Source organism: Heteronotia binoei, chromosome 15 (assembly GCF_032191835.1).
Source record: "Heteronotia binoei isolate CCM8104 ecotype False Entrance Well chromosome 15, APGP_CSIRO_Hbin_v1, whole genome shotgun sequence".
NCBI classification, from domain to species: Eukaryota; Metazoa; Chordata; class Lepidosauria; order Squamata; family Gekkonidae; genus Heteronotia; species Heteronotia binoei.
The window spans coordinates 18,165,473-18,235,031 of record NC_083237.1 but is presented as its reverse complement, the minus strand read 5'-3'; the positions used below and the strand labels follow the sequence as shown (position 1 = coordinate 18,235,031).

The 69,559-nt window shown below is 43.0% G+C and overlaps 4 protein-coding genes and 1 pseudogene across 4 annotated transcripts; 2 read left to right on the top strand and 3 right to left on the bottom strand.

The window, feature by feature from the left end:
* Window positions 1-5,066: 5,066 nt before the first annotated feature.
* LOC132583244 (olfactory receptor 11G2-like) lies at window positions 5,067-6,023 on the bottom strand. Its single transcript, XM_060254912.1, has one exon. The coding sequence runs from the start codon at window positions 6,021-6,023 to the stop codon at window positions 5,067-5,069; it is 957 nt and encodes a 318-aa protein (XP_060110895.1).
* A 17,153-nt stretch (window positions 6,024-23,176) lies between these two features.
* Window positions 23,177-24,145, top strand: LOC132583242 (olfactory receptor 11G2-like). Its single transcript, XM_060254911.1, has one exon. It carries the CDS (start codon window positions 23,177-23,179, stop codon window positions 24,143-24,145), a length of 969 nt encoding a protein of 322 aa, XP_060110894.1.
* An 8,378-nt stretch (window positions 24,146-32,523) lies between these two features.
* LOC132584590 (olfactory receptor 11H6-like) lies at window positions 32,524-33,462 on the bottom strand (annotated as a pseudogene).
* Window positions 33,463-47,573: 14,111 nt separating this feature from the next.
* Window positions 47,574-48,542, top strand: LOC132583241 (olfactory receptor 11G2-like). The gene has a single exon (XM_060254910.1). It carries the CDS (start codon window positions 47,574-47,576, stop codon window positions 48,540-48,542), a length of 969 nt encoding a protein of 322 aa, XP_060110893.1.
* A 4,595-nt stretch (window positions 48,543-53,137) lies between these two features.
* Window positions 53,138-54,076, bottom strand: LOC132584452 (olfactory receptor 11H6-like). The gene has a single exon (XM_060256338.1). The coding sequence runs from the start codon at window positions 54,074-54,076 to the stop codon at window positions 53,138-53,140; it is 939 nt and encodes a 312-aa protein (XP_060112321.1).
* Window positions 54,077-69,559: the final 15,483 nt, after the last annotated feature.

Sequence of the window (69,559 nt, the reverse complement as noted above, 5' to 3'; positions counted from 1 at the left end):
AAAGTGTTTTTTTCTACTTTGGTTGGCTCTGAAGTCCTTGGGGGGGGGGGTGCAGCTTCAGGCTTCCCTCCTCCTGGGCCATTTTTGCCAGCGGAAACATGCAGCAAGAGCCCTTCCTGCTGGCAAAAATGGTGCAGGAAGGAAGCCAGAAGTCCTTCTTCTGCTCTTGCAGTGCTCTGGAGCGAAACAGAGCCCTCCTTCCTCCCCCCCCCCCCCATGGGTCACCTCCTTATCCGGGCTGAACAGAGATGCAAGCCCAGCCCTCTAAGCGCTAGCGGGTGCTGTAACACAAAATTCCAGCTCAACATTAGGAAGAACATTCTGACCATTAGAGCAGTTCCTCAGTCGAACAGCCTTCCTCGGGAGGCAGTGGGCTCTCCTTCCTTGGAGATTTTTAACTAGAGGCTAGATGGCCCTCTGAGAGCAATGAGGATCCTGTGAATTTAGGGGGAGGTATTTGTGAGTTCCCTGCATTGTGCATGGGGTTGGACTAGATGACCCTGGAGGTCCCTTCCAATTCTTTAATTCTATGATTCTGTGAAAATTTTAACAGGCACACACAGTTTTAACACATGGGCATCTATATATATTATTGCTTTCCAATTCCAACTTGGGAATTTCTTGGGAGATTTTGGGGTAGAGCTTGGGGAGGGTTGGAGGTGTGGGAACCCAGCAGGGGTGTACTGAAATTAGAATACACACCCAAAGCAGCTGTTTTCTCCACAGCAACTGATCGATGTCATCTGGAGAGCCGCTAGGGTTTCAGGAACACTCCAGGCCCCACCTGGAGGTTGGCAACCTTACTTGTCCTCCCCACAGAAAGTGGAAGAAGAGTCTCCAGGGGGCTTATGATCACCTTCCCTTCCTCTCCCCAAAACATGCACTTTGTGAGGTGGGTGGGGCTGAGAGAGTTGTGAGAGAACCACGGCTGACCCAAAGCCACCCAGCAGGCCTCATGTGGAGGAGGAGTGGGGAATCAAACCCTTGTTCTTTAGAGTACAGTCTGCTGTTCTTAACCACTACACCAACATGGGCTCTTAACTCAGGCTATAAAAACCAGGCCTTGAATTCAGCAGGAGGTCACAGGAGCAGAGCTCCTGAACTTTTCTGAAGGTTCCCCCTCCTCCTCCCCACCTACCTTGTCCATTGAATAGTAAGTGCAGCTGCATAACTATCCCTGGATTAGGAGAGCGGGCAGCCAGCCAGCCACCAGGGGCTTTGCCACACACCCCAACAGCCCTCATGAACCCCTGCAGAAGCCCACACCACCCTTTCTCCACTTCTTATGTGATCTTGGGTGGTTGGGTGGCTTTCTGGCCTTTTGACTGGCGTGGGGGTGCGGCGCAGGAGAGCTGCAAGCGAGCGAGGCCTGCTTGGGCTGGCTAGAGTTAGCAGGCCTCACTCACCCAGGGCTCTCCTTTTTTGCTTCGGGTTGTTTTTGGCTGATGGGGGGGCAATATATGCTAATGAGTTATGCTAATGAGCTCCACTAACTATTTTTCTACAAAACCACCCCTGATAAAAACAGTTCAATGAGAAAAGGATTAGGCTAATTTCTCCCATGCCACAGCTTTGCTTAACCATGATCCATATTTCCACCCCACTCCATTGTGTCTTCCAGTTTTTAAAAATGATATACATGGACTGTTTGACCCTTCAATTCTGGCAGAAAAGTAGACTTCCGTGTAGTTCTGTGCATTGGTCTTGCAACCCTTCGGCTCCTATTGATCTGCTTAGTTTCCTAGGCCAAGCCTACACTGTGAAAAGTCTTTTATGCAGGGAATAGCATGCCCAGGGAAAATGGAATTTGGACACCAAATTTTATGGGTTTTTATTTGTGCATAAACTTTTACAAGAGTGTTGCCCCTCTTTAGTTTACACGAGATATTCTAGAACACAACCCTATGCAAAGAATTCTCAGGTGATACAGCTAAGTTTGACCTGTAAAATTCTGTATAATATATAGTTATGGAACAATAATCTCACCAGCCTCAACAGAAGAGGGAAACAAATCAAACTAGCAGTCAAAAACAGTCCTGTGGGAAGACCCATCTCTTTCAGCAATTTTGGCTTCCTTGAATGAGAACCTGAAAAAAGAGGAAGTGAAGGAGAAGGAGAAGAAGAAGAAGATATTGGATTTATATCCCACCTTATACTCTGAATCTCAGAGTCTCAGAGCGGTCATGATCTCCCCCCCCTCCCCACAACAGACACCCTGTGAGGTAGGTGGGGCTGAGAGCTCCTACAGCAACTGTCCTTTCAAGGATAATTCCTACAACAGCTATGGCTGACCCAAGGCCATTCCAGCAGCTGCAAGTGGAGGAGTGGGGAATCAAACCTGGTTCTCCTGGATAAGAGTACGCACACTTAACTACTACACCAAACTGGCTCTGTTTGGATATCTTTCTGTAATGTACTGAGTGACGAGACGGGTTGAAGGCAACATGCTTTATTCGGTGGTACATTACAAGAGAACACGCGGGCCGGGTCCCGCTTATATACATTCCCCGGAACTGCCCCCCAGTCTGACCAGTCCAATCCTGGCCAGTTAAACTTCCCGCCACAGATCTTGATGGACGGAGCGTCTAGCGAGCTACATCCGGGGGCCAGTGGGTTTCCCCTGGTCGCGTCTGTAGTGATCGCCACGCGGTACATTAGCTTACGTTTCAAGACACAACACTTTCCTCTCCAAATCCCTCTGAGGACTTTTCATTCTTTTATAGTCTGTCTAGCTCACCTCACAATCAGCTGCTTAGCTCCAGTCCAGCTTGGATTTTTTCCAGCTTGCTGATAGGGTCTTCCACAAAAAAAAATGTCAAGAAAGCCCTCTGGTTCTTCTTGAATTTCCCCGTCCCATGGCTGGGTCAGGTCATCCTAAAGTTGGAACTGTTTTAAGGCCACCTCAGGATCTGACTCAGCTGGCCATGAAGACGTAATTTCAGAGGGGAGCCATGTTGGACTAGAGTTGGACAGTTAGATTTGAGTCTGGTAGCACCTTAAGAGACCAATAAAACTTTCAGGGCCTAAGTCTTCAAGACTCAAAGCTCCATCAAATTGGTATCTAACACAGCTTGCATAGGCTATCTCCTCACAGGAGACATCTTAGAACCAAACTTGTCACAATTCTCCTCAAAGATATTCCTTTGAGATTTTCTGGTTACTAACAGAATATATATCGGTGTGTACAGAAGCATGACATTGGTACGTATTGCATAGCATATCTGCAGGTTATATACAGCTATAGCTTGAAAATTTGCCATAGAGAAAGAGGAGGGGAACCTAGGAATGCAGGAGGAAATGTGTGTGTTTATTCCTTCCTAGCTTGTGCTTCAGCACTCCAACAGAGTGTTTAGTTGGATCAAATTTCACACTCCCCCCCCCCCCCTTCTCAAATCCTGTCTTGATTTAACATCAACTGTTTTATCCTCAAGCCTTTTCTCTAATACGGGTGCAAAGATTACTTTCTTCCTCTTTGGGAAGGGGAAACTCATGAAGGACAAGAGAGCCAGTTTGGTGTAGTGGTTAAGTGTGTCGACTCTTATCTGGGAGAACCAGGATTGATTCCCCACTCCTCCACTTGCACCTGCTGGAATGGCCTTGGGTCAGCCATAACTCTCGCAAAATTGTCCTTTAAAGGGCAGCTGCTGTAAGAGCTCTGTCAGCCCCACCCACCTCACAGGGTGTCTGTTGTTGGGGGGGGGGGGGAAGATATAGGAGATTGTAAGCCGCTCTGAATCTCTGTTTCAGAGAGAAGGGTGGGGTATAAATCTGCAGTCTTTCTTTTCTCATAATCAGGATACTTAATTATACTCAGTTTTATTTAAAAGATGCCTTCTCGTGAAATCATTCTGGGACGAAAATCCATCAAGGCTTGTGGGCTTCGTTTTGTTGGGGGCAAATTAATGACTTTTTTCTTTATCAGAATGCAGCTTGCTTTCTGTTGTAAATCAGCAGGCAGTTCTGCCTCTTAGGGATTTCAGAGTGTGCTGGACTTGTCAAAACTAGTTCCAGTCTAAAACTTGACCGGATAGCTGAAAAATGTCTGGTGTGAGATCGAACAAAGTTTGAGTTCAGTGACACCTTGAAGACCAACAAAGTTTAATTCTGGGGATAAGCTTTCGTGTGCGTGCACACTTCTTCGGACACGTTGAGATTCTTCTTCTCCCTTCCTGTCCATCTGTCTCAGTCTTCTTATACTATAAAAGCTAAACTAAACTGGAAGCATGGAAGCTAAAACATACGTCTCCTTGTCCAGCGGATCCCCACCCTCTCTTCCTTTTCTCTAGCAGCATATTTGTATATCCTATTCTGTTTGTTCTTGGCAGTGTTTACCAATGGCTTGCGCTAGTCTAAACTTTGGATTCCTGGCTTCATATTCTGGAGCCTTTGCCAACTTTTTTGACACGAGACAGAGAGATCCCGGGCTTACTGGAGGCCTAGCGGAACACTCCTTCTAGGGTTGCCAGGTCCAAGTCAAGAAATATCTGGGGACTTTGGGGGTGGAGCCAGGAGCAAGGTTGTGACAAGCATACTTGAACTCCAAAGGGAGCTTGGGCCATCACATTTAAAGGGACTGCACAGGGGCACCTTTTTGGGGGGCTCATAGATTTGGATCCCCTGGTCCAATATTTTTGAAACTTGGAGGGTGTTTTGAGAAGAGGCACTGGATGATATGCTGCAAATTTGGTGCATTTACCTCAAAAAACAGTTTTCCCAGAGCCTCAGATACCCATATATCAATTCTCCCTAATACCCTATGGGAATTGGTCTCCATAGGGAATAATGGAGAGCCCAGCAGACATTTCCCTCCCCCTCCCCTGTTTTCTGATGACCCTGAAGTGGAGGGAGGGCCTCCAAACTGGGGGATACCCTGTCCCCACCTGGGGATTGGCAGCCCTAACTCCTTCTCTTCTGCTAGTTAATTCTTAGAAATAATCAGTGGGCAAAAAAAAAAAACCACTGAAAAATAAGAAATGGCCAAATTATTCAGCTGTGTGAATATGTGAACCTTCCCTCTACTAGTTACTGGGTGCTTAGGTTTTCCCCCTTGATTTTCTCCCCACTCTTTACACCAACACTTTTCTTCTTGGCAATATCATTGTCCTCCGCAAATTGCCCAGCGCCTCTTTTACCTGATCGTTCCTCAGGCAGTAAATCATGGGGTTGAGAGAAGGTGTAATGGAAGTGTAGAACAGTGTTATAGCCTTGGTGACCTCTGTTGGATTTTCTGAACCTGCAGATAAATACATCCCTGACCCAGAGCCATAGAAAATGGTCACCACCACAAGGTGCATTGATATGGTGGAGAAGCCTTTCTTACGACTGCCTCGGTTTGAGGTCTTCATCAAGGTGAAAATCACATTGCCATAGGATAGTACAATGAACAAGACATTGCCTACACACACAGTATTCATAAAAACCTGGAAGATATAGGGAGTAATCCCTAGCGGAGGGCAGGCCAGAGACAAAATTGGCCCGGGATCACACAAAAAGTGGTCTATGATGTTGGAACCACAGAAGGACATCTTGGAGATCAAAACCACTGGGAAAAGGTACCACAGTAAACCACCAACCCAACAAGCAACCACAAGAGTGTAGCAGGAATCTTTGGACATAAGTTGTGGGTAACGCAGTGGGTGGCAGATGGCCAAGTAACGATCCAAGGCCATGGCTGAGAGGAAGAAGCATTCGGTATTTCCACATGAGAAGAAGAAGTAGAACTGAAGGAAGCAGGAATGGAAAGAGATGACTCTGTGAGGAGAAGGCAGGTCGAAGAGCATTCGAGGCACAATGGAGCTCAGATAACAGATCTCCAGCCAAGAGAAGTTGCTCAGCAGGATGTACATGGGAAGCTGAGCCAGGTGGGTGTCCAGAAACACCAGTAGGATGATGGTGAGGTTCTCAGCCACAGCGAACAGGTAGAGAATGGTGAAAAAGATGAGGAGCAGCAATCGTTCCTGTTGCCCAACTCTAAATCCCACCAAAATGAATTCGCGTACTTCAGTTCTGTTGGCCGTCTCCATCTGGAATTGGACAATAGAAATGACATCACACAGCATTAGCAAGTAAAAGGTATTTTTTCTACGTAACTGTTTCCAGTGGAAGAGAAAGACTGAAGAGTTATGCTACTGACAAAGGATAAGGAAGCACAAGCTGCCCCAGAGCTGCGAATAGCGTGCCGCTATTCCGCAGCAAGTGGAAACCACTTGTCAGAGGATCTCGCTTGCTGCGGAATAACAGCACATCAACTCACAGCTCTGGGGCAACTTGTGCAAAAACAGAGAGAAGCCTTGGTAGCAAAAGGGCTCTCCACCCGGAACAAGCGTAGTGCGAAATCGGTCTGATTCTATGAAAGAGCCACAAGTGGCTCCCGAGCCACAGTTTGGCCACACTTGATCTATCTAAATTGCCTGGAGATCACCCATATGTTTTTTTCCCCTTGACAGTGCCATTCGCTCTGTTTCCCACCTTAATCTCCTTTGCTTTCCAGATGTTTCAAATTTCAGAACCTCAATAGCATTCAAAGGGCTGCTCCATCCATCCAGAAAGTTCACCACAAGGAAGTGTCTTGGCTACATTTTTGCCATGACATGCTTTTGGGATGGAGGGAATCTTTGCCACTGAAGAGAACTCCTGAGTCCAAAGCATGGAGATCATTCCTGAGGGGCAGCTGTGTTAGTCTACAGTCAGCTTGCAAGGAGAGAGAGAGAGAGAGAGAGAGAGAGAGCACCATGTAGAGTGCATTACAAGAATCTGACCTGGAGATTCTCATGTCTGGATCAGCAAGTGGAGTGCAATCCAAAGCTTGCTGATGGTGCTGCATGCCACTGCTGAGATCTCAGCCTCTGTCGTGAAACCAGGGGTGGAATTCTAGCAGGAGCTCCTTTGCATATTAGGCCATACACCTCCTGATGTAGCCAATCCTCCAAGAGTTTTACAAGGCTCTTTTTTGTAAGCTCTTGGAGGATTGGCTACATCAGGGGTGTGTGACCTAATATGCAAAGGAGCTCCTGCTAGAATTCCACCCCTGCGTGAAACAGTGATGTAATGGACATCACAAGCTGAGAACCTGCCCATTTAGAAAGAGAATATCACTTCCTTCCAAGCTGTCTGTCTATCTATTTGGGTCACCTAATTAGCTGTCTGTGGATATGAGGGTCTCCTGTTCACACTACTCAACAGCATTTTGATGCAAGTGTCCCTTCTCTGAAAAAGTTCTTTTCTGGCTCTGATGGAGTTGGTAGCATGCCTCTCTCCCTTCATGGGGCCTTGAACATTGCAACAGGGCATGCCATACATTGAGGATTCTAAGGAAAGTAGTTTCCTCAGGACACCTGAGTCTTCATTCCTGAGCGGAAAACCCAGCTCCGCTTTTGTAATGTCATAAGGAGGGGAATTGGATGAGATGTAATAGAATACTGTAAGATAATCTGTTCTCCCTCACCTCACCCCCAGTTCCTTGCCAGACCAATGTCAATGCTTGCTGCTGGTCTTCTCTGTGCTTTTTGGTCGTATGCTACTTACTATTTGGAGGCTACTGTTTTTCCAATGGGTACCAAATCTGTGGATTGCCAGATGACCCTCTATTTTCTTCTGCAGCCGAGTGGGTAATCCAAGAGGACTGGAAAAAAAGTGGGATTGAGCTTTCTCCTGTGTTGAAGGGGGACACAGAAAAAGCTCTGTTTTCTTGAGATGAAGGGTCCACCCTACATCTACGAACGAGGGACATACAAAATCCAGTACATTTCTCCTCCAAGTAATTACTTTACACCTGAAACACAGTTCTTCTAAATATCTGTCTAAATCCGCATTTCTCTCTATAGATCAGGCTAGCAAGAAACCATCACCTGTGCAGCTCCACCCAGCTGCCACCCTGTAGAATTTGCTATCACACCGATTATGATATGCCCTCGTTTTTGTTTAACACCTGGGAGAACACAGATATGGTTTTTGTTAAGATCTCCTAAGACAAACAAGGTATTGTATAAACCACTTAACGCACCCAGCCATACCGTCAGGATACATTTTGGGGGATAAATATACACAGCTTTGCCCATGCTTTCTGTGTTGTGTGTTCCTGGATCCAACCACACACCAAAGATGGTGGCTTTTTTGTCCTTCTCCCTCTAGACCCAGGACCACATCTGGACAGGTAGCTATGAATCCCCCCCTCCCCCCATGCTCTAAGCTCTTCTAACTACTATTTTTCTGGTGTTCTTGTGTGTGTGTGTGTGTTAGTATATTAGTGTGTGTATGTATTTTTATTATATGATATTATTTTATTTTTAATAAAATTATTTTCTTTATTTAAAAAAGAATGCATGGTTTTATATGAAAAAGAAGGGATGTCTGAAAGAAAGTGACAGGTCAAAATCCTTGGCTTGTGTTAGCTAAATTAGAATCAGGAATGCTGATGAGCACCATAGATTCTTCTCACAGTGTCATCTTCCTTCTCATCTTTGATCTAATTTGCTACTGAAAGTGATATGCTTCTCTTGAATTTGCTGGCCATTCAGTTTCCTAAGAGCCCCATGGCGCAGAGTGGTAAAGCTGCAGTACTGAAGTTGGAGCACTCTGCTTATGACCTGACTTCGATTCCAATGGAAGCTGGTTCAGGTAGCTGGCTCGAGGTTGACTCAGCCTTCCATCCTTCCGAGGTCGGTAAAATGAGTACGCAGCTTGCTGGGGGGAAAGTGTAATGACCGGGGAAGGCAATGGCAAACCACCCCGAAAAAGGTCTGCCGTGAAAACATTGTGAAAGCAGTGTCACCCCAGAGTCGGAAATGACTGGTGCTTGCACAGGGGACCTTTCCTTTCCCAGTTTCCTAACCCATTCTCCTCTGCTTTCCTGGTAATTCCAGTGTCATTATCTTGGTCGCATTCAAAGTGCTGCTCTGTCCATCAGAAGGCTCACCACAACGGGCCATTTCAGGAGATGTGTGAATCGAATTGCTGTGACTCAGAGTGGTGCATGGCTGCGGCACAGTTTCCTGCCCTGTTGGGAATGAAGAATGGGTGCTTTGCTGATTGGAGTTTGAATCTCAGTGTTAAGCCTTTGGTGGCTCTTGAAATGGTGTCCCTCAGGAACAATGTTATTACTAACTAAAATAGCATCTTGCTGGGGAGAGGTTGACACCCTCCTCCTGGTGGAATGCCAGTAATTTCCACTAGCAACCATTTCTCCCAAGTCGTATATTGCTAGATTGTTATCAGCAATTAGCAGTAACACTGAACGGGTGTGGAGAATGCTTTAGTGGATGGGAGGACCTTTTGTGAAGAAACAAGATTAATCTAAGAATAAACATGGTCTCCTTGTGCGTCAGATACACTGTGTTGTCACAGATCCATTAAAAAAACCCCCTCCCTCCTTGCACAGGGAAAAGTGATCTTGATCCTTTTCTCCCTGACATGTCTCCTGTGAGAGGGACTCATGCAAAGAATCTCCTTGCTCTACTCTGGGCAGGGCTTTTTTTGGTAGCAGGAACTTCTTTACATATTAGGCCACACCCTTTGATGTAGCCAATCCTCCAAGAGCTTACAGGGCTGTTAGTACAGGGCCCTACTGTAAGCTCCAGGAGTTGGATACATCAGGGTGTATGTGGCCTAATATGCAAAGGAGTTCCTGCTACAAAGAAAGCCCTGTCTCTGGGTTTGAAGAAGGGTCTGAGGCCCAAAAAGATAAAGACCTGTGTCCTGGGATGACTTCTTTTCATTCCCCTTGCAAGGCCACCTTTTGATCTTCCATCTCTTTCCAGTGGGAACAACTTGCCCCATTCTGCACTGCTTCAGTCTCCCGAATGGTCCTGAAAGTCAGCACCAAGAAGACCACACTGTCATGATTTACTTTTGATGTGATGGAAGCATGCACTGTGGCTAGATCATATGTATACAGCAAGGGCTGGTGTGCCAACCATACCTGGCGATAGGTGCCGTCTACTAAAGGAAAGACCTGAACTGATCTCACAGCACGGTACAAATCCATCCTTTTTTGGAGGGATGCAGCCCCATAATTGCCCTTCCCCAAAGCTGCAGTACTGTAGTCCAAGCTCCCTGCTCACGACCTGAGTTCGATCTCAGCAGAAGCTGGGTTCAGATAGCCAGCTCAAGATTGACTCAGCCTTCCATCCTTTCGAGGTTGGTAAAATGAGCACTTAGCTTGCTGGGGGGAAAGTGTACATGACTGGGGAAGGCAATGGCAAACCACCCCATAAAAAGTCTGCCGTGAAAACGTGATGCGGTATCACTCCAGAATCGGAAACAACTGATGCTTACACGGGGACTACCTTTACCTTTTAAAACTCAGATTATTTCTGAGTTCATGTACCTTCTTTTGATGATGATGATGATGATATTGAATTTATATCCCACCCTCCACTCTGAATTTCAGAGTCTCAGAGCGGCTCACAATCTCCTTTATCTTCCTCCCCCACAACAAACACCCTTTGAAGTGGGTGGGGCTGAGAAAGCTGTGACAGAAGCTGCCCTTTCAAGGACAACCTCTGCGAGAGCTATGGCTGACCCTGGGCCATTCCAGCAGCTGCAAGTGAAGGAGTGGGGAATCAAACCCGTTTTTTTTCCCAAACATACCTTCAAAATTGCAATGGCAGCATGTTGGGGGGAAAGTGTAATGACCATATCGTTTCAGGTTAGGGATGCCAGCTCTATTCCTGGACATTTGGGGACAGAGATTGGCAAGGGACCCCAGGGAGATATAAATACGATACAGTTCACCCTCCAAAGCAGCCATTTGAGAGGGATGGTGTCTCAATGGTAGAGGATCTTCTTGGTAAACAGAAGGCCCCAGGTTCAATCCCCGGCATCTCCAACTAAAAAGGGTCCAGGCAAATAGGTGTAAAAAACCTCAGCTTGAGACTCTGGAGAGCCACTGCCAGTGAGTAGACAAGACTGACTTTGATGGATTGAAGGTCTGATTCAGTATAAGGCAGCTTCATATGTTCATAAGATTCTTGTAAGCTTGTCCATTTCACGCCAATGCATAACTTTTAAAGTGCATTTCCACTTTTCTGGTATTTTATCTTGCTTCTACATCTGCGCATATAATGTCCGAGCAGCTGAAAGCATATACCAAATTATTGTTCTATCTTGTTTTGGAAATATTTCCATTTGTAAGCCCAACAGAAAAATGTCTGGTGCCTTCTTGATATTATATCCCAAAATTTTTGAAATCTCTTGCTGAATCATTTGCCAAAATTGTTTTGCCTTTTCACAAGTCCACCACATATGGTAGAAAGATCCTTCTTGTTTTTTGCATTTCCAACATCTATCCAACACCTGATTATTCATTTTTGCTGGTTTCTTGGGTGTCATATACCACCTATATAACATTTTGAAATAATTTTCTTTAATATTGTAACATGTCAATATTTTCATAGAATTCTTCCATAAGTATTCCCATGACTCCATCTGTATTTCCTTATTTATATTTATCGCCCATTTTATCATTTGAGATTTAACTATTTCATCTTCTGTAGACCATTTCAATAATTTATTTATTTATTTATTTATTTATTTATTTAGAATTTATATCCCGCCCTTCCCACGGGTGGCTCAGGGCGGCTTCCAACAATAGATCCAGCATAAAATTAAGCAATATTTAAACATATAAGGGAATAAACATTTAAAACAGATAAAACAGATAAAACCATAAATATTAATAAATATTCGAAATATATATAAAAGAAATCTGGCAAGTTGCATTAAGTTCTCAAGCTAGGTATAGGCTAGCCGGAAGAGGGTCGTCTTACAGGCCCTGCGGAACTGAAGAAGGTCCCGCAGGGCCCTCACCTCTTCCGGCAACTGATTCCACCATGTAGGGGCCATAACAGAGAAAGCCCTTTCTCTGGTGGATTTCAAGCGGGCTTCTTTCGGCCCAGGGACAGTAAGGAGATTTTGTGTTCCCGACCTCAGTACTCTCTGGGGAACATGCGAGGAAAGACGGTCCTTCAGGTAGACAGGTCCCAAGCCATATAGGGCTTTAAAGGTGATAACCAGCACCTTTAAGTTCTTGAAATCAATTTTTCATTTTCACCAAACAGCATTCTCTCCAATTCTGTTTGTTCTTGTCTTATTCCATCATTCTTGATGTCCTGTTCAAGCAAACTTTAATTTGTTGCAATTGAAACCAATTATATTTATACTGTAATTCTTCAGCCGATTTTAATTCCACCTTTCCTCCATGTATTTTTAAAAGCTTGTTTATATGATAACCACTTATCTTCTTTAGTATCTGAATACAATTTTATTTCTTCTGTTGGCACAATCCAAAGTGGTTTCCTCTCATCCCCATATCTTTTATATTTTGGCCAAGTATTTAACAGATTGCTTCTTATATAATGATGCGAAAAAACCCTTCCATCTTATTTTTCCCATAATACATGTAAATATTCCAACTAAAGACATTTCCATGGCCTTCTAGTGCTAGTAATTTTCTATTTAGTAATGTCATCCATTCCTTAATCCACACCAGGCATACTGCATCATGATACAACTTCAAATTAGGCAGTTGAAATCCTCCCCTTTCTTTTGCATCAGTCAAGATTTTCATTTTAATTCTTGGTTTTTTCCTGACCCATACAAATTCTGAAAGTTTCCTTTGCCATTTATTAAATTGTTTGTTGTCTTTCACTATTGGAATTGTTTGAAACTAAATCTTGGAGGAAAGCCGACAGGAGATGAAATGTCTCTGGTTCGGGAGGTCTCATCTCAAAGAGATGAAGGGTTGGCTGCTATTTTTCTACCGGGTAATGGATCAGAGTTGTCCACTGTGGGAGTCTGACTTCAATACCGGGAAAGTTGGTAGAAAGCATTATCAAGGACAGAATGAGTAGGCACATTGTTGAACATGGGTTATTGAGGAAGACTCAGCATGGGTTATGTAAGGGAAGATCTTGCCTCACTAACCCGTTACATTTCTTTGAGGGGGTGAACAAACATGTGGACAAAGGAGACCCGATAGATGTTGTTTACCTTGACTTCCAGAAAGCTTTTGATAAAGTTCCTCATCAAAGGCTCCTTAGAAAGCTTGAAAGTCATGGAGTAAAAGGACAGGTCCTCTTGTGGATCAAAAACTGGCTGAGTAATAGGAAGCAGAGAGTGAGTATAAATGGGCAGTCTTCACAGTGGAGGACGGTAAGCAGTGGGGTGCCGCAGGGCTTGGTACTGGGTCCCATGCTCTTTAACTTGTTCATAAATGATTTAGAGTTGGGAGTGAGCAGTGAAGTGGCCAAGTTTGCGGATGACACTAAATTGTTCAGGGTGGTGAGAACCAGAGAGGATTGTGAGGAACTCCAAAGAGATCTGTTGAGGCTGGGTGAGTGGGCGTCAACGTGGCAGATGTGGTTCAATGTGGCCAAGTGCAAAGTAATGCACATTGGGGACAAGAATCCCAGCTACAAATACAAGTTGATGGGGTGTGAACTGGCAGAGACTGACCAAGAGAAAGATCTTGGGGTCATGGTAGATAACTCATTGAAAATATCAAGACAGTGTGTGTTTGCAATAAAAAAGGCCAACGCCATGCTGGGAATTATTAGGAAGGGAATTGAAAACAAATCAGCCAGTATCATAATGCCCCTGTATAAATCGATGGTGCGGTCTCATTTGGAGTGCTGTGTGCAGTTCTGGTCGCTGCACCTCAAAAAGGATATTATAGCATTGGAGAAAGTCCAGAAAAGGGCAACTAGAATGATTAAAGGGCTGGAACACTTTCCCTATGAAGAAAGGCTGAAACGCTTGGGGCTCTTTAGCTTGGAGAAACGTCGCCTGCAGGATGACATGATAGAGGTTTACAAGATAATGCATGGGATGGAGAAAGTAGAGAAAGAAGTACTTTTCTCCCTTTCTCACAATACAAGAACTCGTGGGCATTCGATGAAATTGCTGAGCAGACAGTTTAAAACGGATAAAAGGAAGTACTTCTTTACCCAAAGGGTGATTAACATGTGGAATTCACTGCCACAGGAGGTGGCGGCGGCCACAAGTATATATATATATATATATATATATATATATATATATATATATATATATATATATATATATATATATATATATATATATATATATATATATATATATAAATTTTTGGCCACTGTGTGACACAGAGTGTTGGACTGGATGGGACATTGGCCTGATCTAACATGGCTTCTCTTATGTTCCTACGTTCTTATGAAACAGGAACATAATTCCCGGTAAGACATTCATCTTGATTGCAGAAATTCTGCCCAGCATAGACAAATTCAACTTATTCCATTTTATCAAATCTCCATCGATCTTACGCCAAAGCTTTTCATAATTATTTTTGTACAAGTTCAGATTTTTTGTTGTTATTTCCACACCTAAATATTTTACTTTGGAAGTAACTTCACACTCTGTTAGCCTCTGTAGTTCTTCCTGTTTACTTTTTAACATTTTTTTTGCACAACATTTTTGATTTTTCTTTGTTTATATAAAAGCCTGTCAATTCTCCATATTGTATATTACGAAGCAACAGTGGTTTTACATGAGTGGGATTTTCATTTATAAACATTACATCATCTGCAAACGCTCTGTATTTATAAGAAAAACCTTTCAATTTCAGTCCCTCTATCTCTTTATCTTCTTGAATTTGCATTAGCAAAACCTCTAAAGTCATTATAAATATCAATGGAGATAGAGGGCAACCTTGACTTATTCCTTTACTAATTATCATTTTTTCTGTCAAATCTGCATTTACACAGAGCCTTGCTTGTTGTTCAGTATATATCGCCTTCACCATTCTTATAAAATCTTCTCCCAATCTCAGTTTCTCTATCACGGCAAACATGAAGTCCCAATGCACATTGTCAAATGCTTTCTCTGCGTCAGCAAAAAATAATGCTTCTTCTTTTTCAGGATCTTTCTCATAATATTCAATAATATCTATAACTGTTCTGATATTATCTCTAATTTGCCTGCTGGGAAGAAATCCTGTTTGCTCTTTAATAAAATTGTTCAAATGCTGTTTCAGGCGTTCTGCTAAAATTCTGGCATATATTTTATAATTATTGTTAAGTAATGAAATTGGTCTATAGTTTTTTACATTTGTAGCATCTCTGTCTTCTTTTGGTATCAACAAAATTACTGCTTCTTTCCATATATTAGGAATTTTCCCATCTATTCTTATATTCATCAATTTCTAAAGTTTTGGTAATGACGCCTCCGCGAGGACTTTATAAAATTTTACCGTAAAGCCATCTGGACCAGGTGCTTTTCCTATCTTCATTGAATTAATCGCCACCTCTATTTCTCCTTTTTCGATTGGTTCATTCAGTACCTTCTCCATATTTTCTGTTAAGGGATTTACCTTAATTTTCTGTAGATATGCATCAATTTTTTTTCTATCCACCTTTTGACTTTTAAATAGCTTGGCATAGTATTTATAAAATTCTCTTTTAGTTCCTTCCTGATCAACAATGTCCTTTCCTCCCGATACAATTTTATTAATAACTTTATTCTCCCTTTTTTTCTTCATTTGCCATGCCAAGTATTTTCCAGGTTAATTCGCTCCTTCAAAAGATTTCTTTTGAAGTCTTTCTAAGTTCCATTCCACTTCTTTATTCAACAAATGTCTCAATTGGCTTTGTAATATTGTAATCTCCCTTATATTTTTCTTTTTCCCAGGTCATTTTTTAAGCTCCTTCTCCTTTATTCCAATTTCTTTCTGAACGTCCAGCAGTTGCTTATTTTTCGCTCTTTTCTTTTTACTATTCAATGTAATTAAAATGCCCCTCATTACCACTTTATAGGCACCCCACACAATTTGAAATTGAGTGTCTTCTTTTTCATTTATTTGAAAGAAGAATTTAGTCTCCTTTTCCAGAGACGCCACTACCTCCTGCTTCTGTAGCAAATCTTCATTTATCCGCCATTATAGTCTTTTTCACTGGTTTTGCAGACCACATTATTGGATTGTAGTCTGCCCCTATTTTAGAAAGTATCTCTATTTTCTTTGTTAATAGTCCAAGATCCTTTGTAATCCATAACATATCAATTCTCGAAAAAGAATTATGCCTTGCTGAAAAGAAAGTATAATCACATTCTTTGGGGTTAAATTCCCTCCAAATGTCTTCCAAACTCTCTTGTTTTACCAAATCAAAAAATGACTTTGGTAGCTTCCCTTCATTATTTTTTTTTCCAGACCTGTCCAAAATATTTTTAACTGTTCCATTAAAGTCTCCCATTATCATAATTTGCTCATACACCACTTGGTCTAATTGTTGTATAATGTCTTTAAAAAAGAAGTCTTTTGCTCCATTTGGGGCACACACTCCCAAGAACTAAGTTCTTTTATAATTCAACGTCACTTCCACCGCAATATATCTGCCATTATCGTCTTTAAAAAAAATCAATTTTGGGTCTAAATCTTGTTTAATATAAAAAACCATGCCCCTTTTTTCTCCTTGGCCAATGAACAAAATTCCATACCAAGTTGTTTATTCCATAAAAAATTGTAATCCATTTGCTTAATATGTACTTCTTGTAGACAAATTATATTACATTTTTGTTTCCCAGTCCAATGAAAGGTTGCCCTTCTTTTTTGTGGTGAATTTAGTCCATTTACATTTCAAGATATTAATTTGTAATCCATAATGATTTTTTATTCTTAATCTGTTTCTCCAAATTCTTTACAATCCCCCAAGAACTTTGTCATTTCCTGGGTGTTTGTAATTGTGAATCTCTTTCCTTTGTATTCAAAACTTAAACCCTCTGGAAGTATCCATCTGTATCTCATTTCATTTTCTCTCAGCTTTTCTGGCAATTTTTTGTGCAATCTCCTGTCGTTGATGACTTTCCTTGGCAATTCTTTCATGATTCTTACACTGCTGCCATCCACCTCCAATGTTTTTTCAAATTGTTTGCTCAAAATTTTCCCCACCATATCTTTTGTCACAAATCTTACTACGACATCTCTTGGTAATTTGTTTTTTTCTGGCATAATCCAAATTTGCCCTATAAATGTAGTCATAAAAATAGTTGGTTTCATCTGGGTTTTCATCCAAAAATTCAGCAATGATTTTTATAATATATGTCCTTAAATCAGTCTCAACAGATTCAGGCACCCCTCTCAATCGTATCTGATTTTCCATTACTTTACAATCTTGTAGTACTGCTTTCTCCTGCATTTTTTGAATAGTGGAATCCACTGTGTCTATTCTTAAATCTTGGCCTTTCACCTTTTCTTCCACCTCCTGAACTTTCTTTAACACTGCTTGAGAATCCTTTCTGAGATCTTCAATTTCTTTTTTAATTTCTTTTTTGACTTCTTCTGCATTCGATTCTGTTTTTTTTATTTCCTTCTTGCATTGTATTAATGACTCCTTTATTATTTTTACCAGTCTTGCTTCCATAGCATCAATTGCCTCCTGCCATTTAGCCATTTTTGCTTCTTCAAGTGACCCAGCCCTCGTTCGAATCTGCTTTGCTCCTGGTTTTTGCATAGACATCACTGCCCGCCCATTGTTTAAATAGGCGCCAATGTTGACCTCACAAATTCAATTTTCAATTACACAGTCTTGTAGACTGGAGCATGCCCTTTTATATGAGCCTAAAATCACCATTCCCAGAGGCTCCTAAGTCCAAATATTAATTTTTAAAAGTTTTTATTTCTTCAAAATGGCGCTCGAGACTTTTCTGTCCCTTTAAAAAAGTTTTTCCTTTTTTCTCCTGAACTGCACCAAAATTGATTCAAAACATATAATCCAATAGATTTCACTTTTTAATGATGATATCTGCCGGCTCCACTATTTTTTAAAGTCCCATTTTCTTTTGATTAATTTTTAAAATTTTGACCTTCTTTTAATGGCCGCCAGTGCTTCTCTATGATTTAAAGTCCTAGAGAGGGCTGGGAGGCTTGCAGTTTTCCCTTCTCTTAATGGCTATTTCCTTCCTCTCTTGCCAAGAAGTCTCGTTTTCAATGGTTAAGAAGTCTCATGTTGTTTCTGTGATGCCATTTCCTGTGATATCTTCACCAAGTCAGCAGTTCTATTTCGGAGGGGGTTGTCTGACCCGACCGCAGGTATTCAAAACAAAGTTTGTTTTTCCACTTTTATCCTTATTCCTCCAATTTTATTAGTCCCAAAATTACCCCCTCCTTTATCTTCCTTAGTTTAAGATAATATAACTGGATCTAGACCTTTGTTTTTATTTTAAATTGGTCTTATATTAGTCCCGGAGTGTTAGATATAGATCTTTTACCTTTTTTGCCGCTATCCTTATGCACACTGCTCTTTTCAAAGATTAATGTTGATCAGTTCCAAAGAAGCCTTGAATCTTGGTGAATTTAAGTCAATTTAATGACCTCAGAAATCCTCTGTAGACAGTTGAATGCAATCCTTCTCCAGGAACTCTTCAAAGCCAAAAAGGAACCCCATTGGAACTCGTCATCAGCCAAAGTAAATCCCCTCAGAACTTAATATGCATGTCTTGGCCTTCTCCTTATCTGGAAGAAGTAGGCAGCAGGTGTTAGGATCATCTTCTCTGCCCAGAATAGAGGCTCTGGTCTGCTCTTTGGCTGAGAAGCAGCTCAATCCTCCATGACCAAAGCCCAGAAGTCCATGTTCATATGTTTCTCCAGGGGAACAACTGATCTCTGTAGTCTGCTTTGCAATTATCTCCTTATAAAAGTTCGCCGGGTGCCCATTTTGTGAAGTTAGGTGCTAGGTTCTTTTCCTTAGCATTTCGTTGAATTGTGACTGGTGTCACCTCCATCTCCTCCTCTCACTCCCCCCTTTCCCCTGGCTTCTATCCCTTTTTTTTCAAATTCTTGCTATTTTATCACATGATTTTATTGCCACTTGATTTTTTTGGCTCTTAGTTTTATTCATGTTCATGCAGTTTTTGGATTGTTCCGTTTTGACTTTATGACATCCATTGCTGGTGCTTGTTTGCGGAGTTGTTGTGTTTTGACATTCTGTTCTGAAGGGTGTTTCAGTGCTACCAAGGCAAGCCACCTGAAGTGCAGGTTATCCATATTTTCAAGCAAATAAGTATAAAAAGATATAGATTTGCTTTGCTGCTTGGGGATTGGATAAAAATATGGAGCAGAGGTCCATCAGTGGCTATTAGCCACTGTCTATATGTGTGTGTGTATAAATATATACCACTGTGTGATACAGAGTGTTGGACTGGATGGGCCATTGGCTTGATCCAACATGGCTTCTCTTATGTTCTTATCCAGTTTGGTGTAGTGCTTAAGTGTGTGGGCTCTTATCTTGGACAACCGGGTTTGATTAACCACTCCTCCACTTGCAGCTGCTGAAATGGCCTTGGGTCAGCCATAGCCCTTGCAGAGTTGTCCTTGAAAGGATAGCTGCTGTGAGAGTCCTCTCAGCCCCACCCACCTCACAGGGTGTCTGTTGTGGTGTGTGCGGGGGGGGGGAGGAGGTAAAGGAGATTGTGAGCCACTCTGAGATTCAGAGTGGAGAGCAAGGTATAAATCCAATATCATCATCATCTTCTTTTTCTCAAAGGTATTCATTATGTGGCGGAGCACTACTCTGTCTTTGAAAGTCTTTCAGAAATATCACACACCATAATGAAGAGGGAGAGGAGCTGTTGTCCCAAGAGATGCTGTTTTTGTTGGATAGTGTCTTTGCCCTCCAGGGATATATGATCCCCCAGTTGATGCAGGTGACTGATTAAAACTGCAGCCCTACTTATGCAGCAGTACTCTTGCCTTGCCTTGCCTTGCCTTGCACACACACACACTGACACTTTCTTCTGCCAAGGCAAAAATATGGTGCTTCCCATCCTTCACTCCATTAATAAAGAGGAACAAAGAAGAACATACTTCTTCCCCAGACGCTGACTTGGAGCTGCTGGAGGGATCTTCTGTTTAGACTGTTGCCAAGGTATAGAAATGGGAACTGTGGCCAGACCAAAGGGGGCTGGGAGGGTGGATATGAACACATTTGGGCTTCTTCAGAGGAAGAAGATTTGGACTTCTAAAATTATGGACAGGCCTGATCTTAATATGAGGCTGGGCAAACCGGAAACTGCAGTGTACTGATTAGCCAACAATAGAAATAAACCACTGTGTTTTTAAGTTGCAAATAAATGCTTAAACAATTTCTTTCACAACGATGCAATTATATTATTACCATCACAAACCAAAATTCATTAAATGTTCATAGAAAAATCAAAAAGTTACTTCACACCACTCTTGTAAGGTAGCACTTTGCAATCCACTGTCTCAGTTCTCTTTTGCTTGAAAGACGCAGACAGCACCACGCTTGTATATGATGCCTTCTGTGGGTAGCAGATTGAAATCTGACGGGTGCAGTGGCTACACAGGTCCTAGGTTCAGTTCTGTGTTTTGTTCACCTTCCACTGGACGCTTTCTTTCAGCTTCAGAACCCGTGCTAAAGGCAATTGCTCACACTTTACAATACAATGCTACTTTGCAGCTTGCATGAATGGCTCTCTGTGTCTTTCAAGCAAAGGAAAACTGAGACAGTGGAATGTACAGTGCTACCTTACAAGAGTGGTGTGAAGTAACTTTTTGATTTTTTCTTTGGCATTTAATGAATTTTGGTTTGTGATGATAATAATGTACCGTAATTGCATCATTATGAAAGAAATTGTTTAAGCATTTATTTGCAACATAAAAACGCAGTGGTTTATTTCTAGTGGCTGGCAAGGCAAAGGGATTCTTTGTGCAACCCTTGCAAAGTCGCTACATGGGTGTGGTGAGCACACCTCTACAGTATCCTCAAAGATCTCTGGTATGCCATGCAAGGATTCCTAACCGCCTTTTTATGGGTTGCAGCATATTTTAATAGGACTCTGGAATAAAGTTGTCAGCTGGACAGGAAAAGAAATCCTGCCCTTTTAATAGAAGCTTAATGGGCTGAAATGGACAGCTGCAGCTTCCTGTGGCATGAAGCCTTCACATGTTTGCTTGCAGATCTAACTGATATTTTAAAGCATAAGCAAAAGGCCCAGGTTTCCATAAGTTTATCTGATTTATTTTCTTATTTGTGCAATGCACCACATTTCGGGCGTTCAGTAGTCCCTGCTTGCCAATGATCTCTAGAGAGCACAGAACAGAGATTGTTCCTAGTCTTCTCATTCAAAGCTGCTGGCTAATGACATCTGTTTTTGCAGAAAAAGCAGAGTTGACATGGAGTGGGATCCAGCCAGCCTTTGAAGAGCCCTGGAAGAAGAAGAAGAGAAGAAGAATTGCAGATTTATACCCTGCCCTCCTCTCTGAATCAGAGACTCGGAGTGGCTTACAATCTCCCATATCTTCTCCCCCCAAAACAAATACCCTGTGAGGTGGGTTGGGCTGAGAGGGCTCCCACAGCAGCTGCCTTTTCAAGGACAACTCTGCCAGAGCTATGGCTGACTCAAGACCATCTCAGCAGGTGCAGGTGGAGGAGTGGGGAATCAAACCTCGTTCTCCTAGATAAGAGTCCACGCACTTAACCACTACACCAAACTGGCATTCTGTTTGGAAGAGCCCTGTGCTAAGAGCCCTGGAAGCTCATTGGAGGATTGGCTGCATCAGGGATTTGTGGCCTAATATACAAAAGAACTCCTGCTAGAAAATGAGCCCTGGAGAAGCATAATATCAAGCATTCTCTGTGAGGCTGACCATTGGTTGATTGTTCAGAATGGTCAATAGATGCTTTATTAGTGGAAGCTAGGATGGGAGATGTTCCCATTAGGGCCTTTCCTCCTTTGGGAAGCCGTCACTCCTCAGACTGGCAGATTTTTGAAGCAGAGAACTGCTGAGTTGTCTGCGATAGCAAAAGTTCTAAATGGCTGTTGCTGTCTTGGGGGAACTGAAACAGGATTAGTACCAGTGCTCCCTCTAAAGCTGTGGGATCCTGTGAGCAAAAATTCTACTTTGTGAACTAGTGGCAATAAAGTTGTGAGTGACTGCATACATTAGTTTGCTCTGGGGCCATTTTCCATGAGCTCAGACAAAAACGTGTGAGCCGGAGGCTAAAAAACTGAGCTAGCTTGCACTAACTCAGAGGGAACACTGGAAGCAGCTGTGCTGTCTGCTTATAAGGTTGCATTTACCTCCAATATGCTCTGATTTGATTAATCTGATCTGATTTCTAGCCTGCCCCTTCCCATGAACAGGCTCAGGGTGGGTTACAACATAACCATTAAAAACAATAAAGTATACATTTAATATATTTTAAACGATCACAATATAAAATCGCTACCCTCCAGTAAAAATGACGGCGTCCAGAAACTAAGCAAATAAGGTAAGTGTAATTGAAGTCAATGTCAACATATTGTATCCAAAGATTACATTCAGTGAGTGAGGGGGGCTGTAATGGGATCCTCCCTGCAGCTTACACTAGGGCTGGGGCACGTCCTAACGGCTTTGTGTAACTCTTTTCCATGCCATTGCCACTTATCGCAGTTGCCACCCTGCAGCTTTTAGAAGAAGAAGAGGACTGCAGATTTATACCCCACCCTATACCCCATCAGGGATTCAAAGCGGCTTACAATCTCCTATATCTTCTCCCCCCACAACAGACACCCTGTGAGGTGGGTGGGGCTGAGAGGGCTCTCACAGCAGCTGCCCTTTAGAGGACAACCTCTGTGATAGCTATGGCTGACCCAAGGCCATTCCAGCAGATGCAAGTGGGGAACTGGGGAATCAAACCCGGTTGTCCCAGATAAGAGTCCACACACTTAACTATTACACAAAACTGGCTCTCTAGGGCATAAAGGGAGTCTTCTACAAATATTTTGAATGAAGTTGCCTGACAGCAATGCTTCTCAGTGCATCTCAAGAGCATCTGTTGGGTTGTGCTTATACAATAATGTAGAACTGATGAGGGAGAGGTTGCTTCTGAAGAACCAAGGAAAGGATCCTGCCATTCCTAGAGGGCAGTCCTGCTAGCTTTTTTACTTCTAAGTGGAAAAGATCAACAGGTAGTAGTGACTGCTTTTCGTATTTCAAAAAGACAGGGCTTTTTTGAGCAGGAACGCATAGGGACACCATCTCTGCTGGCATGGTGTCTGGAGGTGTTGCATAATATGCAAATTAGTTTCTGTGTGAAACAATGGTGACATCGTGGTGTGTGTGTCCTAATATGCTAATGAGTTCCCACTGTGCTTTTTCAACAAAAAACATGTCCTGGAAAAAGACATTGTTCTTTTCTGATTCCAGATGGAGTTGGGCCTCTTGATCAATGGGACCACAGTGAAGGAGTTCATTTTGCTGGGGTTTGGAGTTGCGCGACAGGCGCAGTTCCTGCTCCTCATCTTTTTTTCCATTCTGTACATGCTCACTTTAGCTGAGAATATCACCATCATCACACTGGTGGTTCTAGACGCCCACTTGTCCCGGCTTCCCATGTACATCCTGCTGAGCAACTTCTCCTGGCTGGAGATCTGTTACGTGAGTGCCACAGTACCCCGAATGCTGTTTGATTTGACATCTCCTCAAGGAATCATCTCCTTTCACGTCTGCTTCCTTCAGTTCTACCTCTTCTTCTCACTTGGCACCACTGAATGCTTCTTCCTGTCAGCCATGGCCTTGGATAGGTACGTGGCTATCTGCCATCCTCTGCGCTATCCACAAATTATGTCCCCAGATTCTTGCTACATTCTGGTGGCTGCTTGTTGGATCCTTGGCTTCCTGTGGTATCTTATCCCTGTGATTTTGATCTCCAGGTTGTCCTTCTGTGGCCCCCAAATCATCAACCACTTCCTGTGTGACCCTGTGCCCATTTTGTCTCTTGCCTGCCCTCCACTAGGAATTGTTCCCAGTGTCTGCAAAGTGTTTATGCATACGATGGTTTCTTGCAATGTCTTATTTGTTTCGCTGTCTTATGGTGTTGTGATTCTAACCCTGATGAAAAACTCCTTCCAAGGCAGTTTTAAGAAGTCCTTCTCCACTATCTCTTTCCATCTGCTGGTGGTGACCCTTTTCTATGGCTCTGTGGCTGGGATGTACTTAGCTCCAGTTGGAGAGAATTCCTCAGCGGTCACTAAAGTGGTCACGGTCTTCTACACGGCAGTCACACCCTTTCTCAACCCCATGATTTATTGTCTGAGGAACGATCAGGTGAAGGAGGCACTGGGAAGGCTGTGGAAGAGAAGGGGGAAATTCCTGAGGAGCAAAGTGACAAAGTGAAAAAAAGAAAGAAACAGGGGGAAAAAACAAACCCTAAACCAGGTGAATTCATTTGTTACGAAGGTCGGATCTGACAGAAATGAGACCTTGTCAGGCTGGGCCATGTGTGTCGTAAAATGTAACGCCAAGTAGCAGAGACATAAACTTTATAATGGACACAGACAAAGACAAAGCTTTTTTTAAAAAACAAAAAAACAAAACAAAGCTTATAATATTTTGGGTTCAACGCAATGATGAGGTGAGGTGGTAGTAATCATAGGTCTTATTATTATCACAGCATTGTATAGGCTGTGCTCTAAGACTGAAAACTGAGCCAACAGGGCCAACTATATATACACTCAAGGTTCCCACGCTAGCCTGCTATTGGGCCATTCAAACCAGCAGGGGGCCCGTGATTGGAGAAGGGCAGCAGGGATTTGAATCCTGCTGCCTATTGGTCCTGAGTCCCCAAGCTCAATCCTACAGGCTCCAGTGAGCCAGGCAAGAACACCATACGTTATACGTATAACCGATCACATATACAGCAAAACTTTAAATAAAACATGCTTCAAAGAGTAGCACTCTTGCAATGTTTTATTTAACAGCCTCTGATAACTGAAGGAAGCAAGAAAAAGGGAGAAGGAAACAGACTTGCTTATGGGCCTGACAGGAGCTCTCTGGGGGCCTGATTCAGCCCTTGGTCTGCACGTTTGACCCCACTGCCCTAAATATTACTAATCTTTATTTCATTTATCAATACTAATCTTTATACTAATCTTTATTTATGCTCATTTTTATTTCATTTCTCAATCCTTTCAACCATAGGGTGGTGGGATTATGGATAAAATGAAAACAGTGCAAGTTTTTTTTTTAAAAAAACAACCAATAAATACTAAGATCATTTAAAAATGTATGTAAGAAATCGAATAACAGCTTCCAGCCAGCCCGCATCATTTGAAAACAGCCGTTGCAGAATAATGTAATTATTAGAGCACCGAATGTCAGAGTTGCCAAGAGATTCCACTATATCGTGCCTAACTTCAATAAGCCAAGGGTCATGTAATAGCACATGTGAGATGGTTTCTGTTGCTGAAGATGACACCAGAACCATTTCTTTCAGTCCAGGGATTTCCTTTAAGCCTTCCTGTGTTTTCAGCTGTTGGGAGTGAATTGCATCTTGCAAAAAAAAGATAATCAAATGTCTATGTTTGAGATTTTTTAAATAGTAACCAAAATGATTAGCAACTATAAAGGAAGTTGTAGGGACATACCCATAATACAAAGGAGAACACTGCCTATATGAATCATGTGATAAAATTGCTTCTGTTATTTCAACAATACTAAGAAACCAAGCATAAAACGTTTTCAATATGTTGTATGCTAATTTGCTGTTCAAGCTTTACCTATATGTTTGGACTGGTAACTTCCATTTCTATGTATCTGAGGAAGTGTGCATGCACACAGAAGTTTATACCTTGAATAAAACTTTGTTGGTCTTAAAGGTGCCACTGAACCAGAACTTTGTTCAAGAAAACAAGCTTGTGTGAGTAATTTGCTGAACAGTGTGGTTAGAACTGAAAAAAGGAAGTACTTCACCCAAAGGGTGATTAACACATAGAATTCACTGCCACAGGAGGTAGTCGTGGCTATAAGCATAGACAGCTTCAAGAGGGAATTGGATAAGCATATGGAGCAGAGGTCCATCAGTGGCTGTTAGCCACAGTGTATTGTTGGAACTCTCTGTCTGGGGCAGTGATGCTCTGTATTCTGGGTGCTTGGGAGAGGGGCAACAGTAGGAAGGCTTCTAGTGTCCTGTTCCACTGATGGGACCTCCTGATGGCACTTGGTTTTTTTGGCCACTGTGTGACACAGAGTGTTGGAATGGATGGGTCATTGGCCTGATCCAACATGGCTTCTCTGATGTTCTTAATTAACACAGTCACAGTGGGATATATGAGATACTTGTCCATTTTCCATGGAAAATTGTTTATTTGTGGTGAGAAAGAACTGATCTTTTCCCTCAGGATTATTGGCTCAGTCTTGATGCCATCCCACCTAAGGTCATCGCTGGGGATGAGGGAACCACTGCCTATGTGGAGGCGCTTCTCAATCACCAGCCAGCAGGCTGGCAGGGGGGAAATCCTGCCCCCAACTGGCCCAAAAGGTGATATGATGACATTGCTCAGAAGTGATATCATCATGTCACCAATGTCACATGACAATGCTCTAGTTTTTTTGGGGAAATTCTATGGCAAAATTGGCTACAAACCATAGAGTTTTGACCAGAAACTAGAGCATCACCCCCAAAGTGATACAAAAACCAAGACTTTGAGGGCTCAACAGTATTGTTGTGGTTGCCTGGCAATCTCCAACATGGTGACTGAGAGCTCAGTAGGCATTCTTTTCTTAGCGCTCCAGGCATTCTGTTATTTTAGGGAGTTTTAGTTTTTTTGATTTACGATGTATCTTTTCTTAGAATTCAAGGCGTTTCCCCCCTTCCAACCTGGAACTTCCGGACTTCCGGTCTGAGCTGACGGCAGAGCTGCAGCCCTCTAAATAAGGGGGATTTTTTTTCCTTTGTTTAGGGCAGAAAGACCCTTTCGGGGGCCCTGCTCACTCATCTCAGCCAGAGATTAGACAAAGATGACGCCTAAACTCCTTTAGTTGCTGATCTCAGCTGAAATTAGGTGGCTGAAGCCCCCTTTTTTTGAGCTTTGAGATCCGACGGTGGGGGAGCGTCTTCCATCATCTACAAAGGATTAAAAAGCCATTAAATTGACCTAAGCCTGTCGGAACCCAGGCACTTCAAGGACTGATTTATAACTGCAAGATAACTAACTAAGAAGCCGAAGTGAAAGAGCATAAGCTGACAAGGTACCGTTATTCAATGTTTTTGCTCCTGAGACTCTTTAAGCTAATCTGAATAGCCTTGAAAATTAAAAATAAATAGAAGTGAAGCGAAAGAGAAGGAGATAACTGCCTGCTAAATTTGAACTTTTGGAAACTAAAGACTTAAATAGAATTTGTAAAAGAAGGAAATTGTTTACATTCCTGAGGTTGATGACGCAGGCTCTTCTGTTCAACACTCCACATTCTTATCTGCAAATTTCAAAAGCTGCGATATTTGAAAGACGGGAACTGAGTAACCTGAACTGGGAAGTAAAACCTACTGGCCAATGAGGTGAAGCCTACAAGGATTACAAAGTTGTTACACTTGAACCAGGAAGGAATTAAAACCAAGATTGAAGAAGGACCTCTCTAAGACTCTGTGTAACCATAGACAAAGAACGATTGCCATTTTAAAATGGGGGAAAATAGCCAAATTTGTTGAAAATCAATATCTCAGCCCAGGAAGATGGGAGGAAGATGAAATTAGCTTTATTTTAAACAGCACACTCTAAGCTATTGGACTTGGTGTTGAATTTTAATTTGGAGACCTTTTTAGGTTTGGTGAGTTTTTTATGTCAGAAGAGAGAGTAACCCGATCAAGGGCTCATTCTTTTGGCAAGATGCAAATCAATTTGATGTATTAGAACCCAAGATGATGAAAGGAATGGATAAAATGTTATTGGCCCTTAAAAAAGAACTGAAAAAAGATATTGGTGATCTTAGGAAAGATATTGAGGGCTTTAAAGATGAACTGGGAAACAGAGTTAAACAAGTTGAAGAGAAAGTGGATACACAAGCCTCTACTTTGTTAAAACTTCAAGAAAGGGTTACAATCCACGACTGCAGATCGATGGAAACACAAGTGCGTCTGAGAGGACTACCTGAAAGAGAGGAAACAGATTTAATGGACTACATGGTGAAAATCATTGCTGAATACTTAGAAGAGGATCCTGAAAAATTCAGAAGTATGCTGGACAGTGTCTATAGAGTCAACTCATCATATGCAAAAAACAAAGGCCTACCCAGAGATATCGTTGTGAAACTAAGGTCCAAGGACATAGCAGGAAAAATCATAAATAAAGGCTTTCAAAAAGCTTGGACCTGTGAAAAAGCAAAAAACTTTTGGCGGATGATACAACAAGAAATTTCTAAAATTTTGGGCTATGACTTCAAGAAAGTGGCAGAGACCTTTCTGATAGGATTACAAATAGAAAAATTTCCAAAAGAAGATAGGACTTTAATTTGGTATCTGCTCTCAGCTGCTAGGACATTGTATGCGCAGCTGTGGAAACAAGAAAAAATACCAGAGAAATGGGACTGGATTGTGAAAGTTTTATCGTGGAGCGAGATGGATAAATTAACAAGAACTCTGAGAGACTATGATCTGGAAGTGTTTAAAAAGGAGTGGAAGAAATTTAAAAAATATATAGAGTTAGAATGGAACGTAAAAAGACATTGGACAATCTTTTAATATGAATGAGAAGAAAAAGATAGTGTGTTTTGATGGGTTTGGGATACCTTTATATTTGGATTTAAATATATAACTTCGGGGTAAGTCTTATAACGGAGGGAGGGGGGATTGAAAATATCATATGGGTTAGGGATAGAAAAGATATAACTAAACATCGTAACCGTAGGTTATTAATGAATTGTTAAAATACAACATTGGAGGGAGGGGGGATTGAAATGTCATACGGATTAATATTGAGATAATTAAGAAATAACTAAGTTGTATAACGATATGATATCAATAAATTGTTAAAACACAAACCTGGAACTTCCTTCAGGTTGTAGAGAAATCCCCTCCCACAGTCGTCCCTAGCCCATTTTGTAGATTTGTTGATCCGCACTCTATGACCTAGTTCAGGTTTAGATATATGATACCAGTCCTGTAAACAGCAGTACACATTGCCTTCTTCTTCTCCTCTCCTCACCCCGATTTCATCAGTGCTACAGATTATAAACACAATAGGTGAATGTGGGTGGGAGAATGAGCTCTGTTGCAGTGAGGATAGTCATTGCAGGGCAGGTCTTTCACTATATTTGGAGACCACCTGGCCTGGATCCCCTTTCTTACCACCCCTTGACAGGCTGGTGAATGGAAATTGGGGAGGGGGTGGAATTCAGCATCAGGCTGATACATGATGTTACTTCTGACACAAAACCAGAAGTGATCTCAGTCCATCAGTGTCCATCATCTCTCCTCCATTTGATCTTCACAATAACGTATAAGGAAAATGAGAGCAAAAGAAGGTAACTGGACAAAGGTCATTCAGTGAATAGAATGGCAGCAGAGAGACTTGAACCCAGGTCTCCTCACTCTTTGTCCAACAATTTCACCACTACCTCACACTATCTATCAGCCAGTTTGTTGTATTTGTCATTTTCTGGTTAATGTCACTGGGTGGAGGGAGTTGTATTAATCAGAAATGTTTGCTTTGGATATTTTTTCTGGAATGAGCTCCTCTGTTGCTCAGAGGACCAGATCAAACATAAAACTTAAGGTTTTTTAAAAAATAAAACAATGTTAATGTGATATATCTTAAAGGTGATGAAATATCTAAAATGTTTTTCATGCCGAAATAGTGTGGGGAGGGGGGAGTTTTGCCCTGGTTCAAGTACACATGTGTGCATCTGTATGCACACAGTGTCTACAACCATGGTCTAATTTAAGATCTATAACATTTGATCTTTGCATCTAAGTTTTTAATTGCATTTCATAGAGCCTACAAAAATCACACAACTGAGGTTGCCACATAAAAGAACAAACAATTATATTTTATTTCTTAAACCAGCAGAAGATTTCATTTTGTTTTATTTATTATGATCCAAGATCAGCCAACCTAAGGGTACAAGCTAAATTAGATAGCAGCATACAAAACCAATAACCCTGTTAAGCGCCAGTGTTAGAAATGCAAGGCAGTTAATGAAAGAATTGAAACATCTGTTTCCTCATCAACTGAGCTAAAGTGCAAAATCTGGCTACCTTACGTATGATTTAATTAAGGGAATCTACAAGGAGAGTGGACATATAAAATTTATCAGATTTTACTGGAAAAGTAGATAAAATTTGGATAATATACAGGGAACAAATACTCTAATAAAACGAACCATGAAGTAAGAACATAAGAGAAGCCATGCTGAATCAGGCCAATGGCTCATCCATTCCAACACTCTGTAGTCACACAGTGGCCAAAAAAACCAGGCGTCATCAGGAAGTCCATCAGTGGGGCCAGGACACTAGAAGCCCTCCCACTATGCCCTCCCCCCCGCACCAAGAATACCCCAGACAGAAAGTACCAACAATATGCTGTGGCTGATTGACCTCTGCTCCATATGCTTATCCAATCCCCTCTTGAAGCTGTCTACGCTGGCAGCCATCACCACCTCAAGCGGCAGTGCGTTCCATTCATATTAAATTGCACTCAGTTCATTCCATACATATTCAATTGCTTTCATAGTATTTGGTTGGCAAAAACACAAAACAGTAGATATAAGGGATACCTAAATATTTGCTTTGCACCTGAGCTGAAAGCAGAATGCTGAAACAGACCAAAGTAAATGTTGAGATATTTAGGATATTCTAAGGCATAAAGGTAATTTGCTTGAACAGAATTGTCCCTACTGCCACATAAGAGTTGACGCATGCTCTATCAACATGAAGACCTAGAACCCAGATTCTTTGGCTGTTTTTTAACTCCCAAAAAACTGCAGGAGAACCATACCTCTCTTTAAAAAATATAAGTAAGAAAATTCATCAATGATTATAAAACCAGGATATGTGATGCATCATTCATTAATTTTTAACACTCTATAAAACTTATTATATGCTTTATCCTATAAAAAATAAAAAACTTGAAAGGTGAATGCTTTAATTCCATTGTTTGTGCAATGGCAACTCAGCAACTCAAATACACAAGTTCAAATGGTGATGCTAAACTATCTAATTATAAAGCTGAGAGTTCAAGTAGCTTCAGGCATGCGTGGTTCCTCTGATATGGGAGCATCAGCGCTCAGTTCTTCCTCTTCTGTTTTTGATAGACTTAAGTTCAAATTTTGAAGAAGTAACTTCCCTGTAGTGATGTTCGAAGCTTTAAACAGCGTGCCTCCTTTATACACCAAGATATCTGAGATGCGGCTCCAATGAAACTTTATATTAGCATGGTACAATTTTGAAGCAAAAAACTTTAGGCTCTTCTGCTTTTCTAATGCCTCTGGTGGCAGGTCTAGTAGCACAATCACCTTCTGCCCTTCAAACAAAAAATAGCCTCGCAGCCGGGCTTCCCTCAGAATTTTTTCTCTTGTCTTGGGGTAGAGAAACTGCACCTAAATGTCCCGCAGTTTTTCTTTGCGCGCCATTACTAAGGGTCCAAGCCTCAGAGCTTTAGCAATGGCTGGAGATGCGCCACCTTCTTGTTTAAAAACCCGAGCTAACCATTGTGATAGGAAAGCAGCAAGATCCATATTCTCCTCCGCGCCCTCTCTGATCCCTCGAAATTTTAAATTCAGGGCTCTCCAACGATTTTCCAAGGATATTATTCTAGTGTTGAGCAAAGACTCTTTTGCTTTTAAATGCTTTACTTCTTCTTGCAACGACAAAGATATTTCAGCAGACCGTTCCGCCATTTTCGAAGTGACTTCTAGTTCACTAGCCACTTCATCAATGTGTTTATTAACAGGAACCAACAAGGCTTCCACTGTTTTTGTAAAATAAGTATGAATGTCTTCTCGCAGCATGTTCAGATCTCTTCTACAAATTGGGGCTTCTTCACCCTCCTCTTGTGGGCCATCAGTAACGTTTTGCCCAGGGGCCATTATAGGATCTGCAGAGGGAGAAGAGCCCATTTGAATAGGGGGAGATCCCGGTATGAAAAAATCTCTTACCGATTGCGAAGCTTCTGTTGTGGGTTTCCCCCTGTTTTTGATCTTGGCTTTCGCTGTGGATTAAGGTTTGAGAGATTTTCCCATCTGCAAAACGATTTTGAGTCCGTGTTGTAGGCGAAGCGCCCAGAATTAGGAGGGGAAGAGTCAGAGCTTCACTTGAATGCATCCACCATAGCTCAGCGACGCCTCGCCCTCCCGAACCATACCTCTCTTTTTAAAAAACAACCACCTGCAATTCATTTTCAAAGCGAGAAGAAAACTTTGTTCTAGTGGCAGGTTGTCTCTACAGCTGAACTCCCCCTAATCCTAGCTTAATTTTTCTGCACCCTGATTGGGCAATGTAAAACAAAAATGAAAGGTTAAGACATGCCTCTCTTGACCAATAGTGAATATCAGGGGTCATTTTGTAGAAAAATAGGTGGTGAAGCTCATCCAGGATTGTTATGCAGATGCACCTACTATTCAATGGACAAGGTGGGAAGGAGGAGGTGGAACTCTCAGAAAGGTTCAGGAGCTGTGCTCCTGTGAGCTCCCACTGAATCCGATGCCTGGTGAATATATGCATTCTGTCTTTTAGCCTGGTCAGCTGAATGTTTTGTTTTCCCTCCTCCTTTGCTTCTTCAATCTTACACTGATGTCATTCTTCTCAGCAGCCTGTGGAATGCCTCCTTCACCTGATCATTCCTCAAACAATAGATCAAGGGGTTGAGAAAAGGAGTAATAGCTGTGTAGAAAACAGTCACTGCTTTAGTCAACTCTGAATGACTCTCTCCAGCTGGAGTTAAATACACCACTGCCAGTGAGCCATAGAAAAGTGTCACCACCACTAGGTGGAAAGATATAGTAGAGAAGGCCTTCCTTTAATTGCCTTGGAAGGAAGCTTTCAGTAGGGTCAGAATCACAACACTATAGGACAGCACAACGAAGAAAGCATTACCTAAAATCCCCACATTCATAAAAATCTCACAGACTTTAGGGGCAATTCCTAGTGGCGGGCAGGCCAAGGATAGAATTGGTCCAGGATCACACAAGAGATGGTCAATGACATTGGGGCCACAGAAGGACAACTTGGAGATCAAAATCACTGGAAAAATGTGCCACAGGAAGCCAAGGATCCAACAAAGGACCATTAGAGAACAGCAGAAGTCTTGGGACATAATTTGTGGGTATTGCAGAGGGTGACAGATAGCCAAGTACCGATCCAAGGCCATGGCTGAGAGGAAGAAGCATTCAGTGGTGCCCAGTGAGAAGAAGATGTAGAAGTGAAGGAAGCAGGAGCGGAAAGTAATGATCCCATGAGGGAACGTCAGGTCAAAAAGCATCCGGGGCACTGTGGCACTCACATAACAAATCTCTGGCCAGGAGAAGTTGCTCAGCAAGTTGTACATGGGCTGCCGGGACAAGTGGATATCTAAAAACACTAGTGTAATGATGGTGATGTTCTCAGCCAATGTGAGCACATAGAGAATGGTGAAAAAGACAAGGAGCAGGAGCCGCTTCTGTTGTCCACCACCAAAGCTCATCAGAATGAATTCCTGCACTCCAGTCCCATTGGCCAACTCCATCTGGAATCCAATAATACGGATGTCACTAGTCTGTCTACCACCTCTTTAGCCCACCCACACAACTTTGTGTAGATTGTAGAGTTCTTCTCTCCATTTTATCCTCACAACAGTGCCTTTAAGTAGGCTAGGTTCAGACACTGGACCAGAATAGTTATTAGTTTTGAGTTTGCCTAGTAGTCCTAGAATGTCATCTTTTGTTACCTCAATTTGACTCAGTTCCTCAGAAATCCTTAAGAAAAAACAGTGGCTCTGGCCTGGATATGTGCTCCAGGTCCTGAATACACACTGAATACAGCTGTGAAGAATTCATTTGGTTTCTCATTAGCAATCCTTTTATTCCTGTAATCTAAGACAGTTTCCTGCACCTGATATATCTGGAAAAATTCTTATCGTTTGTCTAAACATTTTTGACCACCCACTCGTCAATTTTTTTTTCTGCTTATTGTCGACTTACATTCACTTGTGCTCCTTTCTGTTCACCTTTACTAGGAAAATAATCTTTTTTGCCTTTTATTGCTTCTTTGACTTAACCATGCAGTTGTTAACCATGCAGACATTCCCTTAGACTTGTTGGTACCTTTCTTGAGGTATGGATTTTATCCAGGCCTCGATCAGCTTAGTTTCTGGGCATTCTGGAAGAATTTGACTCTCTTAACATGATTCTGTTTATCTTTCTCCTGACTAGTTGTCTCATTTTAGCAAATTTCCCTCTTTTGAAATCAAAAGGGATTGTTTTGGACCTTGGGGGCAAATTTCTGTTGATCTGAATGCTGAAGTTGATAGTATTGTGGCCAGTGTTCCCAGCTGGTGCACCAACATTGACATCTGGCACCAGATCTCCAGCCCCCCTTCAAATTCAGATTTGCTACATCTCTAGTTGGCTCTTTGATGAACTGCTCCAGGGCACAGTAATTTATAACTAAAAAGCTTGCTTCTATGGCAATACCTGAGCACATGTTTGCACCGATCAATGAGAGAATAGCTGAAGAAGAAGAAGAAGACGAAGACATTGGATTTATATTCCACCCTCCACTCAGAGCGGCTCATAATCCCATTTATCTTCCTCCCCCACAACAAGCACCCTGTGAGGTAGGTGGGGCTGATAGAGCTCTGAGAGAAGCTGCCCTTTCAAGGACAAGCTCTGCGATAGCTATGGCTGACCCAAGGCCATTCCAGCAGCTGCAAGTGGAGGAATGGGGAATCAAACCTGGTCCTCCCAGATAAGAGTCTGCACACTTAACCACTACACCAAACTGCCTCTCTGAAGTCATGCAGTATTGCAACATTCTCCCCTTTGGTCACAACCATTACTTCTTGTTCCTTCTTTTAATTTTTTTTAAAAAGTATTTATTAAGATTGTGCAAAAGATAATACAATAATTAAAGAGGATATACATTGCATAGTTGTAGAACAGCTGCATACAGAGTACTTCAATTTAAAAAGACTGGAACTTGCAGTGGTCAATTAGAAGTAACCAAAGATACAAAATATAAATCCAGTAATCACTAAAATTGGAAAACAGGGCATACTTTAAAAAAATCTAAAAAATACTTGGGTACAACAAACCAATAGTTCATCTTATCCTATGTCTCAGTCAAACCAACTAGCCAACTGTTGACTAATTGTGAGTGTGAAAAAAGGAGGATGTGTGAGTATATGTTGAAAATTAGACTGTCTTCCTATTTGATATACAGAACAACACCACCCAAGTATGTTCCTGCCTGTCCTCTCTGTAGACTTTATATCCAGGAATAATGGTGTTCGATAGACTTTCCCTGTTCCTCCAGTTTTCTGAAATGCCCACTGTACCTATATTGTCGTTCGGCGCCAAGTTCTTCAGCTTCTCTTTCTTGGCTCAGAAACATTTAGTACTGAAATACAAGCACACATATCTTGTTTTCTACTCTAAGGACCCCATCTGCCTTGGCCCTCAGGCTTCTTCACATGGCTGTTCTTTGCGCCCTACTCCCATTCGCAAGCTCCACCTTCCTCCTTTTGCAAGAATTTAACACACAGCAATTCTTTGGGAGGATGATCAAGTGGTTCTTCATAAGAGAGAAAGTTTATCTTCTTGAGAATACATTGATCATGGTCTATGCTTGGATATTGATTTCTTGACATTTAGAACAGACATCCATGTCTGAAAAAAAGGAAGAGTTACCATCTCAGTTTCAGTTCATAGGAAGTAAAGGGATATTTCATCTGACTCCCCTGCAATATGCGAGATATTCTTCATACAGAATTCTAGCAACCGGTTATGTGCTAGGCAGGGGTCCCCATTGACCTGAATGCCATAATACCCACTGAGAACTTTTCTGGCACCAGTTTGAGACTCAGTTTGGTGTAGTGGTTAAGTATGCGTTCTCTTAACTGGGAGAACCGGGTTTAATTTCCCACTCCTCAATATGCCCTTGCTGGTGTAGACCTTGGGTCAGTCATAACTCTGTCTGAGGCTGTTAAGGAGCCGTTTCTGTCAGAGCTGTGTCATCCCCACCTACCTCACAGTGTGTCTGTTGGGGGAAGGGAAAGAAGATTGCAAGTCTCTCTGAGACTCCTTCAGGTAGCGAAGGATGGGGTATAAGTCCAATCTCTTCTTCCTCCTTCTCTTCCACTGCTGCTGTTGCTGTTTGTCAATGTTTCCGACCACCCTAGGCCAGAATTCCAATAGTATCAAGAGGCTCAAAAACTTGGGATCCCTGTGCTAAGGATACAAAATATAAATCCAGTAATCACTAAAATTGGAAAACAGGGCATACTTTAAAAAAAATCTAAATAATTCTTGGGTACAACAAACCAGTAGTTCATCTCATCCTACGTCTCAGTCAAACCAACTAGCCAACTGTTGACTAATTGTGAGTGTGAAAAAAGGAGGATGTGTGAGTATATGTTGAAAATTAGACTGTCTTCCTATTTGATATACAGAACACCATCACCCAAGTATGTTCCTTCCTGTCTTCTCTGTAGACTTTATATCCAGGAATAATGGTGTTGGATAGACTTTCCCTGTTCCTCCAGTTTTCTGAAATGCCCACTGTATCTATATTGTCATTCGGCGCCAAGTTCTTCAGCTTCCCTTTCTTGGCTCAGAAACATTTAGTACTGAAATACAAGCAGCCACGCCTTGTTTTCTTCTCTAAGGTCTCCATCTGCCTTGGCCCTCAGGCTTCTTCACATGGCTGTTCTTTGCGCCCTACTCCCATTCTCAAGCTCCACCTTCCTCCTTTTGCAAGAATTTAACACACAGCAATTTTTTGGGATGATGATCAAGTGAGTCAAAGTAACCAGGAAAGATCAGAAATGTGACTGACAGTGGGTGATGCTATGAGTGTTCCCGTCTTTCAGTCTTCCCCACCTTTTCGCTAGAAGGTGGTGCTATTCACACCCATACCGCTGTGGTTCCTACCTCAGCCTCCTTTGCCCAGGTACTGATTCCCATTTTCTTTACCTCAAGTCAGAACCAAAGCATCGATTTATGCAGCAGAAAGGTTTCCTTTGCAGTGGTCCGACTGGATTATTATTTTAGTTCAAAACCCAATGATGTGTGGATGGATTGTGAACAGTGTTCCCCCTAAGCTGAGATAGCGTGAGGTAGCTCACAGTTTTTTAGCCTCCAGCTCACACATTTTTGTCTTAGCTTAGGAAAAATGGCCCCAGAGCACACTAACTTATGCAGTAGCTCACAACTTTAATGTCAGTAGCTCATGACTTTAATGCCAGTAGCCCACAAAGTAGGATTTTTGCTCACAAAACTCTGCAGCTTAGAGGGAACATCGACTGTGAGTCCTTACTAATAGATGATATGGCTTAGACCAGACTTGAATCCTGTATGGTCTTCTTTGCTTTCCTAAAAACTGCGATCCAAAATAAGAATGAAATTCCATCTCAATGTATCAGCGTTATCTCCAACTTGCACTTGCTTGCAAAGTGCCTGTTGGGTCGACATGAGGCTAATAAAGTTCAGAATTATTTGCCAAAATATCAGCTAACACTAGGCAGATGGCTAAAAATTGACCCCAGGGTTCTCTTGCAAGGTTCTGGATAGCAGGTTAAGTAACTACGGAACACCAGCGTAAGGTGGTGTGAAACCATCTGTTGTGTCCTGGGAATGCAGAATGCTGCATGACCTTTCCATCTGTTCTTTAGAAATGACACTCTAAGAAACTTTCCTCTGAGTTTCTTATCTCGGCCCCTCTTGCTTTGGTAATCATCCACATTTCTGTGCCTCTTTGGTACAAGGTGAAGTGCTCTCTAACCAACTCAGGACATAACCTAGTGATGAAATCTGGTGTGTGTCTTACTCTGAGCTTAAATGTAGTCTTGTTAGAGGATAGAGAAGACAACTTTGGGAAGGTCAGATTGTAAATTGCTATGGTGCTCATATCTGGTTTTTTGCAAGCCATTTTAGAGTTCCTTAACAGACTTCTTAAAACTACAAGAAATACAGGACCCTTGAGAACTTGTCTGTGGAGGGTAGTTCTTCTTCCTATCAAAACAGGATCTCCTCAGAGACTAATTTCCCTTACTGAAGAATAAACAGTTAACAAGTCTTTTGTTGTCATGTGTATTGATGACTCCAAGCGGGAGAGGTGGAACCCCTGGGTCTAGAATTGAATTTGTATCTCATCAACTTTTCTGCTGATGAAGAAAGGAGGAAGGGACCCCTGTAACCACCCAAAATGGCTATGCTAAGGACCATGACACCTGCACGATGGAGCAAAGTCACAGGGGATGAGATCTGTAATAAGGAGGTGAATGGGGAAAGAAGGACAGGAAAAGCCAGTGAAATACATCTCTTAAGGCAGCTGTGCTGGACTTTCTGCCCACATTTCCACCAAAGCTCCCAAACCCTTTTGGGCCTAGGCCTCTCTACACATCTCTGTGGCATCTGACCTGCCCACAGGCCATTAGTCTGAATGAAAGCAAATGGCCCAGTTCTGAGACTCCTCTCAGACAGTGATTAAAATCTCCTGGCATCAGAGGCAGATAGGCGAGAAAGGACTCAATACAGTATGATGTAGAGTTTGTGTCAGACTCAGATATGGTTCACCCTGCTCTGCCATGAAGCTCCCTGGGTGACTTCAGGCTAATAACTGTCTCTCAGCCTAGCCTACCTTACAGGATGGTTGTGACGATAAAATGAAAGAGAAGAAGAAGAAGACTGCAGATGTATACCCCGCCCTTCTCTCTGAATCAGAGACTCAGAGCCGTTTATAATCTCTTCTATCTTCTCCTCCTACAACAGATACCCTGTGAACAGTGTTCCCTCTAAGCTGAGTTAGTGTGAGCTAGCTCACAGGTTTTTAGCTCCTGGCTCACACATTTTTGTCTTAGCTAAGGAAAAATGGCCCCGGAGCAAGTAGCTCTCAGCTTTAATGCCAGTAGCTCACGAAGCAGAATTTTTGCTCACAAGACTCCACAGCTTAGAGGGAGTATTGTCTGTGAGGTGGGTGGGGCTGAGAGGACTCTCACAGCAGCTGCCCTTTCAAGGACAACTCCTGCGAGAGCTATGGTTCACCCAAGGCTATTCCAGCAACTGTAAGCGGAGGAGTGGGGAATCAAATGCAGGGCCGGTGCTAGGCTTTCTGGCGCCCTAGGCAAATCACCCACTAGCACCCCCCCCCCCCATTATTTAAAAATATAGGGAAATTGAAGAGCGCCAAACTTGAAACTTTTCACATTTTTAATATACTGATTTTTAATTTTTTTTATAAAAGTGATGTTATTAAAAATTGTGAGAAGAGGTGCTTGCCAGTCATGTTAGGAAGGAGGGTGGCAGGATAGGATAAGGTGGGAGGCAAAGTCACACAGTGGGGAGAGGGGGTGGCTTGGCTTTGTTGAGGGCAGCTTGGCGATGGGAAAGAACAAGGTGACAGCGGTCAGGAGCCAGAGTCATGTGTCAGGGAGGGGACACCCAGTGGTGCACCCTAGGCCATGTGGCGCCCTAGGTGACCGCCTACTTTGCCTACTCCCATGCACCGGCCCTGTGCACACTTAACCACTACACCAAAGAGTGGGCTATGCATGCCACTAGGGGTGCCAGCCTCCTGAAATTACAACCAATTTCCATCAGATCCCCTGAAGAAAATGGCTGCTTTGGAGTATGGACTTTACACTACCATGCTCTACTGCTGAAGTCCCTCTCCTTCACAAAACCCACCTTCCCAGGCTCTACCCCCAAATCTCCAGGAATTCTGGAGATTTGGCAACTCTGTATGTCACCTTGACTTCCTCAGAGAAAGGGCAGAATAAAAAACTACCACACAAATGAATTTCTTCCTAAACAGTCTTTCAGACACTGTCTAGCATATTTTTGTTAATAAGGTGGCTTCTTAAATTTGGAGTAACTCTGGGCCTCAACGTATCTTAATTTGTCCGTGGGTGGGGGACTCAAATAGAGAACACGTCTGCAAATGTCAATGGGCTCTATGTAGGGAGGTTGCAATCTTTGCAGGAAACATATTCGACAGTTGAGCTCACTATGTTTGAAGGAGGTGATCAGACATAAGCTGATCACTCAATCTGTTTGGTCAACGGAGCAACTGAATGAGGGTTGCCAACACCCAGGTGGTTGAAAGGGATCCCCTAGTTTGGTGGCCTCCCCCCCACTTCAGGGTTATCAGAAAACTGGGGGTGGGGATGTTTGCTGGGTACTCCGTTATACCCTTTGGAGACCGATTCCCAAAAGGTATCTGTGGGAATGTGGGGCACTGGGGGGGGGCTATTTTTTGAGGTAGAGGCACCAAATTTTCATCATAGCATCTGTGGCCTCTCCTCAACTGGTCCCACAGGTTTCGAAAAGATTGGACCAGGGGTTCCAATACTATGAGACCCCAATGAGCCCCTATCCATTCTTTCCAAATAGAGGGAAGGCTTTTAAAAGGCGTGCTGTCCCTTTAAGCGTGACTTCCAGAACTCCCTTTGGAGCTCATGGCTCCGCCCCACAATCCCCAGATATTTCTTGTGTCAGACCAGGCAACCTAAATTGAACGTGTATCAAACTGCTTTGTATTTCCCCAATCTGAATAAGTGGTTACATACTAAAACATATGAGTAGAAAGAAGGAGTGTTACAAATCGAAAACCAAAGGAAGTCCTAGACTACTTCTTTTTATTTGTTTGTTTGCTTAAAACATACATATGCTACCTTTCCAGCCAAATATGGTCCCTAATTTGGCACATTATCTTTGTTCCACAAGAAAAAAAAATATCTGGGATAACGACTATTTAATGTTTTCTTGTTATTACTTGTTCTCTTTTGCTCAGTTCAGGCCTCAGAACGATCATGAAACATTTGGGGAAAAAGATACAACCCAGTAACCCAGCACTGGAGGCCAAGATAGAGAATATCTCCACGGCAACCGTATATTTCCCTTTGGTGCTCAGGTAGGTTGGGACAAAACACAACCAAATGCTACAAAACATCATCATGCTGAAGGTGATGAATCTGGCCTCGTTGAAACTGTCTGGCAACTTCCGGGCAAAGAAAGCCACAGTGAAGCTGATGGAGGACAGAGGACCCATGTAGCCCAGAATGGTATAAAACATAACAGAAGACTCTTCGTTGCATTCTGCTATGATCTCTTCCATCATTGACTTTGTGTCCACATGGGGGAAGGGGGGAGTGGTTCCTAACCACACTGTACAGATGCACACTTGGATCATGGAGCAAAAAAGGACAATGGAGTATGTAAGTCTTTCCCCTACCCACTTCCACATGATGCACCTTGGTTTGGTGGCCATGAAAGTGACAACCACAGTGACTGTTTTGGCCAACACGTGTTGGATCAGGCCAGTGGCCCATCCAGTCCAACCCTTGGGTCACACAGTGGCTAGAAAACCCCAAGTGCCATTAGGAGGTCCACCATTGGGGCCAGGACAATTAGAAGCCTCCCACTGTGCCCCCTTTCAAGCACCAAGAATACAGAGCATCACTGCCCCAGACAGAGAGTTCCAACAATACACTGTGGCTAATAGCCACTGATGGACGATATGTTGATCCAATTCCCTCTTGAAGCTGGCTATGCTTGTAGCCGCTATCTCCTGTGGCAATGAATTTCATGTGTTCGTCACCCTTTGGGTGAGATCAAATGAGATTGGGCTTCCCAGGGGTATCCTGGGAAGGGATAAAATGGCATGCTCTTTTAGAATGCTTAATTTCCCCCTTGTTACTTTTACTCAGATTTACAAGGAAGTTGTGTTCAACTTTACAAAGTTTTGGAAATTTATGGTGTAATCTTGAACAGAGACAAAACTTCTAGATCCGTTTAAGACAATGGACTTTAAAAGTAGTCCTTTTGCTTAGGATCACATCATTAGAACCAAGCCCTGGTTCTTAGATATTTGCCCCAGCATCCCCCAGATGAAGACATGAGACACCAGCGAGTTTAATTATTTAAACAGTAGGGTTTTTTTGGTAGCAAGAACTCCTTTGCATATGCCACACACCCCTGATGTCGCCAATCCTCCAAGAGCTTACAGTAGGCCCTGTAATAAGAGCCCTGAGTCGGAAATGACTGGTGCTTGCACAGGGGATTACCTTTCCCTTTTAAAGCTTTTGGAGGATTGGCTACATCAGGGGTGTGTGGCCTAATATGCAAATAGGGCTTCCAAGCCCCCGGTCTGGGCGGAGGTTTCCCCACCTGGGAGGTTCCTAACCTGCTGGCCCACACTGGGCCAGCGAGGGTTACCTCCCTCTATGTTGCTGGCACAATGATGCCACCTGAAAGTGACATCATCATAATAGTGATGTTGAGGAAAACTCTAGGTGTTTTGGGGAAAACTCTATGGTTTCCCCGGACGTTCTAGCCATTTGGGAGGGAAAACTCTATGGTGCAATAGGTACCATAGAGTTTTCCCCTCCCAAATGGCTAGAGCATTTGAAAAAAGCATAGAGTTTTCCCGGAAACACCTAGAGCAACTGCACACAATGTCACCGGCATGATGATGTCACTTCTGGGTAGACATCAATGCTATAATGCAAAGAGCTGCTCATGATCTCCTTTATCTTCCTCCCCCACAACAACCCTGTGAAGTGGGTGGGGCTGAGAGAGCTGTGACAGAAGCTGCCCTTTCAAGGATAACCTCTGCGAGAGCTATGGCTGACCCTGGGCCATTCCAGCAGCTGCAAGTGGAGCAGTGGGGAATCAAACCCGGTTCTTTCCCCAAACATACCTTCAAACTTGCAATGGCAGCATGTTGGAGCCCAACTAGATGTGTTGGCATCCTCATAGCCACCTCAAGGATGCTGCCTTCATTTCAAAGTGATTTTAAAATCAAGCAAGAGTCAGTCAGGCTGAGGCACTCTTGTTTCCTCCCTCCCATATCTTTTCAGGTTAGGGATGCCAGCTCTATTCCTGGACATTTGGGGCAGAGATTGGCAAGGGACCCCAGGGAGATATAAATACCTTACAGTTCACCCTCCAAATCAGCCATTTGGGAGGGATGGTGTCTCAGTGGTAGAGGATCTGCTTGGTAAGCAGAAGGCCCCAGGTTCAATCCCCGGCATCTCCAACTAAAAGGGGTCCAGGCAAATAGGTGTGAAAAACATCAGCTTGAGAACCTGGAGAGCCACTGCCAATCTGAGTAGACAAGACTGAGTTTGATGGACTGAGGGTCTGACTCAGTATAAGGCAGCTTCATATGTTTCTCCAGGGGAACAACTGATCTCTGTAGTCTGCTTTGCAATTCTCTCCTTCTAGAAGTTCACCTGGTGACCATTTTGTGAAGTTAGGTGCTAGGTTCATTTCCTAAGCATTTCGTTGAACTGTGACTGGTGTCACCTCCTTCTCCTCCTCTCCCTCCCCCCTTTCCCCTGCCTTCTATTCCTTTGTTTCCAAATTCTTGCTATTTTATCACATGATTTTATTGCCACATGATTTTTTTGGCTCTTAGTTTTATTCATGTTCATGCAGTTTTTGGATTGTTCCGCTTTGACTTTCTGACATCCATTGCTGGTGCTTGTTTGCGGAGTTGTTGTGTTTTGACATTCTGTTCTGAGGGGTGTTTCAGTGCTGCCAAGGCAAGCCACCTGAAGTGCGGGTTATCCATATTTTCAAGCAAATGAGTACAAAAAGATATAGATGTGCTTTGCTGCTTGAACCAGTTTGGTGTAGTGCTTAAGTGTGTGGGCTCTTATCTGGGACAACCGGGTTTGATTCCCCACTCCTCCACTTGCAGCTGCTGGAATGGCCTTGGGTCAGCCATAGCTCTCGCAGAGGTTGTCCTTGAAAGGATAGCTGCTGTGAGAGTCCTCTCAGCCCCACCCACCTCACAGGGTGTCTGTTGTGGAGGAGGAAGGTAAAGGAGATTGTGAGCCGCTCTGAGATTCAGAGTGGAGAGCAGGGTATAAATCCAATATCATCATCATCATCATCATCATCATCATCATCATCATCATCATCATCATCATCTTCTTCTTCTTCTTCTTCTTCTTCTTCTTCTCAAAGGTATTCATTATGTGGTGAGCACTACTCTGTCTCTGAAAGTCTTTCAGAAATATCGCACACCATAATGAAGAGGGAGAGGAGCTGTTGTCCCAAGAGATGCTGTTTTTGTTGGAAAGTGGCTTTGCCCTCCAGGATATATGATCCCGCAGTTGATGCAGGTGACTGATTAAAACTGCAGCCCTCCTTATGCAGCAGTACTCTTGCCTTGCCTTGCCTTGCACACACTCACACTGACGCTTTCTTCTGCCAAGGCAAAAATATGGTGCTTCCCATCCTTCACTCCATTAATAAAGGAATTGAGCACCACCGTAAGGCACAAAGAAGAACGTACTTCTTCCCCAGACGCTGCAGGGAGCCTTCTGCTGGATGGATCGTCTGTTTCGACTGCTGCCAAGGTATAGAAATGGGAACTGTGGCCAGACCAAAGGGGGCTGGGAGGGTGGATATGAACACATTTGGGCTTCTTCAGAGGAATGCTCATTATAAAATTATGGACAGGCCTGATCTTAATATGAGGCTGGGCAAACCAGAAACTGCAGTGTACTGATTAGCAAACACTAGAAATAAACCACTGTTCTTAAACAATTGCTTAAACAATTTCTTTCATAATGATGCAGTTATATTATTACCATCACAAACCAAAATTCATTAAATGTCCATAGGAAAATCAAAAAGTTATTTCACACCCCTCTTGTAAGGTAGTACTTTCAAAATCAGAATGTTATTTCACATCACTCTTGTAAGGTAGCACTTTGCAGTCCACTGTCTCAGTTCTCCTTTGCTTGAAAGACGTAGATAGCACCGCGCTTGTATATGATGCCTCCTATGGGTGGCAGACTGAAGTCTGGCAGGTGCGGTGGCTACACAGGTCCTGGGTTCAGTTCTGTGTTTCGTTCACCTTCCGCTGGCCGCTTTTCGTTTAGCTTTGAAACCCGTGCTAAAGGCAATTGCTCACACATTACAATACAATGTTACTTTGCAGCTTGCACAAATGGCTCTCTGCGTCTTTCAAGCAAAGGAGAACTGAGACAGTGGACTGTAAAGTGCTACCTTATAAGAGTGGTGTGAAGTATCTTTTTGATTTTTCTATGGACATTTAATGAATTTTGGTTTGTGATGATAATAATATAATTGCATCATTATGAAATAAATTGTTTAAGCATTTATTTGCAACATAAAAATGCAGTGGTTTATTTATAGTGTTTCTTAGTATGAGGCTGGCAAGGCAAAGAGATTCTTTGTGCAACCCATGCAAAGTCACTACATGGGTGTGGTGAGCACACCTCTACAGTATCCTCAAAGATCTCTGGTATGCCATGCAAGGATTCCTAACTGCTTTTTTATGGGTTGCAGCATAATTTTAATAGGACTCTGGAATAAAGTTGTCAGCTGGACAGGAAAAGAAATCCTGCCCTTTTAATAGAGGCTTAATGTGCTAAGAGCCCTGGAAGCTCATTGGAGGATTGGCTACATCAGGGGTTTGTGGCCTAATATACAAAAGAACTCCTGCTAGAAAATGAGCCCTGGAGAGCATTCTCTGTGAGGCTGACCATTTGTTGATTGTTCAGAATGGTCAATAGGTGCTTCATTAGTGGAAGCTAGGATGGGAGATGTTCCCATTAGGGCCTTTCCTCCTTTGGGAAACCGTCACTCCTCAGACTGGCAGATTTTTGAAGCAGAGAACTGTTGAGTTGTCTGTGATAGCAAAAGTTCTAAATGGCTGTTGCTGACTTGGGGGAACTGAAACAGGATTAGTACCAGTGCTCCCTCTAAAGCTGTGGGATCCTGTGAGCAAAAATTCTACTATGTGAACTACTGGCATTAAAGTTGTGAGCGACTGCATACGTTAGTTTGCTCTGGGGCCATTTTCCATGAGCTCAGACAAAAACGTGTGAGCCGGAGGTTAAAAAACTGAGCTAGCTTCCACTAACTCAGAAGGGACACTGGAAGCAGCTGTGCTATCTGCTTATAAGGTTGCATTTACCCACAATATGCTCTGATTTGATTGATCTGATCTGATTTCTAGCCTGCCCCTTCCCATGAACAGGCTCAGGGTGGGTTACAACATAACCATTCAAAATAATAAAGTATACATTTAATACATTTAATATATCACAATATAAAATCGCTACCCTCCAGTAAAAATGACGGCGTCCAGAAACTAAGCAAATAAGGTAAGTGTAATTGAAGTCAATGTCAACATATTGTATCCAAAGATTACATTCAGTGAGTGAGGGGGGCTGTAATGGGATCCTCCCTGCAGCTTACACTAGGGCTGGGGCACGTCCTAACGGCTTTGTGTAACTCTTTTCCATGCCATTGCCACTTATCGCAGTTGCCACCCTGCAGCTTTTAGAAGAAGAAGAGGACTGCAGATTTATACCCCACCCTATACCCCATCAGAGACTCAGAGCAGCTTTCAATCTCCTATATCCTCCCCCCCCCGCCACAACAGACACCCTGTGAGGTGGGTGGGGCTGAGAGGGCTTTCACAGCAGCTGCCCTTTAGAGGACAACCTCTGTGATAGCTATGGCTGACCCAAGGCCATTCCAGCAGGTGCAAGTGGGGGGGAGCGGGGAATCAAACCCAGTTGTCCCAGATAAGAGTCCACACACTTAACCACTACACCAAACTGGTTCTCCAGGGCATAAAGGGAGTCTTCTACAAATATTTTGAGTGGAAATGTTGGGGGGTCGTCTTATACAGCCCCCCTCACTTGCCACTCCAAACCTCTGAATTTAACGTGTATTTCCCATCACTTTTCTACTTTTAAGCAGAAAAGATCAACAGGTAGTAGTAACTGCTTTTCGTATTTGAAAAAGACAGGGCTTTTTTGAGCAGGAATGCATAGGAACACCATTCCTGCTTGCATGGTGTCCGGGGGTGTGGCATAATATGCAAATTACCGTATTTTTTGGACCATAAGACTCACTTTCCCCCCCAAAAAAAGTGTGGGGGAAAGTGTGTGCGTCTTATGGAGCGAAGGGACGATAGGTCGTACCTTCCTCTGGGGGGGGGCAATCCGCTGCCTTCGCCTCCGATCCCGGCGCTTCCCCCGCGCCTGCCTGCCTGGCTCCAGCTCTGCTTCCAGCAAGTGCTGGGATCGCTCCACACTGCCCCCACTGCAAACCCAGCACTTCGCGAGATCCGGCTGCGGAGGGGGCAACGTGCTTCCTCCGTGCCTGTCTGCCTGGCTCCAGCTCTGATGCTTAAAGAAAGCGCCGGGATCGGAGGGCGGAGGGAGCAATCCTGGCGCTTGCTGTAAGCGTCAGAGCTGGAGCCAGGCAGACAGGCACGGAGGAAGCACTCTGCCCCCTCCGCAGCCATCACTCGCGAAGCGCTGGGTTTGCGGTGGGGGCAGCGTGGAGCGATCCCAGTGCTTGCTGGAAGCAGAGCTGGAGCCAGGCAGGCAGGCACGGGGGAAGCGCCGGGATTGGAGGCGGAGGCAGCGGATCACCCCCCAGGAGGAAGGTGCGTCCTATGGTCCAGAGCGCCTTATGGACCGAAAAATACGGTAGTTCCTGCTGGGCTTTTTCTACCAAAAAGCCCTGTGTGAAACAATGGTGACATCGGGGTGTGTGTCCTAATATGCAAATGAGTTCCCACTGTGCTTTTTCTACAAAAAAAAAAGTCCTGGAAAAAGACATTGTTCTTTTCTGATTCCAGATGGAGTTGGGCCTCTTGATCAATGGGACCACAGTGAAGGAGTTCATTTTGCTGGGGTTTGGAGTTGCGCAACAGGCGCGGTTCCTGCTCCTCATCTTTTTTGCCGTTCTGTACATGCTCACTTTAGCTGAGAACATCACCATCATCACACTGGTGGTTCTAGACACCCACTTGTCCCGGCTTCCCATGTACATCCTGCTGAGCAACTTCTCCTGGCTGGAGATCTGTTACGTGAGTGCCACAGTACCCCGAATGCTGTTTGATTTGACATCTCCTCAAGGAATCATCTCCTTTCACGTCTGCTTCCTTCAGTTCTATGTCTTCTTCTCACTTGGCACCACTGAATGCTTCTTCCTGTCAGCCATGGCCTTGGATAGGTACATGGCTATCTGCCATCCTCTGCGCTATCCACAAATTATGTCCCCAGATTCTTGCTACATTCTGGTGGCTGCTTGTTGGATCCTTGGCTTCCTGTGGTATCTTATCCCTGTGATTTTGATCTCCAGGTTGTCCTTCTGTGGCCCCCAAATCATCAACCACTTCCTGTGTGACCCTGTGCCCATTTTGTCTCTTGCCTGCCCTCCACTAGGAATTGTCCCCAGTGTCTGCAAAGTGTTTATGAATGCGTTGGTTTTTTGCAATGTCTTATTTGTTTCGCTGTCTTATGGTGCTGTGATTCTAACCGTTACAAAAAGGTCCTTCCAAGGCAGTTTTAAGAAGTCCTTCTCCACTATCTCTTTCCATCTGCTGGTGGTGACCCTTTTCTATGGCTCTGTGGCTGGGATGTACTTAGCTCCAGTTGGAGAGAATTCCTCAGCGGTCACTAAAGTGGTCACGGTCTTCTACACGGCTGTCACACCTTTTCTCAACCCCATGATTTATTGTCTGCGGAACGATCAGGTGAAGGAGGCACTGGGAAGGCTGTGGAAGAGAAGGGGGAAATTCCTGAGGAGCAAAGCGACAAAGTGAAAAAAAGGAAGAAACGGGGAAAAACCAAACCCTAAACCAGGGGTGTTGAATTCATTTGTTAAGAGGGTCGGATCTGACAGAAATGTGAGCTTGTTGGGCCGGGCCATGTGTGTCATAAAATGTAACGCAAAGTAGAAGAGACATAAACTTTATAATGGACACAGACAAAGACAAAGCTTTTTTTTTTTTTTAAACTTATAATAGAGTGGGTTCAACACAATGATGAGGTGAGGTGGTAGTGATCATAGCTCTTATTATTATCACAGCATTGTATAGGCTGTGCTCTAAGACAGAAAACTGGGCCAACAGGGTCAACTATATATACACTCAAGGTTCCCACGCTAGCCTGCTATTGGGACATTCAAACCAGCAGGGGGGCCGTGATTGGAGCAGGGCAGCAGGGATTTGAATCCTGCTGCCTATTGGTCCCGAGTCCCCAAGCTCAGTCCTACAGGCTCCAGTGAGCCAGGCAAGAACACCATACGTTATACGTATAACCGATCACATATACAGCAAAACTTTAAATAAAACATGCTTTATGTTTTATTTATAGCACTCTTGGAATATTTTATTTAACAGCCTTTGATAACTGAAGGAAGCAAGAAAAAGGGAGAAGGAAACAGACTTGTTCATGGGCCTGATAGCAGCGCTCTGGGGGCCTGATTCAGCCCTTGGGCTGCACGTTTGACCCCACTGCCCTAAATATTACTAATCTTTATTTCATTTATCAATACTAATCTTTATACTAATCTTTATTTATGCTCATTTTTATTTCATTTCTCAATCCCTTCAACCATAGGGTGGTGGGATTATGGATAAAATGAAAACAGTCAGCTTCAAGAGGGAATTGGATAAGCATATGGAGCAGAGGTCCATCAGTGGCTATTAGCCACAGCTTATTGTTGGAACTCTCTGTCTGGGGCAGTGATGCTCTATATTCTTTGTGATTGGAAGGGGGGGCACAGTTAGAGGGCTTCTAGTGTCCTGGCCCCACTGATGGAACCTCCTGATGGCACTTGTTTTTTTTGGCCACTGTGTTGGAATGGATGGGTCATTGGCCTGATCCAACATGGCTTCTCTGATGTTCTTAATTAACACAGTCACAGTGGGATATATGAGATATTTGTCCATCTTCCATGGAAAATTGTTTATTTGTGGTGAGAAAGAACTGATCTTCTTTTCCCTCAGGATTATTGGCTCAGTCTAGATGCCATCCCACCTATGGTCACCGCTGGGGACAAGGGAACTCCTGCCTTTGTGGTGGCGGTTCTCAATCATCAGCCAGCAGGCTGGCAGGGGGGAAATCCTGCCCCCAACTCTCCCAAAAGGTGATATGATGACAATGCCGGGAAGTGATATCATCATGTCACCAATGTCACATGACAATGCTCTAGTTTTTTGGGGGAAATTCTATGGCAAATTTGGCTACAAACCATAGAGTTTTGACCAGAAACTAGAGCATCACCCCCAAAGTGATAACATCAATTCTGGGCAATGTCATTGTACCATGCACACAAAGCACACACAGCAGAAGATCCTGGAGAGGACCCAGGATCCACCCCCCACCATGGCAGCCATGTAGGACCTGGCAACCGTAGTCCCACCCCACTGTGCTGTTTAGAATCAAAGAAGTGGGGGACCTGCAAAGATTTGTGGTTCCTTCTCTTTTTTCCAACCCACCAGCCAATCTACCTTCATTGGCTCCCCGGACTTCAACTTTCCCTCCTTTCCTCCTCTTGGTAGTCTCGCCCCAGGAAAAGTCTGACCCAGCTGCATGGTGCACACCCTGCTGTGACTGGGCCCAGCTGCATGATGGCCACAGAGGAAGGCCAAGTTGCACAGTGGCTACCGGGGTTGCAACCCCCATGGTTATGCTTTACAAAAACCAAGACTTTGAGGGCTCAACAGTATTGTTGTGGTTGCCTGGCAATCTCCAACATGGTGACTGAGAGCTCAGTAGGCATTCTTTTCTTAGAGCTCCAGGCACTGTTTCTGTTATTTTAGGGAGTTTTAGTTTTTTTGATTTACGATGTATCTTTTCTTAGAATTCAAGGCGTTCTCCCCCTTCAAACTTGGGACTTCCTTCAGGTTGTAGAGAAATCCCCTCCCCCCATTTGTCCCTAGCCCATTTTGTACATTTCTTGATCCACACTCTATGACTCTCTAGTTCAGATTTAGATATATGATACCAGCCCTGTACACAGCAGTACACACTGCTTTCTTCTTCTCCTCTCCCTGGGAAATTCTGGACTCCGATTTCATCAGTGCTACAGATTATAAACACAATAGGTGAATGTGGGTGGGAGAATGAGCTCTGTTGCAGTGGGGGTAGTCATTGCAGGGCAGGTCTCCCACTATATTTGGAGACCACCTGGCCTGGATCCCCTTTCCTACCACTCCTTGACAGGCTGGTGAATGGAAATTGGGGAGGGGGTGGAATTCAGCATCAGGCTGATACATGATGTTACTTCTGACACAAAACCAGAAGTGATGTCAGTACATTAGTGTTACACTCTAGGAACATTACTCTGACGTGATGAGATCACTTCTGGTTTTGCCCAATTTGTAGCCCACGTTTCCCTTAAGGAGCTCAGAGTGGCATACAACTTTCATCTCTCCTCTATTTGATCTTCACAATAACCTATAAGGAAAATTAGAGCAAAAGAAGGTAACTTACCCAAGGTCATGCAGTGAATAGCGTGGCAGCAGAGAGACTTGAACTCAGGTCTCATCACTCTTTGTCCAACAATTTCACCACTACGTCACACTACCTATCAACCAGTTTGTTGTATTTGTCATTTTCTGGTTAATGTCACTGGGGGGGGGGGGAGGGAGTTGTATTAATCAGAATGTTTGCTTTGGATATTTTTCTGGAATGAGCTCTTTCTCTTTTGCTCTGAGGACAAGATCAAACATAAAACTTAAGGTTTTTTTTTTAAAAAAAAATAAAACAATGTTAATGTGATATATCTTAAAGGTGATGAAATATCTAAAATGTTTTTCATGCCGAAATAGTGCAGGGAAGGGGAAGTTTTGCCCTGGTTCAAGTACGCATGTGTACGTCTGTATGCACACAGTGTCTACAATCATGGTCTAATTTAAAATCAATAGCATTTGATCTTTGTAACTAAGTTTTTAATTGCATTTCATAGAGCCTACAAAAATCACACAATTGAGGTTGCCACATAAAAGAAGAAACAGTTATATTTTATTTCTTAAGCAAGCAGAAGATTTCATTTTGTTTTATTTATTATGATCCAAGGTCAGCCAACCTAAGAGTACAAGCTAAATTAGATAACAGCATATAAAACCAATAACCCTGTTAAGCGCCAGTGTTAGTAATGCAAGGCAGTTAATGAAAGAATTGAAACATCTGTTTCCTCATCATCTGAGCTAAAGTGCAAAATGTGGCTACCTTAAGTATGATTTAATTAAGGTAATCTACAAGGAGAGTGGACATATAAAATTTATCAGATTTTCCTGGAAACGTAGATAAAATTTGGATAATATACAGGGAACAAATATCCTAATAAAACGAACCATGAAGTAAGAACATAAGAGAAGCCATGTTGAATCAGGCCAATGGCGCACCCAGTCCAACACTTTGTAGTCACACAGTGGCCAAGAAAACCAGGCGCCATCAGGAAGTCCATCAATGGGGCCAGGACACTGGAAGCCCTCTCACTATGCCCCCCCCCCCGCACCAAGAATACCCCAGACAGAAAGTACGAACAATATGCTGTGGTAATAGCCACTGATTGACCTCTTCTCCATATGCTTATCCAATCCCCTCTTGAAGCTGTCTATGCTGGCAGCCATCACCACCTCAAGTGGCAGTGCATTCCATTCATATTAAATTGCACTCAGTGAATTCCATACATATTCAATTGCTTCCATAGTATTTGGTTAGCAAAAACACAAAACAGTAGAAATAAGGGATACCTAAATATTTGCATTGCACCTGAGCTGAAAGCAGAATGTTGAAACAGACCAAAGTAAATGCTGAGATATTTAGGAAATTCTAAGGCATAAAGTTAATTTGCTTGAACAGAATTTTGACCATAATTCTCTACTGCCAGATAAGAGTTGACGCAGGCTCTATCAACATGAAGACCTAGAACCCAGATTCTTTGGCTCTTTCTTTAGCTCCCAAAAAACTGCAGGAGAACCATACCTCTCTTTTTTTAAAAGCAACCACCTGCAATTCATTTTCAAAGGGAGAAGAAAACTTTGTTCTAGTGGCAGGTTGTCTCTACAGCTGAACTCCCCCTAATCCTAGCTTAATTTTTCTGCACCCTGATTGGGCAATGCAAAACACAAATGAAAGGTTAAGACATGCCTCTCTTGACCAATAGTGAATATCAGGGGTCATTTTGTAGAAAAATAGGTGATGGAGCTCATCCAGGATTGTTATGCAGCTGCACCTACTATTCAATGGACAAGGTGGGAAGGAGGAGGTGAAACTCTCAGAAAGGTTCAGGAACTGTGCTCCTGTGAGCGCCCACTGAATCCGAGGTCTGGTGAATATATGCATTCTGTCTTTTAGCCTGGTCAGTTGAATGTTTTGTTTTTCCTCCTCCTTTGCTTCTGCAATCTTACACTGATGTCATTCTTCTCAGCAGCCTGTGGAATGCCTCCTTCACCTGATCATTCCTCAAACAATAGATCAAGGGGTTGAGAAAAGGTGTAACAGCTGTGTAGAAAACAGTCACTGCTTTAGTCAACTCTGAAAAACTCTCTCCAGCTGGAGTTAAATACACCGCTGCCACTGAGCCATAGAAAAGTGTCACCACCAGTACGTGGAAAGATATAGTAGAGAAGGCCTTCCTTCGACTGCCTTGGAAGGAAGCTTTCAGTAGGGTCAGAATCACAACACTATAGGACAGCACAACGAAGAAAGCATTACCTAAAATCCCCACATTCATAAAAATCTCACAGACTTTGGGGGCGATTCCTAGTGGCGGGCAGGCCAAGGATAGAATTGGTCCAGGATCACACAAGAGATGGTCAATGACATTGGGGCCACAGAAGGACAACCTGGAGATCAAAATCACTGGGAAAATGTGCCACAGAAAGCCAAGGATCCAACAAAGGACCATTAGAGAACAGCAGAAGTCTTGGGACATAATTTGTGGGTATTGCAGAGGGTGGCAGATAGCCAAGTACCGATCCAAGGCCATGGCTGAGAGGAAGAAGCATTCAGTGGTGCCCAGTGAGAAGAAGACGTAGAAGTGAAGGAAGCAGGAGCGGAAAGTGATGATCCCATGAGGGAACGTCAGGTCATAAAGCATCCGGGGCACTGTGGCACTCACATAACAAATCTCTAGCCAGGAGAAGTTGCTCAGCAAGTTGTACATGGGCTGCCGGGACAAGTGGATATCTAAAAACACCAGTGTAATGATGGTGATGTTCTCAGCCAATGTGAGCACATAGAGAATGGTGAAAAAGACAAGGAGCAGGAGCCGCTTCTGTTGTCCACCACCAAAGCTCATCAGAATGAATTCCTGCACTCCAGTCCCATTGGCCAACTCCATCTGGAATCAAATAATACGGATGTCACTAGTCTGTCTACCACCTGTTTAGCCCACCCACACAACTTTGTGTAGATTGTAGAGTTCTTCTCTCCATTTTATCCTCACAACAGTGCCTTTAAGTAGGCTAGGTTGAGACACTGGACCAGAAGACTTAGTTTTAAGTTTGCCTAGTAGTCCTAGAATGTCATCTTTTGTTACCTCAATTTGACTCAGTTCCTCAGAAATCCTTAAGAAAAACAGTGGCTCTGGCCTCGATATGTGCTCCAGATCCTGAATACACACTGAATACAGCTGTGGAGAGTTCATTTGGTTTCTCTGCTATCTCATTGATCTGAATGCTGAAGTTAATAGCATTGTGGCCAGTGTTCCCAGCTGGTGCACCAACATTGACATCTGGCACCAGATCTCCAGCCCCCCTTCAAGTTCAGATTTGCTACATCTCTAGTTGGCTCTTTGATGAACTGCTCCAGGGCACAGTAATTTATAACTAAAAAGCTTGCTTCTATGGCAATACCTGAGCACATGTTTGCACCAATCAATGAGAGAATAGCAGAAGAAGAAGAAGAAGAAGAAGAAGAAGAAGAAGAAGAAGAAGAAGAAGAAGAAGAAGACGACGACGACGACGACGACGACGACGACGAAGACATTGGATTTATATTCCACCCTCCACTCAGAGTCTCAGAGCGGCTCACAATCCCATTTACCTTCCTCCGCCACAACAAACACCCTGTGAGGTAGGTGGGCTGAGAGATCTCTGACAGAAGGACAACTCCTACGAGAGCTATGGCTGACCCAAGGCCATTCCAGCAGCTGCAAGTGGAGGAATGGGGAATCAAACCTGGTTCTCTCAGATAAGAGACTGCACACTTAACCATTACACCAAACTGATTCTCTGAAGTCATGCAGTATTGCAATATTCTCCCCTTTGGACACAACCATTACTTCTTGTTCCTTCTTTTAAATTTTTTCTTTAAATTATTTATTAAGATTGTGCAAAAGATAATACAATAATTGAAGAGGATATACATTGCATAGTTGTAGAACAGCTGCATACAGAGTTCTTCAATTTAAAAAGACTGGTCTATTAGAAATAACCAAATATACAAAATATAAATCCAGTAATCACTAAAATTGGGAAAAGGGCATACTTTTTTTAAAAAAAATCTAAAAAATTCTTGGGTACAACAAACCAGTAGTTCATCTCATCCTATGTCTCAGTCAAACCAGCTAGCCAACTGTTGACTAATTGTGAGTGTGAAAAAAGGAGGATGTGTGAGTATATGTTGAAAATTAGATGCAGAAGAACACCACACAAATATGTTCCTTCCTGTCCTCTCTGTAGACTATCCATGAATAATGGTGTTCGATTGACTTTCCCTTTTCCTCCAGTTTTCTGAAATGCCCACTGTATCTATATTGTCATTCGGTGCCAACTTCAGCTTCCCTATCTTGGCTCAGAGACATTTAGCACTGACATACAAGCACCCACGCCTTGTTTTCTTCTCTAAGGACCCCATCTGCTTTGGCCCTCAGGCTTCTTCACATGGCTGTTCTTTGCGCCCTACTCCCATTCTCAAGCTGCACCTTCCTCCTTTTGCAAGAATTTAACACACAGCAATTCTTTGGAATGATGATCAAGTGAGTCAAAGTAACCAGGAAAGATCAGAAATGAAATGTGACTGACAGTGTATGATGCTATGCGTGATCCGTTCTTTCAGTCCCCCCCCCACCCTTTCTCTCTCTGGCTATAATTTTATAAAGAATATCAAGATTGGTTTGGGGAAACTCACCTTTTTCCTAGAAGCTGGTGCCATTCACACCCATACTGCTGTGGTTCCTACCTCAGCCTCCTTTGCCCGGGTACTCATTCCCATTTTCTTTACCTCAAGTCAGAACCAAAGCATCGATTTATCCAGCAGAAAGGTTTCCTTTGCTGTGGTCTGACTGGCCAGTTCAATCTGGGGCACAGAATTGATCTGCGGCAACGCTGGTCTTCCAGCATTCAATGGTAAACCAAAGGTGCTCCCTCGGATGTTCAGAATGGATAAAACATCTGCAGATATGGCGTGGCTTATATGCCACATAGAGCATGCAGGTGTTTGTTGAAGGACGCACCACTGTATGTAAAAATAGCCTTTGCATGAGAAGGAAGCCAGCTTGGGAGTATAATCATTGTCTATATGTTTTCTAAGTTTGCGGTCACACATTAATAGCTATCACACTATTGCTGCATTAGAGCAGTCATTTGTGAACCGATCATTTTGTTAGCACATGCAAACAGGGTGGTGAATGATTAATATATTTCAAAACTCAATGAGGTTTGGATGGACTGTGAGCATTGTTCTCCCTAAGCTGAGTTATCATGAGGTAACTCACAGGTTTTTAGCCTCCAGCTCACACATTTTTGTCTTAGCTTAGGAAAAATGGCCCCAGAGCACACTAATTTATGCAGTAGCTCACAACTTTAAAGTCAGTAGCTCACGACTTTAATGCCAGTAGCCCACAAAGTAGGATTTTTGCTCACAGAACTCTGCAGCTTAGAGAAAACATTGACTGTGAGTCCTTACTAATAGCTGGTATGACTTAGACCAGACTTGAATCCTGCATGGTCTTCTTTGTTTCCCTAAAAACCACGATCCAAAATAAGAATGAAATTCCATCTCAATGTATCAGTGTTATCTCCAACTTGCACTTGCTAGCAAAGTGCCCGTTGGGTCGACATGAGGCTAATAAAGTTCAGAATTATTTGCCAAAATATTAGCTAACACTAGGCAGACGGCTAAAAATTGACCCCAAGGTTCTCTTGCAAGGTTCTGGATAGCAGGTTAAGTAACTACAGAACACCAGCGTAAGGTGGTGTGAAACCATCTGTTGTGTCCTGGGAATGCAGAATGCTGCACGACCTTTCCATCTGTTCTTCAGAAATGACACTCTAAGAAACTTTCCTCTGAGTTTCTTATCTCGGCCCCTCTTGCTTTGGTAATCATCCACATTTCTGTGCCTCTTTGGTACAAGGCGAAGTGCTCTCTAACCAACTCAGGACATAACCTAGTGATGAAATCTGGTGTGTGTGTGTCTTACTCTGAGCTTAAATGTAGTCTTGTTAGAGGATAGAGAAGACAGCTTTGGGAAGGTCAGATTGTAAATTGCTATGGTGCTCATATCTGGTTTTTTGCAAGCCATTTTAGAGTTCCTTAACAGACTTCTTAAAATTACAAGAAATACAGGACCCTTGAGAACTTGTCTGTGGAGGGTAGTTCTTCTTCCTATCAAAACAGGATCTCCTCAGAGACTAATTTCCCTTACTGAAGAATAAACAGTTAACAAGTCTTTTGTTGTCATGAGTATTGATGACTCCAAGCGGGAGAGGTGGAACCCCTGGGTCTAGAATTGAATTTGTATCTCATCAACTTTTCTGCTGATGAAGAAAGGAGGAAGAGACACCCGTAACCACCCAAAATGGCTATGCTAAGGATCATGACACCTGCACGATGGATCAAAGTCACAGGGGATGAGATCTGTAATAAGGAGGTGAATGGGGAAAGAAGGACAGGGAAAGCCAGTGAAATACATCTCTTAAGGCAGCTGTGCTGGACTTTCTGCCCACATTTCCACCAAAGCTTCCAAACCCTTTTGCACCTAGGCCTCACCACACATCTCTGTGGCAACTGACCTGCCCACAGGCCATTAGTCTGAATGAAAGCAAATGGCCCAGTTCTGAGACTCCTCTCAGACAGTGATTAAAATCTCCTGACATCAGAGGCAGATAGGCGAGAAAGGACTCAACACAGTATGATGTAGAGTTTGTGTCAGAATCAGGTATGGTTCACCCTGCTCTGCCATGAAGCTCCCTGGGTGACTTCAGGCTAATAACTGTCTCTCAGCCTAGCCTACCTTACAGGATGGTTGTGACGATAAAATGAGAGAGAAGACGAAGAAGATTGCAGATGTATACCCCCCCTTCTCTCTGAATCAGAGACTCAGAGCAGTTTATAATCTCTTCTAGCTTCTCCTCCTACAACAGATACCCTGTGAGCAGTGTTCCATCTAACTTGAGTTAACATGAGCTAGCTCACAGGTTTTTAGCTCCTGGCTCCCACATTTTTGTCTTAGCTAAGGAAAAATGGCCCCGGAGCAAGTAGCTCTCAGTTTTAATGCCAGTAGCTCACGAAGCAGAATTTTTGCTCACAAGACTCCACAGCTTAGAGGGAGTATTGTCAGTGAGGTGGGTGGGGCTGAGAGGGCTCTCACAGCAGCTGCCCTTTCAAGGACAACTCCTGCGAGAGCTATGGCTGACCCAAGGTTATTCCAGCAGCTGTAAATGGAGGAGTGGGGAATCAAACCCAGTTCTTCCATATAGGAATCTGCACACTTAACCACTACACCAAAGAGTGGGTAATGCACACCACTAGGTAGAAGAAGAAGAAGAAGAAGAAGAAGAAGAAGAAGAAGAAGATATTGGATTTATATCCCGCCCTCCACTCCGAAGAGTCTCAGAGCAGCTCACAATCTCCTTTCCCTTCCTCCCCCACAACAGACACCCTGTGAGGTGGGTGGGGCTGGAGAGGGCTCTCACAGCAGCTGCCCTTTCAAGGACAACCTCTGTGATAACTATGGCTGACCCAAGGCCATTCCAGCAGGTGCAAGTGGAGGAGTGGGGAATCAAACCCGGTTCTCCCAGATAAGAGTCCGCACACTTAACCATTACATCAAACTGGCTCTGGTGTGCCAGCCTCTTGAAATTACAGCCAATTTGCATCAGATCCCCTGAAGAAAATGGCTGATTTGGAGTATGGACTCTACACTACCCTGCTCTACTGCTGAAGTCTCTCTCCTTCACAAACCCCACCCTCCCCAGGCTCCACCCCCAAATCTCCAGGAATTCCCCAACCCAGAGTTGGCAACTTTTTATGTCACCTTGACCTCCTTAGAGAAAGGGCAGAATAAAAAAACTACGAACCAAATAAATGTCTTCCTAAACAGTCTTTCAGACACTGTCTAGCATGTTTATGTTAATGAGGTGGCTTCTTAAATTTGGAGTAACTCTGGGCCTCAGCGTGTCTTAATTTTTCCCTGGCTGGGGGACTGAAATAGAGAACATGTCTGCAAATTTCAATGGGCTCTACGTAAAGAGGCTGCAATTTTTGCAGGAAACATATTCGACAGTAGAACTCACTATGTTTTAAGGAGGTGATCAGGCGTAAGCTGATCACTCAATCTGTTTTGTCAACGGAGCAACTGAATGAGGGTTGCCAACTCCCAGGTGGGGGAAGGGGATCCCCCAGTTTGGAGGCCCTTGACCCACTTCAGGGTCATCAGAAAACTGTGGGGTGGGGTTGTTTGCTGGGCACTCCGTTATACCCTTTGGAAACCAATTCCGAAAAGGTATAATGGAGAATTGATCTGTGGGTATGTGGGGCACAGGGGGGGGGCTATTTTTTGAGGTAGAGGCACCAAATTTTCATCATAGCATCTTGTGCCTCTCCTCAACTTGTCTCCCAGGTTTCAAAAAGATTGGACCAGGGGTTCCAATTCTATCAGCCCCCAATGAGCCCCTATCCTTCATTCTTTCCAAATGGAGGGAAGGCATTTAAAAGGTGTGCTGTCCCTTTAAATGTGACTTCCAGAACTCCCTTTGGAGCTCCTGGCTCTGCCCCCAAAGTCCCCAGATATTTCTTGTTTCAGACCTGGCAACCTAAATTGAACGTCTATCCAACTGCTTTGTATTTCTCCAAACTGAATAAGTGGTTACACACTAAAACATATGAGTAGAAAGGAGTGTTACAAATCAAAAACCAAAGGAAGTCCTAGACTACTTCTTTTTATTTGTTTGCTTACTTAAAACATACATATGCTACCTTTCTAGCCAAATATGGTCCCTAATTTGGCACATTATCTTTGTTCCACAAGAAAAAAAAAGACCTGGGATAACTTGACTATTTAATGTTTTCTTGTTATTACTTGTTCTCTTTTGTTCAGTTCAGGCCTCAGAACGATCATGAAACATTTGGGGGAAAACATACAACCCAGTAACCCAGCACTGGAGGCCAAGATAGAGAAGATCTCCACGGCAACCATATATTTCCCTTTGGTGCTCAGGTAGGTTGGGACAAAACACAACCAAACACTACAAAACATCATCATGCTGAAGGTGATGAATTTGGCCTCGTGGAAAGTGTCTGGCAACTTCCGGGCAAAGAAAGCCACAGCGAAGCTAATGGAGGACAGAAGACCCATGTAGCCCAGAACGATATAAAACATAACAGAAGACCCTTCGTTGCATTCTGCTATGATCTCTTCCGTCATTGACTTTGTGTCCACATGGGGGAAGGGGGGAGTGGTTCCTAACCACACTGTACAGATACATATTTGGATCATGGAGCAAAAAAGGACAATGGAGATTGTAAGTCTTTTCCCTACCCACTTCCTCAAGATGGACCCTGGTTTGGCGGCCATGAAAGCGACAACCACAGTGACTGTTTTGGCCAACACACAAGAAATTGCTACTGTGAAGATGATGCCCAAAACAGATTGTCGGAGGAAACAGGTCAACATGCTTGGTTTTCCAAGGAAGAGGAAAGAACAGAGAAAGCAAAGCTGGAGAGAAATGAGGAGAGTGTAGGTGACATCTTTGTTGTTGGCTTTGACAATGGGAGTGTCTTTGTGCTTAATGAAAGTTCTTAGTATCAGGACTGTGATTATGGAGAAAGAAACAGCAGCTAAATTTAAACAGATCCCCGTTGGTTCTTCATAGGAGAGAAAGTTTATCTTCTTGGGAATACATTGATCGTGGTCTATGCTTGGACATTGATCTTCTGGACATTTAAAACAGACATCCATGTCTGAAAAAAAAAAGGAAGAGTGACCATCTCAGTTTCAGTTCATAGGAAGTAAAGGGATATTTCATCTGACTCCCTGCAATGTGCGAGATATTCTTCATACTGAATTCCAGCAAATGGTTATGTGCTAGGTAGGGGTCCCCATAGCCCTGAATGGCGTAATACCCACTGAGAACTTTTCTGGCACCAGTTAGAGACCCAGTTTGGTGCAGTGGTTAAGTGTGTGGACTCTTAACTGGGAGAACCAGGTTTGATTCCCCACTCCTCCACTTGCACCTGCTGGTATAGACCATGGGTCAGTCATAACTCTGTCCGAGGCTGTTGAAGAGCCGTTTGTGTCAGAGCTCTCTCATCCCCACCTACCTCATAGTATGTCTGTTGTGGGAAGGGAAAGGAGATTGTAAGCTTCTCTGAGACGCCTTCAGGTAGCGAAGGATGGAGTATAAATCCAATCTCTTCTTCCTCCTCCCCTTCCACTGCTGCTGCTGCTGTTTATCAGTGTTTCCCACCACCCTAGGTCAGAATTCCAATAGTATCAACAGGCTCAAACACTTGGGATCCCTATGCTAAGGAGCATCTCCTAAAAGGCATTTTACTGTTATCAAATTGTTTGTGAAAGTCAAGTAATTTTTCTCAGATGTGTTGACTGAGAATTATTTATTTATTTATTTAGGTTAATTTATATTCCCCCCTTTCCCAGGCGGGCTCAGGGTGGATTACATTCAAATAAAACCAAGCAAATACAATACAATAAAACCAATAAAATACAATTAAAACAGCAACACAGCACAGTACAGTATAACAAAGGAGGGCGGGCTCATAGTGCAGGTTGGAGTATAATCAGTGGCCCAGATACAATCATTCATTAACAGATCACTGTGGGGGAGGATATTCAAATACCTACATATGACATATGAAGCTGCCTTCTACTGAATCAGACCCTTGGTCCATCAAAGTCATTATTGTCTACTCAGACTGGCAGCGGCTCTCCACGGTCTCAAGCTGAGGTTTTTCACACCTATTTGCCTGGACCCTTTTTGTGGAGATTCCAGGGATTGAACCTGGGACCTTCTGCTTACCAAGCAGATGCTCTACCACTGAGCCACGGTCCCTTTCCCTAAGCCACCGTCCCTTCCCCTAGTCTATGGTATAGGCAATAAAGCAAAGGACGCCAACCCGCCTCACCCAAATGCCTGGAGGAACAGCTCCATCTTACAGTCCCTACGGAAATGTAATAAATCTGGTAGCACCCTTATCTCTACTGGGAGCTGATTCCACCAGGATGGGGCCAGGGCCAAAAAGGTCGAGGCAAGATGGACGTCCTTTGGGCTAGGGATAACCAAAAGATGTTGGTTGGCGGATTGCAGCTGCCTTCGGTGCTCATATGGAGAGAGGCAGTCCCGCAGGTATCTCGGTCCCAGGCCACGTAAGGTTTTGAATGTCAGTACTAAAACCCTGAAGCGGATCCAGATTTTAATTGGGAATGTCAGGGACTGAACTGGGGTGTTCTTCCTGCCTAGCAGGTGCATGCATTCTATCAACTGTCCCCAAATGGTTACTTGTACCTCAGTCAGGGCCGACCACTAGGCAAGCTAGGCAATTGCCTAGGGTGCCGGCCTTCTGGGGCACCAAGTTGGGTGCCCGTCCCTGTGACTCAGGGATGTTAGTGTGTGGGGAGAGGGCGCCAGATGTTAGCCTTGCCTAGGGTGCCAGACAGCCTAGGGTCGGTCCTGACTTCTGTGCCATCTGTTTTTAATCCCAGGGGATGTGTGTACTTAAGTGTGCTTGCAGGGGGGCATAGTGGGAGGGCTTCTAGCCCCACTGGTGGACTTCCTGATGGCACTTGGTTTTTTGGGCCACTGTGTGACACGGAGTGTTGGACTGGATGGGCCATTGGCCTGATGCAACATGGCTTCTCTTAAGTCTTGGGGAAGTCACAGTCACTTGCCTTTCTGGAATGAAACTTTCCCTTCTGGGCAAGGAGCACATTCGTAGCAGCAAAAGGGCTCCCCTTCTTTCTTTCTTTTCTGATAACCAGGCTGACAGGCATCGCTACATCTCGAAACAGGCAGGTCCTATCCAGGAAGAAGACAGAATCCTGTGGAACCTTCGAATGCAATAAGTATTCATAGCAACAAACAGACATTAAATGCAAAAACATTGTTAGATGGAGAACAAGAACAGATTACCAATGAGACAAGGAAAAAGCCTTGCTTTGAATCCCAATAACATGACTTTTTCTGGCGTCAAATCACAGCTAACTTCGGGCGAGCATGCAGGGTTTTCAAGGCAAGAGACATTGAGCGATGCCAGTGCCTGCCTCTGCATAGCAACCCTAATATTAGGAACATAAGAACATAAGAGAAGCCAAGGCAAGAGACATTCAGAGATTGGTTGCCAGTGCCTGCCTCTGCATAGCAGCCCTGGTATTCCTTGGTGGTCTCCTGTCCAAGTATCAACCAGAGCTGCCCCTGCTTAGCTACTGAGAACATAAGAACATAAGAGAAGTCATGTTGGATCAGGCCAGTGGCCCATCCAGTCCTACACTCTGGGTCACACAGTGGCCAAAAAACCCCAAGTGCCATCAGGAGGTCCACCAGTGGCTCCAGGACTACTAGAAGCCCTCCCACAGTGCCCCCCAAAGCACCAAGAATACAGGGCATCACTGCCCCAGACAGAGAGTTCCAACAATACGCTGTGGCTAATAGCCACTGATGGACCTCTGATCCATATGTTGATCTAATTCCCTCTTGAAGCTGTCTATGCTTATAGTTGCCACCATCTCCTGTGGCAGTGAACTCTATGTGTTCATCACCCTTTGGATGAGATCAAATGAGATTGGGCTTCCCAGGGCTATCCAGGGAAGGGATAAAATGGCATGCTCTTTTAGAATGCTTAGTTTCTCCCTTGTTTCTTTTATCCAGATATACAAGGAAGTTGTGTTCAACTTTACAAAGTTTAGGAGATTTATGGTGTAATCTTGAGCAGAGACAAAACTTCTAAATCCATTTAAGACAATGGACTTTAAAAGTAGTCATTTTGTTTAGGATCACATCATTAGAACCAAGCCCTGGTACTTAGATATTTGCCCCAGCATCCCCCAGATGAAGACATGAGACACCAACTAATTTAATTATTTAACAGTAGGGCTTCTTTGGTAGCAGGAACTCCTTTGCATATGCCACACACCCCTGATGTCGCCAACCTTCCAAGAGCTTACCGTAGACCCTGTCATAAGAGCCCTGAGTCGGAAATGACTGGTGCGTGCACAGGGAATTACCTTTCCCTTTTAAAGCTTTTGGAGGATTGGCTACATCAGGGGTGTGAGGCCTAATGTGCAAATAGGGCTGCCAAGCTCCCAGTCCGGGTGGAGGTTTCCCCACCTGGGAGGTTCCCAACCCACATTGGGCTGGCGGGGATTACCTCCCCCTACGTCGCTGGCACAATGACGCCACCTGAAAGTGACATCATTGCACCAGTGATGTTGAGCAGTGACCACTCTAGGTGTTTTGGGGAAAACTCTATGGTTTCCCTGGACGTTCTAGCCATTTGGGAGGGAAAACTCTATGGTGCAATAGGTACCATTTTATCTTCGCAAAAGTGACCTTGTCAGGTAGGCTAAGGCAAGAGAGCGTGATAGGCTCAAAGTCACCGGCAATCTTGCGCGGCAGAGTCGGGATTTGAACTTGATGGTTCCGGATCCTAGTGTGGTCCTCTAATGCCTATCCTAGTTGAGAACATTGTTCTTACATTTCAGTCTCAGCAAAAACAAAAACAAAAAAGGGGGGGGCTACAGTAAAGTATGTAAAATACTCCACTGGCTCTAGCGGGTTAAGTGTTAAACAAGAAACCAGGAGACTCGTGTTCAAATGCAACTCACTGGGTGACATTGGCAAAGATGAATAATAAGATGCCAGACCGGTGTTGGAAATGTAAAAAACATGAAGGTTCTTTCTACCGTATGTGGTGGACTTGTGAAAGGGCAAAAAAAAAGTATTGGCGGATGATTCAACAAGAAATTTCTAAGATCTTGGGATACGAATTTAAGAAAGTTGCAGAGACTTTTCTGTCGGGATTACAAATGGAAAAAAAATCCAAAAGAAGATAGAACTATAATTTGATACTTGCTTTCAGCTGCTAGGACATAATATGCGTAGTTGTGGAAGCAAGAAAAAATACCAGAGAAATGGGGTAGGATTGTAAAAGTTATGACACATGGTGAAATGGACAAGTTAACAAGAACCTTAAGAGCCTATGATTTAGAAGTATTTAAGATGGAGTGGAAAAAGTTAGGACGTTGTATGCGCAGTTGTGGAAGCATGAAAAAATACCAGAGAAATGGGGTTGGATTGTAAAAGTTATGACACATGGTGAAATGGACAAGTTAACAAGAACCTTAAGAGCCTATGATTTAGAAGTATTTAAGATGGAGTGGAAAAAGTTAGGACGTTGTATGCGCAGTTGTGGAAGCATGAAAAAATACCAGAGAAATGGGACTGTATTGTAAAAGTTATGAGACGGAGTGAAATGGCCAAGTTAACATGAACCTTAAGAGACTATGATTTAGAAGTAATTAAGATGGAATGGAAAAAGTTAGGACGTTGTATGCGCTGTTGTGGAAGCATGAAAAAATACCAGAGAAATGGGATTGGCTTATAAAAGTTATGAGACGGGTGATATGGACAAGTTAACAAGAACCTTAAGAGACTATGATTTAGAAGTATTTAAGATGGAGTGGAAAAAGTTAGGACGTTGTATGCGCGGTTGTGGAAGCATGAAAAAATACCAGAGAAATGGGATTGGCTTGTAAAAGTTATGAGACGGGTGATATGGACAAGTTAACAAGAACCTTAAGAGACTATGATTTAGAAGTATTTAAGATGGAGTGGAAAAAGTTAGGACGTTGTATGCGCAGTTGTGGAAGCATTAAAAAATACCAGAGAAATGGGATTGGATTGTAAAAGTTATGACATGGAGTGAAATGGACATGTTAACAAGAACCTTAAGAGACTATGATTTAGAAGTAATTAAGATGGTGTGGAAAAAGTTAGGACGTTGTATACGCAGTTGTGGAAGCAGGAAAAAAATACCAGAGAAATGGGTTTGGATTGTAAAAGTTATGACACTTGGGGTGAAATGGGCAAGTTAACATGAACCTTAAGAGACTATGATTTAGAAGTAATTAAGATGGAGTGGAAAAAGTTAGGACGTTGTATGTGCAGTTGTGGAAGCAGGAAAAAAAAAATACCAGAGAAATGGGATTGGATTGTAAAAGTTATGACACTTGGGGGTGAAATGGGCAAGTTAACATGAACCTTGAGACTATGATTTAGAAGTAATTAAGATGGAGTGGAAAAAGTTAGGACGTTGTATGCGCGGTTGTGGAAGCAAGAAAAAATACCAGAGAAATGGGATTGGATTGTAAAAGTTATGACACTTGGGGGTGAAATGGGCAAGTTAACATGAATCTTAAGAGACTATGATTTAGAAGTAATTAAGATGGAGTGGAAAAAGTTAGGACGTTGTATGTGCAGTTGTGGAAGCAATAAAAAATACCAGAGAAATGGGATTGGATTGTAAAAGTTATGACATGGAGTGAAATGGACATGTTAACAAGAACCATAAGAGACTATGATTTAGAAGTAATTAAGATGGAGTGGAAAAAGTTAGGACGTTGTATGCGCGGTTGTGGAAGCAGGAAAAAAATACCAGAGAAATGGGTTTGGATTGTAAAAGTTATGACACTTGGGGTGAAATGGGCAAGTTAACATGAACCTTAAGAGACTATGATTTAGAAGTAATTAAGATGGAGTGGAAAAAGTTAGGACGTTGTATGCGCGGTTGTGGAAGCAAGAAAAAATACCAGAGAAATGGGATTGGATTGTAAAAGTTATGACACTTGGGGGTGAAATGGGCAAGTTAACATGAATCTTAAGAGACTATGATTTAGAAGTAATTAAGATGGAGTGGAAAAAGTTAGGACGTTGTATGTGCAGTTGTGGAAGCAAGAAAAAATACCAGAGAAATGGGATTGGATTGTAAAAGTTATGACATGGAGTGAAATGGACATGTTAACAAGAACCATAAGAGACTATGATTTAGAAGTAATTAAGATGGAGTGGAAAAAGTTAGGACGTTGTATGCGCGGTTGTGGAAGCAGGAAAAAAATACCAGAGAAATGGGTTTGGATTGTAAAAGTTATGACACTTGGGGTGAAATGGGCAAGTTAACATGAACCTTAAGAGACTATGATTTAGAAGTATTTAAGATGGAGTGGAAAAAGTTAGGACGTTGTATGCGCAGTTGTGGAAGCATTAAAAAATACCAGAGAAATGGGATTGGATTGTAAAAGTTATGACATGGAGTGAAATGGACATGTTGACAAGAACCTTAAGAGACTATGATTTAGAAGTAATTAAGATGGTGTGGAAAAAGTTAGGACGTTGTATACGCAGTTGTGGAAGCAGGAAAAAAATACCAGAGAAATGGGTTTGGATTGTAAAAGTTATGACACTTGGGGTGAAATGGGCAAGTTAACATGAACCTTAAGAGACTATGATTTAGAAGTAATTAAGATGGAGTGGAAAAAGTTAGGACGTTGTATGTGCAGTTGTGGAAGCAGGAAAAAAAAAATACCAGAGAAATGGGATTGGATTGTAAAAGTTATGACACTTGGGGTGAAATGGGCAAGTTAACATGAACCTTGAGACTATGATTTAGAAGTAATTAAGATGGAGTGGAAAAAGTTAGGACGTTGTATGCGCGGTTGTGGAAGCAAGAAAAAATACCAGAGAAATGGGATTGGATTGTAAAAGTTATGACACTTGGGGGTGAAATGGGCAAGTTAACATGAATCTTAAGAGACTATGATTTAGAAGTAATTAAGATGGAGTGGAAAAAGTTAGGACGTTGTATGTGCAGTTGTGGAAGCAAGAAAAAATACCAGAGAAATGGGATTGGATTGTAAAAGTTATGACATGGAGTGAAATGGACATGTTAACAAGAACCATAAGAGACTATGATTTAGAAGTAATTAAGATGGAGTGGAAAAAGTTAGGACGTTGTATGCGCGGTTGTGGAAGCAGGAAAAAAATACCAGAGAAATGGGTTTGGATTGTAAAAGTTATGACACTTGGGGTGAAATGGGCAAGTTAACATGAACCTTAAGAGACTATGATTTAGAAGTAATTAAGATGGAGTGGAAAAAGTTAGGACGTTGTATGCGCGGTTGTGGAAGCAAGAAAAAATACCAGAGAAATGGGATTGGATTGTAAAAGTTATGACACTTGGGGGTGAAATGGGCAAGTTAACATGAATCTTAAGAGACTATGATTTAGAAGTAATTAAGATGGAGTGGAAAAAGTTAGGACGTTGTATGTGCAGTTGTGGAAGCAAGAAAAAATACCAGAGAAATGGGATTGGATTGTAAAAGTTATGACATGGAGTGAAATGGACATGTTAACAAGAACCATAAGAGACTATGATTTAGAAGTAATTAAGATGGAGTGGAAAAAGTTAGGACGTTGTATGCGCGGTTGTGGAAGCAGGAAAAAAATACCAGAGAAATGGGTTTGGATTGTAAAAGTTATGACACTTGGGGTGAAATGGGCAAGTTAACATGAACCTTAAGAGACTATGATTTAGAAGTAATTAAGATGGAGTGGAAAAAGTTAGGACGTTGTATGTGCAGTTGTGGAAGCAAGAAAAAATATCAGAGAAATGGGATTGGATTGTAAAAGTTATGACATGGAGTGAAATGGACATGTTAACAAGAACCATAAGAGACTATGATTTAGAAGTAATTAAGATGGTGTGGAAAAAGTTAGGACGTTGTATGCGCGGTTGTGGAAGCAGGAAAAAAATACCAGAGAAATGGGTTTGGATTGTAAAAGTTATGACACTTGGGGGTGAAATGGGCAAGTTAACATGAACCTTAAGATACTATGATTTAGAAGTAATTAAGATGGAGTGGAAAAAGTTCAGAAGATACGTAGAAAAAGAGTGGAAAATAAAAGGACATTGGACAATTTTTGATAATGACTAAGTACAAGAGGGAGGAGGATATTAATTTTGGTTCTTATTAATTAAGGGTACCTTTAATATTAAGATTTTAAGTATATAACACCGGCGGGTGTCAAGTAACGGAGGAGGAGTGGGTAGAAAGTAATATATGGGATAGATAAAAGTAATTATTAATGATGTAAGAAATTGAAATTTATTGCCATATGTTACTAATAAGACTGTTTGAAACAAAAACATTTTTCCACCCTCAGATCACAATCGTGCCAGGTTTTTTTGTTTTGGTTTTTTAATCTTAAGAACATAAGAACATAAGAGAAGCCATGTTGGATCAGGCCAACGGCCCATCAAGTCCAACACTCTGTGTCACACAGTGGCAAAAAAAATTTATATACACACATACACTGTGGCTAATAGCCACCGATGGACCTGTGCTCCATATTTCTATCTAAACCCCTCTTGAAGGTGGCCATACTTGTGGCCGCCACCACCTCCTGTGGCAGTGAATTCCACCTACTCTTCACCTACATGGCTTCTGCAAAGGGAAGTCCTGCCTCACCAACTTTTTAGAGTTCATTGAGAAAGACTCGCCAGAGATTCCTGAGTAAATTTAGCAGTCATGGGA

Excerpts from the sequence above, each read along its gene's own strand:
- LOC132583244 (XM_060254912.1), bottom strand. The coding sequence starts at position 6,023 with ATGGAGACGGCCAACAGAACTGAAGTACGCGAATTCATTTTGGTGGGA.
- LOC132583242 (XM_060254911.1), top strand. The coding sequence starts at position 23,177 with ATGGAGTTGGGCCTCTTGATCAATGGGACCACAGTGAAGGAGTTCATT.
- LOC132584452 (XM_060256338.1), bottom strand. The coding sequence starts at position 54,076 with ATGGAGTTGGCCAATGGGACTGGAGTGCAGGAATTCATTCTGATGAGC.
- LOC132583241 (XM_060254910.1), top strand. The coding sequence starts at position 47,574 with ATGGAGTTGGGCCTCTTGATCAATGGGACCACAGTGAAGGAGTTCATT.